The sequence below is a fragment of the Salvelinus namaycush genome, unplaced genomic scaffold (genome assembly GCF_016432855.1).
Source record: "Salvelinus namaycush isolate Seneca unplaced genomic scaffold, SaNama_1.0 Scaffold74, whole genome shotgun sequence".
Lineage (NCBI taxonomy): Eukaryota > Metazoa > Chordata > Actinopteri > Salmoniformes > Salmonidae > Salvelinus > Salvelinus namaycush.
Window position 1 is genome coordinate 363,431 of NW_024061464.1, and position 72,089 is coordinate 435,519.

Consider the following 72,089-nt stretch of genomic DNA (forward strand, 5'->3'; position numbering starts at 1 on the left):
AAGCATTCAGTTGATTACATGGCAGTTTAAAGAGCAACATCATAACAATAATCTACATCATAATCAATAATCAATATCATAACATGTATAATCAATAACATCATTATCTATATACTACTAACATCATAACAATAATCTACATCATAATCAATATCATAACATTTATAATCAATAACATCATTATCTATATACTACTAACAACATCATAACAATAATCTACATCATAATCAATATCATAACATTTATAATCAATAACATCATTATCTATATACTACTAACAACATCATAACAATAATCTACATCCTAATCAATATCATAACATTTATAATCAATAACGTCATGAGGTAAACAACAACAACAAACCCCTTTATTAAAAAATGTTTCAAAATACAAAGAATGAACAGATGATTATAATAATACATGAATTAATAATGGAGACACTTCAAGATAAAGAATCTAAGAGACACTAAATAAGATAAAGAATCTAAGAGACACTAAATAAGATAAAGCCCTGAAGACAAAAGCAAAAATCAATATATTCGGGGACACAAAACAGACGTAATTGAGCTACTTGCTTAAAATAATCAAAACCCCATGTTTACCCAAAACCCAATGTTACCCAAAACCCCATGTTACCCAAAACCCATGTTACTAAACTCCTTGTTTCCCAAAACCCATGTTACCCAGAACCCCATGTTACCCAAAACCCATGTTACCTAAACCCCATGTTACCCAAAACCCCATGTTACCAAAACCCCATGTTACCCAAAACCCCATGTTACCAAAACCCCATGTTACCCAAAACCTCATGTTACCAAAACCCCATGTTACCAAAACCCCATGTTACCCAAAACCCCATGTTACCCAGAACCCCATGTTACCCAAAACCCCATATTACCCAGAACCCCATGTTACCCAGAACCCCATGTTACCCAAAACCCCATGTTACCCAAAACCCCATGTTACCCAAAACCCCATGTTACCAAAACCCCATGTTACCCAAAACCCCATGTTACCAGAACCCCATGTTACCCAGAACCCCATGTTACCCAGAACCCCATGTTACCCAAAACCCCATGTTACCCTGGTGGTAAAAACCAAACTAAAAGGAATAATGGTGGTTGCAGTCACTCCTTTTAGATTTCTTCCAAGGTTCTAGAAAGATAAACTAATTCTGAACTTGTTATTAAAATTAGAACCACTTCAGGTTTGTCACCACATTTTAAACACCAGTCCACTGCTGACCATCGATTTAAAACACAAAACTGACCTAAGATCAGCATGTAGGGTCAGCTTCATCCTACTCCTACTCTGTCCCCTGGACTGCTCTCTCCTCTCCTGGTCCAGCTTCAGCTCTGGAGCTCAGAGAGACCATCTCCATGGCATTGACATAAAGATCCATGCTGCTCACCCTGTTCACTCTCTTCTGCCTCCTGGTGGGCTAGGGAGACACAGCACCAACAGTCAGACAGTTACTCTCTAGTATCTCCATTCTCTCTCTCTCTCTCCCTCTCCCCCTCACCCTCTCCCTCTAGTTTAAATGACTTGTAACGTCTGAGTAAATGTCTTTACCTTGTAGTACAGGTAGGAGGTGGTGATGGCTGTCAGTAGGAGCAGCAGCACTACAACGTGTCTGATGATGAAGGCTGGCAGAGGAGAGGCTGCAAACAGAAACACCTTTGATGAGGGGACTGATCATCATCACATAGATCTGTGGGAAATCTGTCAATGACAAAGTTATACGTCTGGTTCATGTTCAGTTACCTGTGATGGTGAGGGAGAGGAGCTCACTCTCAGAGGAGAAGTTATGAGAGAAAACATAATTGTCATAAACACAGCTGTAGTTCCCTTGGTGGGAGTCATCTGCAGCAGGGAAGAGGAAGGCAGCAGAGTGATTGACAGCTGGCTGGTTCTGGGTTCTGTTGGAGCCGGTGAACGTGAGGAGGAAGGAGCCTCCTGGGTACTGTGGCTGAGTGGAGCAGGTGATGGTGAAGCTGTAGCCCCTGAACATCTCGGGCCCCTGGTGGCCCCTGGAGACCCCTCCCATTGAGTCAGTCAGGAAGATATCAGGCTGGACCAGGAGATCTGTAACAATAAAAGAGAAGAAGAAAAACCTCTTCAACTAGTTTCCTATAGATATGACAATAACATCAGCATGTAACAGTGCCAGCCACCCTCCCTCACAGGGCAACATGAGTAGTGGGCCTACAGTCACTGAGACAACATATGTTGATATCAGGCTTAATCAGGACATCTGGAACAAGAGGAGAGAAAAAGAAAACGTAGCTCCTCAACTACTCTCCTCATTTAGATATGACAATAACATGACATGTGACAGTGGTAGTGAGTAGAGACGTTCACTGAGATAACACTCAAATACAAAAGCATTCTGGGATATTTAAGTTGTATTTGATTCCTACTTGACTGAGTGATCTATTTTGCCAATCAGATTTGAACAGCTAAAATGTCATTGTGAGAAGTGCAGAGGAAGTTGTATGAATGAAGGAAATGAGATGAATATAATGATACTATCGTTGTTATGACCTGAGCAGATCACTGTGAGTCCAGGATAGAGATCATCTGATCTTCCACACTCCTTCAGTGAAGATTCAGGACCATAACAGTAAACTCTAAACCCTCTAGTGGTGTTTCCAGGTAGTACTGAAACAGTGGAGCCACAACCCAGCTGTCTACACACTACTGCAGCTACATCCTCCTGGTACCAGTCCTCAGCTCCCACAGTCCTCCACTCTCCCTGGTCGTACCACTCCACTCCACCAGCACAGCGACTGCCTCCTCCCACCAGCCTCACATCATCAGGCTCTGAGAAAAGAAAAGAGAGAGACAGTAATCTTACTATTTTCTCACTAAAACACACCTATATTGTCTCTCATATTCTTCACTCCAGGTGAGAAACAATGTTGATTGAGTGACAAACTGTTTCTTACCTGAGCAGGTGAGTCCAACAGCATTACCAGGTAGGCAAGTGTTGTTTTCTCTGTCTGAGGTGTCACAGTCCAGGAGAAGGGACTCTTTGCCTTTACACTGGAACTCTTTATCCCAGGTCTGACCCTCACCTCCTCCATAGAGCCCCCCCTGTAGAGCTGCAGGAGCCCCACAGCCAAGCTCCCCACAGACTACCTCTGCATCCTGCCGGTCAAAGTCAGCTTCACACACTGAGGCCCAGGACTGATTGGACTTCACCTCCACTCTCCCAGAGCAGAGACCAGCTCCATCCACAAGCCGCACAGACTCTGGAGAAAAAGAGTTGGTTGAACATTCAATCAGTTTTGTTGATGACACTGTCAAGGACTAAACACAAATATGTTGGATAAAAGATTGTAGTTTGCTATGTTTGATACTGTAAGAGGTAGAAATGGGTTCTTAGTCACTCAGGATAGGGTTGGGAATAATGCAGGCAGGAGACAGGAATAAGTTCACTTCACTTTATAGAAAATAAACAGCTGGACATCCATCAGGCAGCTTCACTTCAGTACCATCTGAACTAAAAGGTCTGATGTTATATGTCAGGGTCAGGCTGGGCTGGGACAAGATAGGAACAGGTTACTGGTTATGATGACATCACTGGTGAGAACTCAGTGATATAAATATATTTTATCTTTCCCATCTCTCCCTCTTCCTCTCCTCCTCCCTCCTCTCTTTTTGACTGTGGTAGTGAGTAGAGACGTTCACTGAGATAACACTCAAATACAAAAGCATTCTGGGGTATTTAAGTTGTATTTGATTCCTACTTGATTGAGTGATCTATTTAGTCAAGCCGACTGACAAGCTAAACAGTCATCATTAGAGGTGCAGAGGAAGTTGTATGAATGAAGGAAATCAGTTGAATATAAATATAATATCTTGATATTTCCTGAGCAGATCACTGTGAGTCCAGGAAGGAGATATAATACATGGACAAAAGTATGTGGAACTCAGCAGTTGGTTTTTCAATTGAGGACAGACAATTCTTTCACTATACACACTTCAACACTCTGCGGTCCGTTCTGTGAGCTTGTGTTGTCTACCAATTCACGGCTGAGCCGTTGTTGCTCCTAGACGTGCCACGTTGAAAGTCACTGATATCTTCAGTGAGGCCATTCTACTGCCAATGTTTGTCTATGGAGATTGCATGGTTGTGTGCTTGATTTTATACACCTGTAAGCAACAGGTGTGACTGAAATAGCCGAATCCACTAAAGTCCACTTACTTTTGGCAATATAGTGTATCTTGTTATTACCTGAGCAGATCACTGTGAGTTCAGGAAGGAGATCATAGCTTCTGTAACACTCCCTCAGTGAAGACTCAGACCCAGAACAGTAAACTCCATTCCCTCTAGTGGTGTTTCCAGGTGGTACTGAAACAGTGGAGCCACAACCCAGCTGTCTACACACTACTGCAGCTATAGCCTCCTGGTTCCAGTCAGTTCCCACAGTCCTCCACTCTCCCTGGTCGTACCGCTCCACTCCACCAGCACAGTGACTGCCTCCTCCCACCAGCCTCACATCATCAGGCTCTGAGAAAAGAAAAGAGAGAGACAGTAATCTTACTATTTTCTCACTAAAACACACCTATATTGTCTCTCATATTCTTCACTCCAGGTGAGAAACAATGTTGATTGAGTGACAAACTGTTTCTTACCTGAGCAGGTGAGTCCAACAGCATTACCAGGTAGGCAGGTGTTGTTTTCTCTGTCTGAGGTGTCACAGTCCAGGAGAAGGGACTCTTTGCCTTTACACTGGAACTCTTTATCCCAGGTCTGACCCTCACCTTCTCCATAGAGCCCCCCCTGTAGAGCTGCAGGAGCCCCACAGCCAACATCCCTACAGACTACCTCTGCATCCTGCCGGTCAAAGTCAGCTTCACACACTGAGGCCCAGGACTGATTGGACTTCACCTCCACTCTCCCAGAGCAGAAACCAGCTCCATCCACAAGCCGCACAGACTCTGGAGAAAAAGAGTTGGTTGAACATTCAATCAGTTTTGTTGATGACACTGTCAAGGACTAAACACACATATGTTGGATAAAAGATTGTAGTTTTCTATGTTTGATACTGTAAGAGGTAGAAATGGGTTCTTAGTCACTCAGGATCGGGTTGGGAATAATGCAGGCAGGAGACAGGAATAAGTTCACTTCACTTTATAGAAAATAAACAGCTGGACATCCATCAGGCAGCTTCACTTCAGTACCATCTGAACTACAATGATCTGCCCATGAACATCTCCCATAAACCAATATGACAAACACAAATATAATGTTTAAATACATCTGACATCTCTCCCTCTATTTAAATGAAATAAAAACACATAAAACATGATACATGGTAATATTGTATAATGTATAAATAAATCTCTCAATAGGACCAGTCTCTTACCTGAACAGGTCACATGATGATAATATTCACCATTACAGACACCACGTCCTCCTATGATGTCACACTGTCTAATAGAAGACTCATTTCCATAGCAACTCCTATATAGTCTGACTCCTCTTCTTCCATCTTCAACCAGAGGTCCTCTAGATTCAGCTACAGGATTCCCACAGTCCAGCTCTCTACAGACAACCTTAGCCTCTCTCATGTCCAACCACCTAGAACATAAACCCAACCACTCTCCTTCATTGAAGACTTCCACTGTCCCAGAACAGGAAGTGGTCCCATCCACCAGTCTGACTGAGTATTCAGCTGTAAACAGCAGAGAGGAAAACACAGTGGTGAGGACAGATGATGACAGTGATTCTGTTATTCTAACAGCAGTAATGCTTTGTGGTTGACAAGTATTAGTAGTTCCATAAAACACTACTTGTTATTGGGTTTTAGAATGGTTTGTATGGACACATGAATTTCTCCATGTGGGATAATAAAGTTGACTAATATTGAACTGCTATAATCACTGTAGATTTATACTCTACCTACCTGGTGGACTGACGCTTTGAGCCTGGAGATCTGAGGAGAAAGAGAGAGAGAGGATAAAAAGAGAGAATGAGACAGAGAGACAGAGAGATAGAGAGAAACAAATGAGAAAGGGAGGAGTCAGGGGAAGAGAGAGACAGAGGTTAAATGAACATCAACATGACCTTTCATGATGTGATGGGAAGACAGGCTTATCGTTGGTATGGTGCAACAACACACGTGTACATACACTATATATACAAAAGTATGTGGACACCCCTTCAAATGTTGTCCCCTCTTGGCCGTGCTGCTGCTCCAGTTTCAACTGTTCTGCCTGCGGCTATGGAACCCTGACCTGTTTTTTCGGATGTGCTTCCTGTTCCAGACCTGCTGTTTTCAACTCTCTAGAGACAGCAGGAGCGGTAGAGATAATCTGAATGATCGGCTATGAAAAGCCAACTGACATTTACTCCTGAGGTGTTGACCTGTTGCACCCTCGACAACCACTGTGGTTATTATTATTTGACCCTGCTGGTCATCTATGAACATTTGAACATCTTTTTTTTTTTTTCATGCCTTGCTATGGGGTTCTTGAATGAGCTATTGGACAGAAACGTTGGGGTCCGTCTCTATGGGCCGAGCCAGTTTCAATGCACCTAGTCTTGCGACTCTGGGACTTTGCTAAATGTCATCATTTTCGTAATGGTTCAAATGAATTGAAGTTATTGCAAATGTACGAGGCTGTTTATCGGTCTGAGAACCTTCTAGAGCCACATAAGTCACAGTGCACTATCGACCTGAGCTCTATAACAGGTTTCTAAAGTTTCAGAGCTCTAGGTCTAATGGTTCTTTAATAGTTTGAACAAAAGTAACTATTGCAGGCACTGTCTGTCTCTAAGCCCCACAGTGTGTCACTCCATCCTTGCTGTGTGGGTGTGTGAGTTTTTCTTGGAAATCTGATGGGATTAATGACTGATTTACAGTTCATGAGCGTTGCCTAATCACACATATGAAGTTTTGGAAAGATCTGACTTTTTTAACCCTTCGAAACAGCCCCTTTGACCCCAATTATGGCACTTCCGGTTGGCACAGGAAGCTAAAAGTAAAAATATATCCTCATTATGGTAGGCTTTTACAGAATCCTGAGTTTTAATTATTTACGTTAAGAACTGACTGATTTACACAGGGTTGAATGCACTATTTCTCTCAAACTGCAGGTTGGGTATGGCAAAACACTTTAGGGTGATTTTAACCACTTCCGGTTGCTCCAGGAAGCTTAGAATCAACACAGGTAGACCTCATAGTGGCCTGATGGATTGTCATTGAAGACAGGTTCATAAAGCATTCAAAACCCACATAGGCTTCAGGTTGAATTTTGAGGAGCAGGCAATGCATTCCTATGGGGAGAGATGTCATTGTAAACTGTGAGATAAAAAAAACTGTTTTCACTGTTAAGGGTTAATGCCACACGGTCAAGGTTAGGCTTGCACAGATCGGGAGGACGTCAGGAACATTCCTGAGGTCAAATTGTGCTTCTAACCTTAACGGTTCTCTCTCTTTCTCCCAAAAGCAAAAGACTTGAAATTTAGGTCCAGGCTTTATTTTGGGCCTTCTCTTGTCACTGTTGCTGCGCTCAGACCGAGCGAGTTACGGTCAAGCGGGGCGTCTCGTTGAACTCGGCACGGCCTAGAGATAATGGTAATGTCATTGCAGGCTCTGTGTGTCTTTAAGCACCGCACTTTGTCACTCCATCCTTGCTGTGTGTGTGTGTGTGTGTATGTGTGTGTGTGTCTGTGTGTGTGTGTGTGAGAGAGAGAGCTTTTCTTTGACATCTGTTTGGAGAAATGACTGATTTACAGTTCATGAGGGTTGCCTAATCACACATATGAAGTTTTGAAAACTGACTTATTTACAGAGGGTTAAATGAGTGTGTGTTATTTCAGAAAATCACAGACAATCACAGAATTCTCGCAGAACTTCAAAACCCACTTAAAAAATGTTCGTCTGAACACGCTGCAACTGGATCTGTAACTTTTTTGGGAAAAAAACTCCTTTTTGTGAACAACATGAATTGTACAATGTACAATTTCTCTTAATTTACGATAGATAAATTGCTGGTTCTTTTTTTCCTGACAGCGTAGGCTTATGTACTTTGACGTGACGTGGTCAAATTAGCGATCTATTTTCGTTTTTGACCTTTAATCCCAGAAAAATGGCCATAACTCAAAAAGCGTTGAGGCCTTGACACCATCTTGTTCGGGGCCAACTGCCCATTATGCCAAACCTATGCTCACCAAGTTTCGTCTTCGAAATCTTTTCCGTTTACGAGAAAAGGCCACGTCGTGATTGGTGATATTTTGTACATTTGCAATATGATTCCATTCGCCCTCTGGTGGGTATTACGGAGACAGCGGAAAAATGACCAACATTTGAACATTTTATTAAACGGAAACCGAATGTCCGAGAGACTTCGTTCGATGCCTTCCTGAAAGATCTGGCCCCCGTGCACAGCCCGCCGCCATCCGCAAATTTTACAAACGTTCGCGGACGTCTAGCAAAGGACCGTACATTTGCACTATGGTGTTTCTCTCTAACCATACGGCAAATGTCCAAATGTTCCCTTTATGTATGGTAGGGTACAGGCCGGTACTGATGGACTACGATAGCACCCAGCAACAGTCAACAAAGAGCTATTTGAAAGTGTCATGTTTAAAACCAGCAAATCAATTTGTTTGGGGACAGACTTGGTAGAGACAACCAAGCACTGAAGGTGATCCTTGATAAAGATTGCCACTCCACCAACTTTGGAAGATTTCTCTTACCGAAAAAATGTTATAACCAGAAAGGTTAACATCAGTATTCAAAATACTCTTCCTTAACCATGTCTCAGTAATGACCAACAGATCTGGATTGGAGCTGGAGAAACCACATTTTCAATTGATCCATTTCAGGTAATAAGCTTTGAGTGTTAACATGCAGAAAAACAGGGTTCTACGAGAGCAGAAATCAGTGAAGCAGATATCAGAGCACAAGTCAGAATTGGGGCTAGCAACAGTAGATGGGCCAGGGTGTACATGCACATTTCCAGACATCATCAACAGTAATACAATCAAGGCACGGCATAGGACAGGGAGAGCTCTGCAGTGCTGATTTATGACATCTGAATGTGACATCTGAATGTGCATCACATGGTAACAAGATTATGTTGTATATTGTTTCATCATCATAGACTGGTGGGGGTCGGGGAGAGAGTTGAGTTATGTACTAGACTGGTGGGGGTCGGGGAGAGAGTTGAGTTATATACTAGACTAGTGGAGGTCGGGGAGAGAGTTGAGTTATGTACTAGACTGTTGGGGGTTGGGGAGAGAGTTGAGTTATGTACTAGACTGGTGGGGGTCGGGGAGAGAGTTGAGTTATATACTAGACTGGTGGCGGTCGGGGAGAGAGTTGAGTTATATACTAGACTGGTGGGGGTCGGGGAGAGAGTTGAGTTATGTACTAGACTGGTGGGGGTCGGGGAGAGAGTTGAGTTATATACTAGACTGGTGGGGGTCGGGGAGAGAGTTGAGTTATATACTAGACTGGTGGGGGTCGGGGAGAGAGTTGAGTTATGTACTAGACTGGTGGGGGTCAGGGAGAGAGTTTAGTTATGTACTTGACTGGTGGGGGTCGGGGAGAGAGTTGAGTTATGTACTAGACTGGTGGGGGTCGGGGAGAGAGTTGAGTTATGTACTAGACTGGTGGGGGTCGGGGAGAGAGTTGAGTTATGTACTAGACTGGTGGGGGTAAGGATGAGAATTTAGTTAATGACTAGATTGGTTGGTGTCGAGGAGAGAGTTGAGTTATTGACTAGACTGGAGGGGGTCAGGGAGAGAGTTGAGTTATGTACTAGACTGCTGGGGGTCAGGGAGGAGAATTTAGTTATTGACTAGACTGGTGGTGGTCGGGGAGAGAGTTGAGTTATGTACTAGACTGGTGGGGGTCAGGGAGAGAGCTGAACTTTGTACTAGACTGGTGGGCCACAGGGATTGAGTTGAGTTATATACCCGACTGGTGGGGATCGGGGAGAGAGTTGAATTATATACTAGACATGTTTGTGTCGGGGAGAGAGTTGTGCTATGTACTAGAGTAGTGGGGGTCAGGGAGAGACATGAGTTATGAACTAGAATGGTGGGGGTCAGGGAGAGAGTTGAGTTATGTACTTGACTTGATGGGGGTCAGGGAGAGAGCTGAGTTTTGTACAAGACTGGTGGAGGTCAGGGGGAGAGTTGTGTTACATACTTGACTGGTGGGGTTCAGGGAGAGAGTTGAGTTATGAACTAGACTGGTGGGGGTCAGGGAGAGAGTTGAGTTACGTACTAGACTGGTGGGGGTCAGGGAGAGAGTTGAGTTATGTACTAGACTGGTGGGGGTCAGTGAGAGAGTTGAGTTATGTACTAGACTGGTGGGGGTCAGGGAGAGAGTTGAGTTACGTACTAGACTGGTGGGGGTCAGGGAGAGAGTTGAGTTATGTACTAGACTGGTGGGGGTCAGGGAGAGAGTTGAGTTATGTACTAGACTGGTGGGGGTTTGGGAGAGAGTTTATACATGAACTAGACTGGTGGGGGTCGGGGAGAGAGTTGAGATATGTACTAGAATGGTGGGGTTCAGAGCGAGAGTTGAGTTATATACTAGACTGGTGGGGGTCAAGGTAGAGAATTGGGTTATGTTCTAGACTGTTGGGGGTCGGGAAGAGAATTTAGTTATTGACTAGACTGGTGGGGGCCGGGGAGAGAGATGAGTTATGTACTTGACTTGATGGGGGTCAGGGAGAGAGCTGAGTTTTGTACAAGACTGGTGGAGGTCAGGGGGAGAGTTGTGTTACATACTTGACTGGTGGGGGTCAGGGAGAGAGTTGAGTTATGAACTAGACTGGTGGGGGTCAGGGAGAGAGTTGAGTTACGTACTAGACTGGTGGGGGTCAGGGAGAGAGTTGAGTTATGTACTAGACTGGTGGGGGTCAGTGAGAGAGTTGAGTTATGTACTAGACTGGTTGGGGTCAGGGAGAGAGTTGAGTTACGTACTAGACTGGTGGGGGTCAGGGAGAGAGTTAAGTTATGTACTAGACTGTTGGGGGTCGGGAAGAGAGTTGAGTTATTGATTAGACTGGTAGTTTTCGGGGAGAGACTTAAGTTATATTCTAGACTGGTGGGGGTCAGGGAGAGAGTTGACTTATGTACTAGACTGGTTGGATCAGGGAGAGAGGTTAGTTGTGTACTAGACTGGTGGGGGTCGGGAAGAGAGTTGAGTTATGTACTAGAGTGGTGGGGGTCGGGAAGAGAGTTGAGTTATGTACTAGAGTGGTGGGGGTCGGGAAGAGAGTTGAGTTATGTACTAGAGTGGTGGGGGTCAGGGAGAGAGTTGAGTTATGTACTAGACTGGTGGGGGTCAGGGAGAGAGTTGAGTAATTGACTAGACTGGTGGAGATCTGGCGTCCAGGCGGCCCTGGAAGCAGCAGTGGGTTCTGGGTAAAATCACTGGGGAAGCCAATCCAGATAAAAGCCCTATTACAACCTGTGTGTTGTGATAATTGTGTTGTTTCTCTGTAACCTGTTAGTTTATAATATTACAACCTGTGTGTTGTGATAATTGTGTTGTTTCTCTGTAACCTGTTAGTTTATAATATTACATCCTGTGTGTTGTGATAATTGTGTTGTTTCTCTGTAACCTGTTAGTTAATATGCCTTGACACTGTGATATATAAGTCTAAAACTGAGATTGTAAGAAGACACAGTGGCAGAATATATTCTATGTTATATGTTTCATCACAAAACCAGAGAGCAACATCTGTCCGGTAAAGTCCACAAAACATATTACCTGTAACAAACAGTTACATGACCTACAGCATGGTCAAGCAAGGTCATGTTTCTGACATTTTCTGACTACTAAACAACTATTGATTTAGAACCACAGAGTTACAGCAAGTCACAAAGACAACAGGAGCTGCCTCCACTATTCCAGCACCATTTCAACTTCAACATTTCAACATCATCATATCACCTCTGCTTAGTCTAATACAGTGACAACTAAAAGATACCAAAAACTATTTAGTCCAATCAGACTGTCTGCAAGAGTGAGCACCGTTTGATCTATCAAAATAAAAATAAAAAGTGACATTCCAATTAAAACCTCACACAAAATATTCAAATTTACAATTGAACCAGTTGCCCTATATGGATGTAAACTGTGGTGTACACTAACCAACCAATTTTTTTATATGGACAATGTACAGACTCAGTGAGCATAGCCTTGCTATTGAGAGAGGTGGCCACAGGCAGAGAGAAGACAGGCGATGTTCCCAGTGCCCACGAAATGAGGTGGAAACTGAGCTCCACTTCCTAACCTCCTGCCAAATGTACAACGATATAAGAGACACATATTTCCCTCAGATTACAAGGACCCCAAAATAATTTGAAAACAAATATAATATTGACAAGCTCCTGTATCTGTTAGGTAAAATACCACAGTGTTCAATCATGTCAGCAGAATGTGTGACTTGTTGTGATGAGAACAGGGTAACCAGTGGAGAACAAACACCTCAGTAAATAAAACCTAGGACTAGATTTATCACTTTAGTTCATTTCCCTTGACATTTGTACTTCTACTTTTTGTACACACATCTCACACTCTCCTACACACACCAGCTGACTGAGAGGGCCCTAGTGGAGACAGCTGGCTGAGAGGGCCCTAGTGGAGACAGCTGGCTGAGAGGGCCCTAGTGGAGACAGCTGGCTGAGAGGGCCCTAGTGGAGACAGCTGGCTGAGAGGGCCCTAGTGGAGACAGCTGGCTGAGAGGGCCCTAGTGGAGACAGCTGGCTGAGAGGGTCCTAGTGGAGCCGGCTGGCTGAGAGGGCCCTAGTGGAGCCGGCTGGCTGAGAGGGCCCTAGTGGAGCCGGCTGGCTGAGAGGGCCCTAGTGGAGCCGGCTGGCTGAGAGGGCCCTAGTGGAGCCGGCTGGCTGAGAGGGCCCTAGTGGAGCCGGCTGGCTGAGAGGGCCCTAGTGGAGCCGGCTGGCTGAGAGGGCCCTAGTGGAGTCAGCTGGTTGAGAGGGCCCTAGTGGAGCCAGCTGGTTGAGAGGGCCCTAGTGGAGCCAGCTGGCTGAGAGGGCCCTAGTGGAGACAGCTGGCTGAGAGGGCCCTAGTGGAGACAGCTGGCTGAGAGGGCCCTAGTGGAGCCAGCTGGCTGAGAGGGCCCTAGTGGAGCCAGCTGGCTGAGAGGGCCCTAGTGGAGCCAGCTGACTGAGAGGGCCCTAGTGGAGCCAGCTGGCTGAGAGGGCCCTAGTGGAGCCAGCTGGCTGAGAGGGCCCTAGTGGAGACAGCTGGCTGAGAGGGCCCTAGTGGAGCCAGCTGGCTGAGAGGGGCCCTAGTGGAGCCAGCTGGCTGAGAGGGCCCTAGTGGAGCCAGCTGGCTGAGAGGGCCCTAGTGGAGACAGGTGACTGAGAGGGCCCTAGTGGAGTCCTTCCTTGACACTTTCTCTCCTCCACAATAATCCCCTCCCCTCCTCTCTCCCCTCCCCTTCTCTTTCTTTCTCTCTACTCCACAAATTTCACCTCCCCTTCTCTCTCCCCTCCACCTCTCTTTCTCTCTCCTCCACAAATCTCTCTCTCCCCTCCACCTCTCCACCCTCCCCTTATCTCTCCACTCCCCTTTTCTCTCCCCTACCCCCCTCTCTCCCCTACCCTCCTCTGTCCCCTCCCCTCCTCTGTCCCCTTCCCTCCACTACTCTCTCCTCTGCTCTCCCCACCCCTCCTCTCTCCTCCCTCTCACTTTGCTCATCTCTCGCTCTCTTTCTCGCACATCTTCTCTTTCTCTTCGTGACATATAGTGTTTGACCTGTTGATCTTGACTCAGCTCATAGACCTTTAGTATCTACACCCCTCCCTTCTCCTACTCTAACATACGACCAATATAATATATACTCTCATTCATTTACATAGAGACAGATTCAATCAATCATTGACACACTGAAAATACAACAGTCAGATGCAAGACACCATCACATCTTAACTGACATTAGTGCCTGTCCCCAGATGGACAGTTAGGCTACAGTAAAGTACATTTACAGGTGATCACATCATTGTCCTGCTTTGAGACACATTTTTACTGACTGCTTCCAGTTGCATGTTATTTTACTAGCCCTGCAAATTATAATATATCTTACAATATCAAAACATATCTCAGTAACTGTCACAAATGTATATCAACATAACAACCTGTGCTCCACAACAGGGACATCAGTATCACTGCAGGTATCATATCTGTCTCTAACTGGGGTCACTGTCATGCAGAGAGGACTGAAGTGTGGAAAATACTGCTTGGCTATATGACTTCTCTCTCATTACTTCCTGACTTCTATGATGTGACAACTTTTAAGCAGATAAGATCAGTTAAACCCACCTACCTACAGGAAACACTGACATTAGAAAAACTCCACAGGAAACTGCTGACAGAGCAGCAAAGTTCACATAGTGTGTCCTATAATATCAGCTCTAACTTTCTACTGCTTGAGTTCACCTCTTATAGAATATTGGCTTAATGTTCCAGCACATCAATATAAACAGTACCAGCACCCAAAATGAGTACTGATGAGGTCTCATGTTAGAGCAGGAGAAGGGGGGATGTGGTGTAGAAGCTAGAGGTCTGTTACCCAAGTCAACTCAACAGGCCTGATGCTATATGTCAGGGTCAGGCTGGGCTGGGCCAAGAGAGTAACAGGTTACTGGTTATGATGACATCACTGGTGAGAAGTCAGTGATACAAATATATTCAGTTGATTTAAATGTTTCTCTCTCTCCCTCCTCCCCTGTCTCCTCCTCAGTCTGTCAGTGAGTAAGAACTATCTCTCTCTCCTCTCTCTCTCTCTCTCCCTCCTCCCCTGTCTCCTCCTCAGTCTGTCAGTGAGTAAGAACTATCTATCTCTCTCTCCCTTCTCCCCTATCTCCTCCTCAGTCTGTCAGTTAGTAAGAACTATCTCTCTCTCCTATCTCTCTCTCTCCCTCCTCCCCTGTCTCCTCCTCAGTCTGTCAGTGAGTAAGAACTATCTCTCTCCTATCTCTCTCTCTCTCCCTCCTCCCCTGTCTCCTCCTCAGTCTGTCAGTGAGTAAGAACTATATCTCTCTCCTATCTCTCTCTCTCTCCCTCCTCCCCTGTCTCCTCCTCAGTCTGTCAGTGAGTAAGAACTATCTCTCTCTACCCAGCCTTGTGGTTGATTAAAGACCCCCCCCCTCCACAAAAGGGGACATATTTGCGTATGTTGTGGTCTTGTGAATTCTGGCTGAATTCTGGTAAAGAGGATGCTCTTTAATCTCAGCATGTCTACAGATTCTCTTTTCTCTCTGTATTTGTTGGCTTGGAAATGTTGACACCAGAGACTGTTATCAGAAGAAACTGTGTAACCAAGCATTTATAAAGGCTAAGAAATGCATTATAATTCATTGGAAGGTTGGTTATCCTCCAACAATGTCACAATGGACGGCAGAAATGTCTCGTTATGTATCACTAGATTTGATTTACTGGTCAACGTTCATGAGGTCAGGATGCCTTATATGGAAAACTGTACGACAAAAGGAGTCTGTATAAAAAACATGACCACGTCATGTTTTCAACAGCTGCTGGGTTGTTCAGTCCTGGTGGTCTGCTGTCCTGTGGGTTGTTCAGTCCTGGTGGTCTGCTGTCCTGTGGGTTGTCACTCTGGCCTTGACCTAATATACCTGAAACCAATAATGAATGTTTCACTAAGACCCTAAAGCTGAGTGGGATGTGTTGGGTTGGGGTGGTGGAGGACGGGCTGACCCAGCAACACCTTACAGTATATACAAAAGTATGTGGACACCCCTTCAAATTAGTGGATTCGGCTATTTCAGCCACACCCGTTCCTGACCTGTGAATAAAATCGAGCACACAGCCATGCAATCACCATAGACAAACATTGGCTGTAGAATGGCCTTACTGAAGAACTCACTGCCTTCCTGAAGACAAACAATGTATACGAAATGCTTCAGTCTGGTTTTAGACCCCATCATAGCACTGAGACTGCACTTGTGAAGGTTGTAAATGACCTTTTAATGGCGTCAGACCGAGGCTCTGCATCTGTCCTCGTGCTACTAGACCTTAGTGCTGCCTTTGACACCATCGATCACCACATTCTTTTGGAGAGACTGGAAACCCAAATTGGTCTACACGGACAAGTTCTGGCCTGGTTTAGATCTTACCTGTCGGAAAGATATCAGTTTGTCTCTGTGAATGGTTTGTCCTCTGACAAATCAACTGTACATTTCGGTGTTCCTCAAGGTTCCGTTTTAGGACCACTATTGTTTTCACTATATATTTTACCTCTTGGGGATGTTATTCGAAAACATAATGTTAACTTTCACTGCTATGCGGATGACACACAGCTGTACATTTCAATGAAACATGGTGAAGCCCCAAAATTGCCCTCGCTAGAAGCCTGTGCTTCAGACATAAGGAAGTGGATGGCTGCAAACTTTCTACTTTTAAACTCGGACAAAACAGAGATGCTTGTTCTAGGTCCCAAGAAACAAAGAGATCTTCTGTTAAATCTGACAATGAATCTTGATGGTTGTAAAGTCGTCTCAAATAAAACTGTGAAGGACCTCGGCGTTACTCTTGACCCTGATCTCTCTTTTGACGAACATATCAAGACTGTTTCAAGGACAGCTTTTTTCCATCTACGTAACATTGCAAAAATCAGAAATTTTCTGTCCAAAAATGATGCAGAAAAATTAATCCATGCATTTGTTACTTCTAGGTTAGACTACTGCAATGCTCTACTTTCCGGCTACCCGGATAAAGCACTAAATAAACTTCAGTTAGTGCTAAATACGGCTGCTAGAATCCTGACTAGAACCAAGAAATTTGATCATATTACTCCAGTGCTAGCTTCCCTACACTGGCTTCCTGTTAAGGCAAGGGCTGATTTCAAGGTTTTACTGTTAACCTATAAAGCGTTACATGGGCTTGCTCCTACCTATCTTTCCGAGTTGATCCTGCCGTACATACCTACACGTACGCTACGGTCACAAGACGCAGGCCTCCTAATTGTCCCTAGAATTTCTAAGCAAACAGCGGGAGGCAGGGCTTTCTCCTATAGATCTCCATTTTTATTGAATAGTCTGCCTACCCATGTGAGAGACGCAGACTCGGTCTCAACCTTTAAGTCTTTACTGAAGACTTATCTCTTCAGTAGGTCATATGATTGAGTGTAGTCTGGCCCAGGAGTGTGAAGGTGAACGGAAAGGCTCTGGAGCAACGAACCGCCCTTGCTGTCTCTGCCTGGCCGGTTCCCCTCTCTCCACTGGGATTCTCTGCCCCTAACCCTATTACAGGGGCTGAGTCACTGGCTTACTGGTGCTCTTTCATGCCGTCCCTAGGAGGGGTGCGTCACTTGAGTGGGTTGAGTTACTGACGTGATCTTCCTGTCTGGGTTGGCGCCCCCCCCTTGGTTTGTGCTGTGGTGGAGATCTTTGTGGGCTATACTCGGCCTTGTCTCAGGATTGTAAGTTGGTGGTTGAAGATATCCCTCTAGTGGTGTGGGGGCTGTGCTTTGGCAAAGTGGGTGGGGTTATATCCTTCCTGTTTGGCCCTGTCCGGGGGTATCATCGGATTGGGCCACAGTGTCTCCTGACCCCTCCTGTCTCAGCCTCCAGTATTTATGCTGCAGTAGTTTATGTGTCGGGGGGCTAGGGTCAGTTGGTTATACCTGGAGTACTTCTCCTATCTTATCCAGTGTCCTGTGTGAATTTAAGTATGCTCTCTCTAATTCTCTCGTTCTCTCTTTCTTTCTCTCTCTCGGAGAACCTGAGCCCTAGGACCATACGTCACGGCAAACCGGGCATGATGACTCCTTGCTGTCCCCAGTCCACCTGGCCTTGCTGCTGTTCCAGTTTCAACTGTTCTGCCTGCGGTTATGGAACCCCTACCTGTTCAACTGTTAATGATCGGCTATGAAAAGCCAACTGACTTTTATTCCTGATTATTATTTGACCATGCTTGTCATTTATGAACATTTTGAAAATCTTGGCTCTCTCTAATTCTCTCCTTCTCTCTTTCTTTCTCTCTCTCGGAGGACCGGAGCCCTAGGACCATACGTCAGGACTACCGGGCATGATGACTCCTTGCTGTCCCCAGTCCGCCTGGCCCTGCTGCTATTCCAGTTTCAACTGTTCTGCCTGCGGTTATGGAACCCCTACCTGTCCCAGACCTGCTGTTTTCAATTCTTAATGATCGGCTATGAAAAGCCAACTGACATTTATTCCTGATTATTATTTGACCATGCTTGTCATTTATGAACATTTTGAAAATCTTGGCTCTCTCTAATTCTCTCCTTCTCTCTCTCTTTCTCTCTCTCGGAGGACCTGAGCCCTAGGACCATACGTCAGGACTACCGGGCATGATGACTCCTTGCTGTCCCCAGTCCACCTGGCCTTGCTGCTATTCCAGTTTCAACTGTTCTGCCTGCGGTTATGGAACCGCCACCTGTCCCAGACCTGCTATTTTCAACTCTTAATGATCGGCTATGAAAAGCCAACTGAAAATTATTCATGATTATTATTTGACCATGCTTGTCACTTATGAACATTTTGAACATCTTGGCATAGTTCTGTTATAATCTCCACCCAGCACAGCCAGAAGAGGACTGGCCACCCCTCATAGCCTGGTTCCTCTCTAGGTTTCTTCCTAGGTTTTGGCCTTTCTAGGGAGTTTTTCCTAGCCACCGTGCTTCTACACCTGCATTGCTTGCTGTTTGGGGTTTTAGGCTGGGTGTCTGTACAGCACTTCGAGATATTAGCTGATGTACGAAGGGCTATATAAAATAAACTTGATTTGATTTGAAGAACTCAGTGACAATCAACATGTCACCATCATAGTATGCTACCTTTCCAACAAGTCAGTTCATCAAATGTCTACCCTGCTAGAGCTGCCCCGGTCAACTGTAAGTGCTGTTATTGTGAAGTGGAAACATCTAGGAGCAGCAGTGGCTTAGCTGCGAAGTGGTAGCTCACACAAGCTCACAGAACGGGACCGCGAGTGCTGAAGTTTGTCGCGTGTAAAAATCATCTGTCCTCGGTTGCAACACTCACTTCCGAGTTCCAAACTTCCTCTGGAAGCAACTTCTGCACAAGAACTGTTCGTCTGGAGCTTCATGAAATTGGTTTCTACGGCCGAGCAGCAGCACACAAGCCTAAGATCAACTCCTACTGTAACATCAGACCTCTAGCATCTACACCCCCCCTTCTCCTACTCTAACATCAGACCTCTATCATCTACACCCCCCCCTTCTCCTACTGTAACATCAGACCTCTAGCATCTACACCCCCCCTTCTCCTACTGTAACATCAGACCTCTATCATCTACACCCCCCCCCTTCTCCTACTGTAACATCAGACCTGTTGACTTGGGTAACAGACCTCTAGCATCTACACCCCCCTTCTCCTACTGTAACATCAGACCTCTATCATCTACACCCCCCTTCTCCTACTGTAACATCAGACCTCTAGCATCTACACCCCCCCTTCTCCTACTGTAACATCAGACCTGTTGACTTGGGTAACAGACCTCTATCATCTACACCCCCCCTTCTCCTACTGTAACATCAGACCTGTTGACTTGGGTAACAGACCTCTAGCATCTACACCCCCCTTCTCCTACTGTAACATCAGACCTGTTGACTTGGGTAAGAGACCTCTATCATCTACACCCCCCTTCTCCTACTGTAACATCAGACCTCTAGCATCTACACCCCCCTTCTCCTACTGTAACATCAGACCTGTTGACTTGGGTAACAGACCTCTATCATCTACACCCCCCTTCTCCAACTGTAACATCAGACCTGTAGCATCTACACCCCCCTTCTCCTACTGTAACATCAGACCTGTTGACTTGGGTAACAGACCTCTATCATCTACACCCCCCTTCTCCTACTGTAACATCAGACCTCTAGCATCTACACCCCCCCTTCTCCTACTCTAACATCAGACCAATACAATATATAATATGTCAAGTATCAGTAGTTCCATAAAACACTACTTGTTATTGGGGTTTAGAATAGTGTTTATGGTCATATTACTTTCTCAATGTGGGATAATAAAGTTGACTAATATTGAACTGTTATAATCACTGTAGATTTATACTCTACCTACCTGGTGGACTGACGCTTTGAGCCTGGAGATCTGAGGAGACAGAGAGAGAGAGGAGACAGAGAGATAAAGAGAGAGAGACAGAGAGAAACAAAGGAGAACGGGAGGAGTCAGAGGAAGAGAGAGAGAGAGGAGAAAGGGAGGAGTCAGAGGAAGAGAGAAACAAAGGAAAAGGGAGGAGTCAGAGGAAGAGAGAGACAGAGGAGAAAGGGAGGAGTCAGAGGAAGAGAGAGACAGAGGAGAAGGGGAGGAGTCAGAGGAGAAAGGGAGGAGTCAGAGGAGAAAGGGAGGAGTCAGAGGAAGAGAGAGTCAAAGGAGAAAGGGAGGAGTCAGAGGAAGAGAGAAACAAAGGAGAAAGGGAGGAGTCAGAGGAAGAGAGACAGAGGAGAAAGGGAGGAGTCAGAGGAAGAGAGACAGAGGAGAAAGGGAGGAGTCAGAGGAAGAGAGAGACAGAGAAGGGAGGAGTCAGAGGAAGAGAGAGACAGAGAAGAAAGGGAGGAGTCAGAGGAAGAGAGAGACAGAGGAGAAAGGGAGGAGTCAGAGGAAGAGAGAGACAGAGGAGAAAGGGAGGAGTCAGAGGAAGAGAGAGACAGAGGAGAAAGGGAGGAGTCAGAGGAAGAGAGAGACAGAGGAGAAAGGGAGGAGTCAGAGGAAGAGAGAGACAGAGGAGAAAGGGAGGAGTCAGAGGAAGAGAGAGACAGAGGAGAAAGGGAGGAGTCAGAGGAAGAGAGAGACAGAGGAGAAAGGGAGGAGTCAGAGGAAGAGAGAGACAGAGGAGAAAAGGAGGAGTCAGAGGAAGAGAGAGACAGAGGAGAAAGGGAGGAGTCAGAGGAAGAGAGAGACAGAGGAGAAAGGGAGGATTCAGAGGAAGAGAGAGACAGAGGAGAAAGGGAGGAGTCAGAGGAAGAGAGAGACAGAGGAAGAGAGAGACAGAGGAGAAAGGGAGGAGTCAGAGGAAGAGAGAGACAGAGGAGAAAGGGAGGAGTCAGAGGAAGAGAGAGACAGAGGAGAAAGGGAGGAGTCAGAGGAAGAGAGAGACAGAGGAGAAAGGGAGGAGTCAGAGGAAGAGAGAGACAGAGGAGAAAGGGAGGAGTCAGAGGAAGAGAGAGACAGAGGAGAAAGGGAGGAGTCAGAGGAAGAGAGAGACAGAGGAGAAAGGGAGGAGTCAGAGGAAGAGAGAGACAGAGGAGAAAGGGAGGAGTCAGAGGAAGAGAGAGACAGACAGAAGTTAAATGAACATCAACATGACCTTTCATGATGTGATGGGGAAGACAGGCTTATTGTTGGTATTGTGCAACAACACCCATGTGTACATAGACTATATATACAAAAGTATGTGGACACCCCTTCAAATTAGTGGATTCTATTTCAGCCACACCAACAACCACGTGTACACACACTCTCTCGTATACCCTTTCTCTCCCCTCCCCTCCTCTCTCCTCTACCCTCCTCTCTCCCCTCCCCTCCTCTCTCCCCTCCCCTCCTCTCTCCTCTCCACTTCTCTCTCCCCTCCCCTCCTCTCTCCTCTCCACTTCTCTCTCCTCTACCCTCCTCTCTCCCCTACCCTACTGTCTCCAATACACTTCTCTCTCCCCTCCCCTACTCTCTCCTCTCCACTTCTCTCCACTTCTCTCTCCTCTACCCTCCTCTCCCCCCTACCCTACTGTCTCCAATACACTTCTCTCTCCTCTCCACTTCTCTCTCCTCTACCCTCCTCTCTCCCCCACCCTCCTCACTCCCCAACCCTCCATTCTCCCCTCCCTTTCTCTCTCCTCTTCCCTTTCTCTCTCCCCTACCCTCCTCTCTCTCTAAACCTCCTCTCTCTCTCTCCTCCTCCTCAAACCTCTCTCCCCACCCCTCCTCTCTCTTCCATCTCTCTCTCCCTCTCTCTCTTCTTGACATACAGTGTTGGACCTGTTGATCTTGACTCAGCTCATAGACCTCTATCATCTACACCCCTCCCTTCTCCTACTCTAACATAACACCAATATAATATATACTCTCATTCATTTACATAGAGACAGATACAATCAATCATTGACACACTGAATATACAACAGTCAGATGCATGACACCATCACAACTTAACTGACATTAGTGCCTGTCCCCAGATGGACAGTTAGGCTACAGTAAAGTACATTTACAGGTGATCACATCATTGTCCTGCTTTGAGACACATTTTTACTGTCTGCTTCCAGTTGCATGTTATTTTACTAGCCCTGCAAATGGTAATATATCTTACAACATCAGAACATATCTCAGTAACTGTCACAAGTGTCTATCAACGTAACAGCCTCCTACCTGTGCTCCACAACAGGATGGTCAGTACCACTGCAGGTATCATATCTGTCTCTAACTGGGGCTCCACTGACATATACAGTCTACTGTCATGAGGTTTGGACTGAAGTGTGAGACATTCTGCTCGGCTATATGACTTCTATATCATTACGTCCTAACTTCAATGATGTGACAAACTTTTAAGCAGATAAGATCAGTTAAACCCACCTACCTACAGGAAACACTGACATTAGAAAAACTCCACAGGAAACTGCTGACAGAGCAGCAACGTTTCACATAGTGTGTCCTATAATATCAGCTCCAACTTTCTACTGCGTGAGTTCACCTCTTATAGAATATTGGCTTAATGTTCCAGCACCTCAATATAAACAGTACCAGCACCCAAAATGAGTACTGATGAGGTCTCATGTTAGAGCAGGAGAAGGGGGGATGTGGTGTAGAAGCTAGAGGTCTGTTACCCAAGTCAACTCAACAGGCCTGATGCTATATGTCAGGGTCAGGCTGGGCTGGGCCAAGAGAGGAACAGGTTACTGGTTATGATGACATCACTGGTGAGAAGTCAGTGATACAAATATATTCAGTTGGTTTCCAAATTGATGTTTTTTCTAGAAGCAACTTCACCAGCTTGTTGTTGTTGTCATGGTTGTTCCTGTTGGGTAGCAACTTCACCAGCTTGTTGTTGTTGTCATGGTTGTTCCTGTTGGGTAGCAACTTCACCAGCTTGTTGTTGTTGTCATGGTTGTTCCTGTTGGGTAGCAACTCCACCAGCTTGTTGTTGTTGTCATGGTTGTTCCTGTTGGGTAGCAACTCCACCAGCTTGTTGTTGTTGTTGTCATGGTTGTTCCTGTTGGGTAGCAACTTCACCAGCTTGTTGTTGTTGTTGTTGTTGTCATGTTTGTTCCTGTTGGGTAGCAACTTCACCAGCTTGTTGTTGTTGTTGTCATGGTTGTTCCTGTTGGGTAGCAACTTCACCAGCTTGTTGTTGTTGTTGTTGTCATGTTTGTTCCTGTTGGGTAGCAACTTCACCAGCTTGTTGTTGTTGTCATGGTTGTTCCTGTTGGGTAGCAACTTCACCAGCTTGTTGTTGTTGTTGTCATGGTTGTTCCTGTTGGGTAGCAACTTCACCAGCTTGTTGTTGTTGTCATGGTTGTTCCTGTTGGGTAGCAACTTCACCAGCTTGTTGTTGTTGTTGTCATGGTTGTTCCTGTTGGGTAGCAACTTCACCAGCTTGTTGTTGTTGTCATGGTTGTTCCTGTTGGGTAGCAACTTCACCAGCTTGTTGTTGTTGTCATGGTTGTTCCTGTTGGGTAGCAACTTCACCAGCTTGTTGTTGTTGTTGTTGTCATGGTTGTTCCTGTTGGGTAGCAACTTCACCAGCTTGTTGTTGTTGTCAGGGTTGTTCCTGTTGGGTAGCAACTTCACCAGCTTGTTGTTGTTGTCATGGTTGTTCCTGTTGGGTAGCAACTTCACCAGCTTGTTGTTGTTGTCATGGTTGTTCCTGTTGGGTAGCAACTTCATCAGCTTGTTGTTGTTGTCATGGTTGTTCCTGTTGGGTAGCAACTTCACCAGCTTGTTGTTGTTGTTGTCATGGTTGTTCCTGTTGGGTAGCAACTTCACCAGCTTGTTGTTGTTGTTGTTGTCATGGTTGTTCCTGTTGGGTAGCAACTTCACCAGCTTGTTGTTGTTGTTGTTGTCATGGTTGTTCCTGTTGGGTAGCAACTTCACCAGCTTGTTGTTGTTGTTGTCATGGTTGTTCCTGTTGGGTAGCAACTTCATCAGCTTGTTGTTGTTGTTGTCATGGTTGTTCCTGTTGGGTAGCAACTTCACCAGCTTGTTGTTGTTGTCATGGTTGTTCCTGTTGGGAAGCAACTTCACCAGCTTGTTGTTGTTGTTGTTGTCATGGTTGTTCCTGTTGGGTAGCAACTTCATCAGCTTGTTGTTGTTGTTGTCATGGTTGTTCCTGTTGGGTAGCAACTTCATCAGCTTGTTGTTGTTGTTGTCATGGTTGTTCCTGTTGGGTAGCAACTTCACCAGCTTGTTGTTGTTGTCATGGTTGTTCCTGTTGGGTAGCAACTTCACCAGCTTGTTGTTGTTGTCATGGTTGTTCCTGTTGGGTAGCAACTTCACCAGCTTGTTGTAGTTGTTGTCAGGGTTGTTCCTGTTGGGTAGCAACTTCATCAGCTTGTTGTTGTTGTTGTCATGGTTGTTCCTGTTGGGTAGCAACTTCACCAGCTTGTTGTTGTTGTCAGGGTTGTTCCTGTTGGGTAGCAACATCACCAACTTGTTGTTGTTGTTGTCATGGTTGTTCCTGTTGGGTAGCAACTTCACCAGCTTGTTGTTGTTGTCATGGTTGTTCCTGTTGGGTAGCAACTTCACCAGCTTGTTGTTGTTGTCATGGTTGTTCCTGTTGGGTAGCAACTCCACCAGCTTGTTGTTGTTGTTGTCATGGTTGTTCCTGTTGGGTAGCAACATCACCAACTTGTTGTTGTTGTTGTCATGGTTGTTCCTGTTGGGTAGCAACTTCACCAGCTTGTTGTTGTTGTCATGGTTGTTCCTGTTGGGTAGCAACTTCACCAGCTTGTTGTTGTTGTCATGGTTGTTCCTGTTGGGTAGCAACTCCACCAGCTTGTTGTTGTTGTCATGGTTGTTCCTGTTGGGTAGCAACTTCACCAGCTTGTTGTTGTTGTCACGTCCTGACCTTAGTTCCTTTTTATGTCTCTATTTTGGTTTGGTCAGGGCCTGAGTTAGGGTGGGCATACTATGTTTTTCATTCTATGTTTTGTTCTGTGTGTTGTATTTCTATGTGTTTGGCCTGGTATGGTTCCCAATCAGAGGCAGCTGTCAATCGTTGTCTCTGATTGAGAACCATACTTAGGTAGCCTGTTCCCACCTGTGTTTGTGTTGTTTTCTGTTTTGTGTATTGCACCTTGCGGAACTGTTCGTCTGTTGTTTTTGTACAAGTGTTCATATTTATTAAACGTATTCTGAATACTTACCACGCTGCACCTTGGTCCTCTTCTCCTTATCCCGGCGACATTCGTTACAGTTGTTGTTGTTCTGAAGCATCTTGTGTGATGTAGGTCTTGAGGGTAGAGGGTGAGAGAAGATGGATTCTATTCATATGCTGTCCAGCTTCTGAGAACATATTGTGCTAGAATGGAGAGGAGATCAGTAAACAACAGAATATATGGTGCTAGAATGGAGAAGAGATCAGTAAACAACAGAACATATAGTGCTAGAATGGAGAGGAGATCAGTAAACAACAGAACGTATGGTGCTAGAATGGAGAGGAGATCAGTAAACAACAGAACGTATGGTGCTAGAATGGAGAGGAGATCAGTAAACAACAGAACGTATGGTGCTAGAATGGAGAGGAGATCAGTAAACAACAGAACGTATGGTGCTAGAATGGAGAGGAGATCAGTAAACAACAGAACGTATGGTGCTAGAATGGAGAGGAGATCAGTAAACAACATATTTCGATTCTCTTCACAACTAGACAGTACATTTGACTTATGTTGGTTCCATGAAGAACCCTCTGTTAAATGGAACCCAAAAGGGTTCTACCTGGAACTAAAAGGGTTCTTCAAAGGGTTCTCCTATGGGGACAGTGGAAGAATCCTTCTAGGTTCTAGATAGCACCTTTTATTTAAGAGTGTAGGCCTATATTCAAATCCCCGAGCTGCCCCTGAACAAGGCAGTTAACCCACTGTTCCTAGACCGTCATTGAAAATTAGAATTTGTTCTTAACTGACTTGCCTTGTTAAATAAAGGTTAAAACATAAATAATACAACTAGACAGTTAAATTACATTTGACCTTAAAGTAAAATCCTAATTGTATATGTACTTACCTATATAGACACACTTCCCATGGTTTGACAGAAACAAACCAGCTGTAAAGACTATTTTCCTGACTGTCTCTACTGATGGCCTCTAACAGCAGAATAAAATCAGTGGGATATTTAAACAGCACTGAAACAGAGTAGGTTGCTAGTTGACTATGTGTTGGAAATTGTTTCAATGCTGCCGTCTACAGATCTAATGTATTGTAATACCACATGTACCAATACAGTAGAATTGACAGGGACACTGTGTAATGATACAATGACCCTCCATCCAATGTTCTGCTGCTGTTGTGCAACATTGTGACACCACTGACATGTTTACAGGTTGCCATGCCGATGAAAGAGAAGGTGTTTTCATTCTGTAATAAGGCCTTCACTTCAGTCTGGATGGCTGGTTGACTGCAGACAGGTTACACAGTATCAGCGTAGGTGTTAGGCTGTTTCTGCTCTCCTCCCAACTACTAATGGAATTGTCCTGCCAATGCAACGTATGAAAATGTATCCACTCACTACTGTAAGTCTCTCTGGATAAGAGCGTCTGCTAAATGACTCACATGTTCTATGTAATGTTCAGTTTGACAATATCAATGGAATAGACCAAAGCAGAGCCATGTATTTAGATATGAATACATGACTCTGGGCAAAAACACAAACAGATCTGGGACCTGCCAGACTACACAGTTGACATCATAGGGAAACCCGACTAGCTTCTGGTCCAATACTTACTGACTCGGAGCAGGGCGACATGGAGGAGAAAGTTCCTGACCGAAGACACCACATCTTCATCTCTTCCGGGTCCATCTTCGGCCCGAGTCCCTCCATTTTCAGCATCTTTAGTTAATTATCTGGCGGTGATGTGATCTGATTAGCGGCTGTCTGTCAACCAATAGCCTACTATGCTGTGTTATTAGCTAGAGCTAGACAGTCTGAGTACACTACATCCTGAATGGCCACGAAGATGTGTGTCTGAAATGCACCTTTAAGTTCAGTTGGAGCTGAAACGACGGACAGATATCTCGATTGAGGATAATGTCAGTATTTAGCTAAGTTATTAGCTGTTTTGCTCACTAAAGGCGTAACAAAGTGAAACAGTAGATCGCAAAGCCTCAGTTCCGGGAGAGTAGTGGGTAAAACCATTCACCTCATTAAAAGGGGTGATGTAAACAAAGTTTCCTTTCATTATGTGTTACTGAATTCATACAAATATTTGCTGCCATTGTAGTAAGGTTGGTAATACGAGAGGTCTTCAGACTTACCATTTTTGTATTATTTTCTTTGAAAGTACAACTAGTGTGTTTTGAGTGCTTCTCCCCTATTTGGGAAGTTGGTCTGCCCGCTCCTCAGTCTGAGAGATATTCTGAGAGCAGGTTCGAGTCCTCTTCCTCTGTACATAAAAACTGTTTAAAACTGTATAACACAATAGTGGTTTTGGAAAACTGGTTCATATATCCTAAAGTCAATAGCGAATGTGGCTATGTATATATTTATTTTTCCGATCCTGAATTGAAGACCTATTTCAGCAAGTTAACCAAGTTTTTGCTGTCTTAGCTAGCCGTGTTAATGACGAGCTAACTAGCACCGTTGGTCTCTGCACTACAATGTTACGCCAGCTATTGCCAGCAGGTGATTTACTAGCAGGTGACTTATTGAAATATGTGAATGTTTATTTTCTAACTATCTTTAAAGGTTTATATAAAAGGGTTGTACTTGTGCTCTGTATTTATGGATTAATATCACTTCACATTGAGGGTATGTATCAATAACGTTACTGTTGCTCCTATCTAACAGATATCTTGTGTCCTACCTAACCATGTATCACTACTGTTGCTCCTATCTAACAGATATCTTGTGTCCTACCTAACCATGTATCACTACTGTTGCTCCTATCTAACAGATATCTTGTGTCCTACCTAACCATGTATCACTACTGTTGCTCCTATCTAACAGATATCTTGTGTCCTACCTAACCATGTATCACTACTGTTGCTCCTATCTAACAGATATCTAGTGTCCTACCTAACCATGTATCACTACTGTTGCTCCTATCTAACAGATATCTAGTGTCCTACCTAACCATGTATCACTACTGTTGCTCCTATCTAACAGATATCTTGTGTCCTACCTAACCATGTATCACTACTGTTGCTCCTATCTAACAGATATCTTGTGTCCTATCTAACCATGTATCACTACTGTTGCTCCTATCTAACAGATATCTTGTGTCCTACCTAACCATGTATCACTACTGTTGCTCCTATCTAACAGATATCTTGTGTCCTACCTAACCATGTATCACTACTGTTGCTCCTATCTAACAGATATCTTGTGTCCTACCTAACCATGTATCACTACTGTTGCTCCTATCTAACAGATATCTTGTGTCCTACCTAACCAGTGAACATGTGGCTGTGACCGTACTGTCAGTGCCTGTCATCACTGTTTGATTTATTTTACTGCAGGTATACTTTTCTGTATTTTTTGTTATTTTCTAAACACATCGCATGTATACTATACAGTCACTTTGTCGATTCAGTCTGAGAGCAGTGAACATGTGACTGTCCTGTCAATTCCTGTCATCACTGTTTATATATTTTACTGCAGATAAAACCTAGTCAACCTGAAGTGTGGGTGTCCGTGTGCCTTTCTTCTGGGCGGCTATGTGAAGTTGGTTACACCAGGTGCCTGTACTACAGAAACACTGCTAATCCAACAATAGTGCTAGGTGCCTGTACTACAGAAACACTGCTAATCCAACAATAGTGCTAGGTGCCTGTACTACAGAAACACTGCTAATCCAACAATAGTGCTAGGTGCCTGCACACTTGAATTAAAGGGGAACTACTCTCAAAAATCTAGATTTTTCCCAAACCTCAATTGTAGTCTCCTGATGTGGTTTAAGCATTGTTATGGACTTAGAACATACAATTGTATTATTTTTCTGTTTAAAAAAAGTCTGACTTTGAGAACAAAAACCTGAAAAAAAGAGAAATTTTGAAACCTGTGAATTTCTAACTCAGTTTCTCTGTTTCAATAATAGTAATACTATTATCCTACTGACCAGTACAGCTTGGGTTGGTCTACTATTATCCTACTGAACAGTACAGCTTGGGTTGGTCTACTATTATCCTACTGAACAGTACAGCTTGGGTTGGTCTACTATTATCCTACTGAACAGTACAGCTTGGGTTGGTCTACTATTATCCTACTGAACAGTACAGCTTGGGTTGGTCTACTATTATCCTACTGAACAGTACAGCTTGGGTTGGTCTACTATTATCCTACTGAACAGTACAGCTTGGGTTGGTCTACTATTATCCTACTGAACAGTACAGCTTGGGTTGGCCTGACTGTGAAAGACCAATATGGGATTCATCATTTTAGGTCATTCAGAGTGTATATCACTGTTTCTCATGCTTTTCACACAGGGTGCCTTTCCTTCTCTGGGCCGTTTGGGAAATGTTTTACTAAATTAGAGTACTGTGTACCCACTTCTCCAGGCAGCACTACACCACTGACCTACACAACAGCTTTCAACATACCAGTATTTAGTTTGGAAACTTTCAAAAGAAATGCTGGTATAAATAATACAATATTAAAATACGTCAAATTATACATTTATTTGCTCCAAAAGTGGTTGCAATGCTGTGAAAAACAGTTGTACTGAACTACATTGCTAAAATAATCGATATTCTCAAAGTCGAGCTTGTCTTTCCAGGGGGACTCTTATTTAGAAGAAAATAATCTGCTGTTGTTCTGCCAGCATATTATCCTGCTGCTAGGACAAAGGTAATCCAGCATTTACTCTTGAATAATTGTATGGTGAGCTTCAAGGTACAAACTGCACATATACAGAGAGAGGTAGATCACTAAGAGGTTCTTTCCACAAGGGGGCGACGAATGCCAGTTAATATTCCAGAATAGAGCACCATAAAATGTATAGGCTAAGAAGTGGTTGCAATGCTGTGAAAAACAGTTGTACTGAACTACAGTGCTAAAATAATTGATATTGTCAAAGTTGAGCTTGTCTTTGCAGGGGGGACTCTTATTTAGAAGAAAATAATCTGATGTTGTGCTGCTAGCAGAACAGTAATATAGGCTTCTAACCTCAACTATTTGTACGGTGTGCTGCGAGGTACAAACTGCAGAGAAATCTATATAGAGTGAGATCATAAATAGGTTATTTCCACAAGGGGGCGACAAACGCCAGGTAATATTACAGAATAGAGCACCACATAATTTATAGGCTCCCTTTACCAAGTGGTCAATTTGGAGATCCTCAGGCCTGGGCCAGGGTTGCGTCCCAAAAGTATTTACTGCTTCCTGAAGTGTGCACTCGTTCACTACTCCCCATAAAGTGTAAAAGCATTGGATTGGTGAAGGTGTAGGTTATAGCATGAGTTTCCATACTAATCAATTCCTGTCAAATCCTGTCCATGAAGGGAAGTGAACAAGTGCACACTTAGGGAGGAAGGAGAGGTTATTGGGGCACAGCCCAGGTATGCAGACGTTTCCCCAGCCCAGGTATGCAGACGTTTCCCCAGACCAGGTATGCAGACGTTTCCCCAGCCCAGGTATGCAGACGTTTCCCCAGCCCAGGTATGCAGACGTTTCCCCAGCCCAGGTATGCAGACGTTTCCCCAGACCAGGTATGCAGACGTTTCTCCAGCCCAGGTATGCAGACGTTTCCCCAGCCCAGGTATGCAGACGTTTCCCCAGACCAGGTATGCAGACGTTTCCCCAGCCCAGGTATGCAGACGTTTCCCCAGCCCAGGTATGCAGACGTTTCCCCAGCCCAGGTATGCAGACGTTTCCCCAGACCAGGTATGCAGACGTTTCCCCAGCCCAGGTATGCAGACGTTTCCCCAGCCCAGCACCACTTCAACAAATACCTATCAATCAATATATCATCAAATCCTTGATGATTAGACAATTAGACAAACACTTCAACAAATACCTATCAATCAATATATCATCAAATCCTTTATGATTAGACAATTTGACTTCAGGCGTTTCACTGGTGGTCTGGAACAAAATCCTGCAAACCCTGTATCTCTCCAGGGTTGGTGGGTGACTGTATCTCTCCAGGGTTGGTGGGTGACTGTATCTCTCCAGGGTTGGTGGGTGACTGTATCTCTCCAGGGTTGGTGGGTGACTGTATCTCTCCAGGGTTGGTGGGTGACTGTATCTCTCCAGGGTTGGTGGGTGACTGTATCTCTCCAGGGTTGGTGGGTGACTGTATCTCTCCAGGGTTGGTGGGTGACTTCTGGACCCTGATCAGACATGGAGTAGTTGGCTCTGCATTTACACTGGGGCTCTGGGGCTCTGTTCACAAACACAAACAGACCCCACAGAGCCCCAGGACAGCAAACATATTAGACCCAACCAAATCATGAGAAAACAAAAAGATAATTACTTGACACATTTGAAAGAATTAACAAAAAAAAAGAGCAAACTAGAATGCTATTTATCCCTGAACAGAGAGTACACAGTGGCAGAATACCTGACCACTGTCACTGACCCAAACTTAAGAAAAGCTTTGACTATGTACAGACTCTGTGAGTTAGCCTTGCTATTGAGAAAGGCCGCCGTAGGCAGACCTCAAATCAAATCAAATTGTATTAGTTATGAGCCCCTAACCAACAATGCAGTTTAAAAAAAGAATAAGAATAGGAAATGAAAGTAACAAGTAATTAAAGAGCAGCAGTAAAATAACAATAGCAGGACTATATACAGGTGGGTACCTGGCTCTCAAGAGAAGACAGGCTATGTGCACACAGCCCACAAAATGAGGTGGAAACTGAGATGCACTTCCTAACCTCCTGCCAAATGTATGACCAGTTCATTCATACTGTATGTTGTAGTCTGTCCAAGAGGGGAATCACACAGACTGATCTCAGTTAATTCATACTGTATGTTGTAGTCTGTCCAAGAGGGGAATCACACAGACTGATCTCAGTTAATTCATACTGTATGTTGTAGTCTGTCCAAGAGGGGAATCACACAAGACTGATCTCAGTTAATTCATACTGTATGTTGTAGTCTGTCCAAGAGGGGAATCACACAAGACTGATCTCAGTTAATTCATACTGTATGTTGTAGTCTGTCCAAGAGGGGAATCACACAAGACTGATCTCAGTTAATTCATACTGTATGTTGTAGTCTGTCCAAGAGGGGAATCACAGACTGATCTCAGTTAATTCATACTGTATGTTGTAGTCTGTCCAAGAGGGGAATCACACAAGACTGACAGCCTGTAATTTTATTAAAAACATTCAGTTGATTACATGGCAGTTTAGAGAGCAACATCATAACAATAATCTACATCATAATCAATAATCAATATCATAACATTTATAATCAATATCTATATACTACTAACAACATCATAACAATAATCTACATCATAATGAATATCATAACATTTATAATCAATAACATCATTATCTATATACTACCAACAACATCATAACAATAATCTACATCATAATCAATATCATAACATTTATAATCAATAACATCATTATCTATATACTACTAACATCATCATAACAATAATCTACATCATAATCTATATCATAACATTTATAATCAATAACATCATTATCTATATACTACTATCAACATCACAACAATAATCTACATCATAATCAATATCATAACATTTATAATCAATAACATCATTATCTATATACTACTAACAACATCACATGGCAGGAACTGCCTACATTATTATGCATATTATTTGTTAATTATGGTAATTAAGATAAGCAGGACATTTTTTAAATATATTTTCTTATAGCTATATAATAATGCTAATCGATGTGAGGGTGATGGAATGCGTTTGTCTGCTGATCTGCTTCTGTTCTGTGGGTTTCACTGTGGGGTCTTTTCAAAGGATGGGGGTGGTCTGCCGGTCACTGGGATGACAACCCAACTTAGGATGGGGAGGGGTTTTAGAGGACTGAATAGTGGGGAACAATTGGAGGGTTACTTAGTAACAATGCACATATCATGGTACAGCTATATGAACACTCAATCACTATGGTACTTTTTAACAGTGAGTTTACAAACGTATATTGATAAATATAATTGAAAGTTGTGTCTCATTATGGTAAGTGGTGAAATAAGTATAGACAGTTATAATTGTAATGGCTTAGCAGATAATAAGAATAGACAATCAGTATTTACCTGGCTGAAAGAGAAGGAATATAATATCTATTATTTACAGGAAACTCAATAAACAATTTTAGATGAAGTTGTGTAGAAAAAGAACTGGGGGGGTGAAATATATTTCTCCCATGGTCAACGAAATTCAAAAAGGTGATATTAATTAACAGTAATTTTGATAGATGGATGATTTTAAAGATAGATGGATGAAGGTAGATGGATGATTTTAAAGATGTTATTGGACCATAAACAGACAGGGCTCATTAACCTATACATTCCAAATAATGATGATCCAGGCTTCTTTGAAAATATATAGAATCATTTATCAACCCTACAAGCAACACAAGACTCTATTATTATGGTGTCAGATTATAATACGGTTTTAGATATCTCTATGGAATGTAAAGGAAATCACACTACAAACTATCACCCTCATTTACTTAAGGAAATCATGAATGTCATGGATATATTGGAACTAAAGGAAATATGGAGGTTAAATATCCTGACCTAGTGAGATATACATGGAGGAGGTTTAATGTCCTGACCTAGTGAGATATACATGGAGGAGGTTTCATATCCTGACCTAGTGAGATATACATGGAGGAGGTTTAATGTCCTGACCTAGTGAGATATACATGGAGGAGGTTTAATATCCTGACCTAGTGAGATATACATGGAGGAGGTTTAATATCCTGACCTAGTGAGATATACATGGAGGAGGTTTAATATCCTGACCTAGTGAGATATACATGGAGGAGGTTTAATATCCTGACCTAGTGAGATATACATGGAGGAGGTTTAATATCCTGACCTAGTGAGATATACATGGAGGAGGTTTAATATCCTGACCTAGTGAGATATACATGGAGGAGGTTTAATATCCTGACCTAGTGAGATATACATGGAGGAGGTTTAATATCCTGACCTAGTGAGATATACATGGAGGAGGTTTAATATCCTGACCTAGTGAGATATACATGGAGGAGGTTTAATATCCTGACCTAGTGAGATATACATGGAGGAGATTTAATTTCCTGACCTAGTGAGATATACATGGAGGTGGCTTAATGTCCTGACCTAGTGAGATATACATGGAGGAGGTTTAATATCCTGACCTAGTGAGATATACATGGAGGTGGCTTAATGTCCTGACCTAGTGAGATATACATGGAGGTGGCTTAATGTCCTGACCTAGTGAGATATACATGGAGGAGGTTTAATGTCCTGACCTAGTGAGATATACATGGAGGAGGTTTAATACCCTGACCTAGTGAGATATACATGGAGGAGGTTTAATATCCTGACCTAGTGAGATATACATGGAGTAGGTTTAATATCCTGACCTAGTGAGATATACATGGAGTAGGTTTAATATCCTGACCTAGTGAGATATACATGGAGGAGGTTTAATGTCCTGACCTAGTGAGATATACATGGAGGAGGTTTAATATCCTGACCTAGTGAGATATACATGGAGGAGGTTTAATATCCTGACCTAGTGAGATATACATGGAGGAGGTTTAATATCCTGACCTAGTGAGATATACATGGAGTAGGTTTAATGTCCTGACCCAGTGAGATATACATGGAGGAGGCTTAATGTCCTGACCTAGTGAGATATACATGGAGTAGGTTTAATGTCCTGACCTAGTGAGATATACATGGAGTAGGTTTAATCAAGCTAGTCATTTTGACTACTTTCTTATGTCGTTCTCTCTGGCACCAAAAGGTAAAATAATGTTGATGGGGGACATATATTAGCATATATATTACTCTACCATAATTTCCACGTGGGTGAGGATATTGGACATTTAATCAAAGCCTATTGGAAGATAACTTGTTTTTAACAAGGACAGAAGAATTTATAACCTACTTTTTCAGACATAACATAGATAGAGCAGATCACCTTATTGTATGGGCCACTTTTAAATGTACCTTCAGAGCAAATGCAATACAGTAATCGCTAAAACAAAACAATTTAGGTCAAAATAGTCCATATTAACAAAGGAAATGGCAGGACTAACAGTACAGTTAGGTAGCAATACAAACTGTACCTTAGAGTCTCAGATTAAAATGGAGGAAAAACAAAAAGAAATGGAGGGAGGAACTTATTCAAGAAAGATCCAGTGTAACATATTATAAAAATCTTCAACATAGAAGTGCTGCCAAAAAATGTTTTATGAACCTTGCTACACATTACAGATTCACCCATGATTCACCAAATGTTACTTTGATAGAGGAAGTAAAGCACTTGATGTTTTCGTTTCAGTCTCCTCCATCTCCACTAACCGAAGCTACGTGTTTGGATATTTTTTCTATTCATAATGTCAAATGAACAGCTGTACTGTAACGGCTGATTTCCTCCTCTTCGTCTGAAGAGGAGGTGTAGGGATCGGACCAAGACGCAGAGTGGAAAGTGTCCATGATTTATTAACAATAAACTGAACACTACACGAAACAAAATAACAAAAGCAAATCAAACCGAAAGACAGTCCCGTGTGGCACGAACACTGACACGAAATACAAACACCCACAAACACACACGTGAAACCCCGGCTGCCTAAGTATGATTCTCAATCAGGGACAACGATTGACAGCTGCCTCTGATTGAGAATCATACCAGGCCGAACACACAAAACCCCAACATAGAAAACAACACATAGACAACCCACCCAACTCACGCCCTGACCATACTAAATAAATACAAAACAAGAGAAAACAGGTCAGGAACGTGACATGTACAGAAGACTCATGTGAAGGCCAAATTACAGAGGAGTAACTCCAGGCCTGGAGGGCCTACCAGTGGGGGTTATAACAAACCTTTTAGATATACTCAGAGGACCGTTATCAGCATGTTTTAACCACTCCTATAGAAATGGTCCATTATCAGATACTCAACAAGAAGGTCTGATTTCATTATTACTGAAACACGATCCAAGTGGTTAATATAAAGATCCAGTCCATTTAAAACATCGGAGGCATCTTACACTTCAGTTTTGAGATGCAAAAAATTATAGCAAAATGTGTAGCGCATAGAATTTAAAAGGTATTGTCAGATATTATTCATCCTAATCAGACAGGTTTTTTCATGGACGATACATTGGAGATAATATTAGACAAGTACTGGAAACAATAGAACGCTATGCAGAATCTGGGAAACCAGGCCTGGTATTCATAGCTGACTTTGAAATGGTTTTTGATAAAGTACAACTGGAATTTATATATAAATGCCTGGAATATTTACATTATGGAGAATACTTATACTATGGGTTAAAGTTATGTATAGTAACCCTAGGTGTAAAATCGTAAATAATGGCTACTTCTCAGAAAGTTTTTGTCACGACTTCCGCAAAAGACGGTCCCTCTCCTTGTTCGATCGGCATTCGGTGGTCGACGTCACCGGCCTTCTAGCCTTCACCGATCCACTTTTCATTTTCCATTTGTTTTGTCTTTGATTTTTACACACCTGGTTTCAATTCCCTCATTACATGTTCATTATTTAACCCTCTGGTTTCCTCCATGTTTGTGTGCGTGTTTGTTTTATTGTAAGGCTGTATCTGACAGCTGGTATATTGTTGCCCGGTTTTGTATTTACGCCCGTTAATTTCGTGGTACCAGTATTTTTCTAGCACCATAGCATTGTGTTTATACTGGTGTTTTCTTGTATTAAATACCTTGTCCACGCATCTCTGCTCTCCTGCGCCTGACTCCATTCACCAGATACCCACAGCCTTGACAGTTTTAAACTATCTAGAGGAGTTAAACAAGGTTGTCCACTATCGGCATATCTATTTATTATGGCCATCAAAATGTTAGCTATTAAAATCCGATCCAATAACAATATCAAGGGGTTAGAAATCCAGGGCTTAAAAACAAAGGTGTCGTTGTACACTGATGATTCATGTTTTCTATTAAATCCACATTTTGGATCCCTCCACATCCTCATAAAGGATCTAGATACTTTTAATAACCTCTCTGGATTACAACCAAATTATATGATAAGTGTACTATATTAAAAATACAACTGTGACATTACTGTGTAGTTTACCAATAAAATGGTCTGATGCTGATGTGGACATACTCGGTATACATATCCAGAAAGAAACAAATTAACTCACTCTAATACATTTTAATAGATGTTTAGCAGAAATAGATAAGATCTTGCGACCATGGAAAGGAAAAAACCTGTCTATTAGTGGAAAAATCACCCTGATTAACTCTTTAGTCATATTCCAGTTTACCTATTTTCTTATGGTCTTGCCGACACCTGGCGACCAGTTTTTTAAATTAAATGAGCAACGAATATTCCATTTGATTTGTAATGGTAAGCCAGACAAAATTTAACAGGCCTATTTATATAATGAATATGAATTCTGAGGGCAGAAATTATTAAATATTAAAGCATTAGACCTCTCACTAAAGGCTTCAGTCATACAAAAAGTATATTTAAATCCAAACTGGGTCTCTAGCAGATTAGTAAGAATGTCTCACCCCAAGTTCAGTTACCTGTGATGGTGAGAGGAACTCACTCTCAGAGGAGAAGTTATGAGAGAACATAAAACGTAGCGCCTCAACTACTTTCCTCATTTAGATATGACAATAACATGACATGTGACAGTGGTAGTGAGTAGAGACGTTCACTGAGATAACACTCAAATACGTAAGCATTCTGGGATATTTAACTTGTATTTGATTCCTACTTGACTGAGTGATCTATTTTGCAAAGCAGACTGACAAGCTAAACAGTCATCATGAGAGGTGCAGAGGAAGTTGTATGAATGAAGGAAATCAGTTGAATATAATTATAATATGTTGATATTTCCTGAGCAGATCACTGTGAGTCCAGGAAGGAGATATACTATAAGGCCAAAATAATGTGGATATCTGTAGCGAGTTTTGCAACTGAGGACACATGATTCTTACGCTCTACGCACTTCAGCACTTGCTGGTCCTGTCCCGTGTGCTTGTGTGGCTTCATTTTGCAGCTGAATCACTGTTGCTCCTAGGAGCGCCACGTTGAAAGTCACTGAGCTCTTCAGTAAGGCCATTCTACTGCCAATCTATGGAGATTGGACCGCTATGTGCTTGATTTAATACACCTGTCAGCAACAGGTGTGCTGAAATAACCAAATACACTACTGCCCACATACTTTTGGCCATGTAGTGTACCTTGTTATTACCTGAGCAGATCACTGTGAATCCAGAAAGGCGACCAGACGTTCTGGAACACTCCCTCAGTGCAGACTCAGACCCAGAACAGGAAACTCCATACACTCCAGTGGTGTTTCCAGGTAGTACTGAAACAGTGGAGCCACAACCCAGCTGTCTACACACTACAGCAGCTATAGCCTCCTGGTTCCAGTTTTCAGCTCCCACAGTCCTCCACTCTCCCTGGTCGTACCGCTCCACTCCACCAGCACAGCGACTGCCTCCTCCCACCAGCCTCACATCATCAGGCTCTGAGAAAAGAAAAGAGAGAGACAGTAATCTTACTATTTTCTCACTAAAACACACCTATATTGTCTCTCATATTCTTCACTCCAGGTGAGAAACAATGTTGATTGAGTGACAAACTGTTTCTTACCTGAGCAGGTGAGTCCAACAGCATTACCAGGTAGGCAGGTGTTGTTTTTTCTGTCTGAGGTGTCACAGTCCAGGAGAAGGGACTCTTTGCCTTTACACTGGAAGTCTTTATCCCAGGTCTGACCCTCACCTCCTCCATAGAGCCCCCCCTGTAGAGCTGCAGGAGCCCCACAGCCAAGCTCCCTACAGACTACCTCTGCATCCTGCCGGTCAAAGTCAGGTTCACACACTGAGGCCCAGGACTGATTGGACTTCACCTCCACTCTCCCAGAGCAGAGACCAGCTCCATCCACAAGCCGCACAGACTCTGGAGAAAAAGAGTTGGTTGAACATTCAATCAGTTTTGTTGATGACACTGTCAAGGACTAAACACAAATATGTTGGATAAAAGATTGTAGTTTGCTATGTTTGATAGTGTAAGAGGTAGAAATGGGTTCTTAGTCACTCAGGATAGGGCTGGGAATAATGCAGGCAGGAGACAGGAATAAGTTCACTTCACTTTATAGAAAATAAACAGCTGGACATCCATCAGGCAGCTTCACTTCAGTACCATCTGAACTACAATGATCTGCCCATGAACATCTCCCATAAACCAATATGACAAACATAAATATAATGTTTAAATACATCTGACATCTCTCCCTCTATTTAAATGAAATAAAAACACATAAAACATGATACATGGTAATATTGTATAATGTACAAATAAATCTCTCAATATGACCAGTCTCTTACCTGAACAGGTCACATGATGATAATATTCACCATCACAGTTCTTTCTTCCTTCATCTTTGTAACACTGTCCAATAGACTCATCTCCATATAAACTGCAGCTAACATATATTCTTCTTCCATCTTCAACCAGAGGTCCTCTAGATACATCTACAAAATTCCCACAGTCCAGCTCTCTACAGACAACCTTGGCCTCTTTCATGCCCCACCACCCAGGACATAGTCCGAACCACTCTCCTCTGTTGAAGACTTCCACTGTCCCAGAACAGGAAGTGGTCCCATTCACCAGTCTGACTGAGAGTTCAGCTGTAAACAGCAGAGAGGAAAACACAGTGGTGAGGACAGATGATGACAGTGATTCTGTTATTCTAACAGCAGTAATGCTTTGTGGTTGACAAGTATTAGTAGTTCCATAAAACAGTACTTGTTATTGGGTTTAGAATGGTTTGTATGGACACATGAATTTCTCCATGTGGGATAATAAAGTTGACTAATATTGAACTGCTATAATCACTGTAGATTTATACTCTACCTACCTGGTGGACGGACGCTTTGAGCCTGGAGATCTGAGGAGAATGAGAGAGATAGAGGAGAAAGAGACAGAGAGATAGAGAGAAACAAAGGAGAAAGGGAGGAGTCAGAGGAAGAGAGAGACAGAGGAGAAAGGGAGGAGTCAGAGGAAGAGAGAGACAGAGGAGAAAGGGAGGAGTCAGAGGAAGAGAGAGACAGTGGAGAAAGGGAGGAGTCAGAGGAAGAGAGAGACAGAGGAGAAAGGGAGGAGTCAGAGGAAGAGAGAGACAGAGGAGAAAGGGAGGAGTCAGAGGAAGAGAGAGACAGAGGAGAAAGGGAGGAGTCAGAGGAAGAGAGAGACAGAGGAGAAAGGGAGGAGTCAGAGGAAGAGAGAGACAGAGGAGAAAGGGAGGAGTCAGAGGAAGAGAGAGACAGAGGAGAAAGGGAGGAGTCAGAGGAAGAGAGAGACAGAGGTTAAATGAACATCAACATGACCTTTCATGATGTGATGGGAAGACAGGCTTATCGTTGGTATGGTGCAACAAAACCCATGTGTAAACACATTCCCCTTCCAACTCTTTACAGATTAGTTTATTTTTAATTAATACATTTGGTTGTGTGTGTTTTTTTTTTTATTCTTCATTTCAGAGGTCAGGGTCAAGCTGAGCCGAACCAAGAGTGGAAGAGTGGAAAAGGTTACTGGTTGTGATGACATCACTGGTGAGAAGTCAGTAATGAAAAGATATTGAGTTGACGGCATGTTAGTCTGTCAGCCCCATCTCTGTTGACATCTCCCTCTCTCTCCTTTAAAAAGGATAAAACGTTATACATGCAAAATAATCTACAAATGAATCTTGGATAATACAAGTCTCTTCCCTGAACAGATCACATAATGACCAGTCTCTTCCTTGAACAGATCACGTAATGACCAGTCTCTTACCTGAACAGATCACATAATGACCAGTCTCTTCCCTGAACAGATCACATAATGACCAGACTCTTACCTGAACAGATCACATAATGACCAGACTCTTACCTGAACAGATCACATAATGACCAGTCTCTTCCCTGAACAGATCACATAATGACCAGTCTCTTCCCTGAACAGATAACGTAATGACCAATTCTCTTACCTGAACAGATCACATAATGACCAGTCTCTTCCCTGAACAGATCACATAATGACCAGTCTCTTCCCTGAACAGATCACGTAATGACCAGTCTCTTCCCTGAACAGATCACATAATGACCAGTCTCTTCCCTGAACAGATCACATAATGATCAGTCTCTTACCTGAACAGATCACGTAATGACCAGTCTCTTCCCTGAACAGATCACGTAATGATCAGTCTCTTCCCTGAACAGATCACGTAATGACCAGTCTCTTCCCTGAACAGATCACGTAATGACCAGTCTCTTCCCTGAACAGATCACATAATGACCAGTCTCTTACCTGAACAGATCACATAATGATCAGTCTCTTACCTGAACAGATCACATAATGATCAGTCTCTTACCTGAACAGATCACATAATGATCAGTCTCTTACCTGAACAGATCACATAATGATCAGTCTCTTACCTGAACAGATCACATAATGATCAGTCTCTTACCTGAACAGATCACATAATGATCAGTCTCTTACCTGAACAGATCACATAATGATCAGTCTCTTCCCTGAACAGATCACATAATGATCAGTCTCTTACCTGAACAGATCACATAATGATCAGTCTCTTACCTGAACAGATCACATAATGATCAGTCTCTTACCTGAACAGATCACATAATGATCAGTCTCTTACCTGAACAGATCACATAATGATCAGTCTCTTACCTGAACAGATCACATAATGATCAGTCTCTTCCCTGAACAGATCACATAATGATCAGTCTCTTACCTGAACAGATCACATAATGATCAGTCTCATCCCTGAACAGATCACATAATGATCAGTCTCTTACCTGAACAGATCACATAATGATCAGTCTCTTACCTGAACAGATCACATAATGATCAGTCTCTTCCCTGAACAGATCACATAATGATCAGTCTCTTACCTGAACAGATCACATAATGATCAGTCTCTTACCTGAACAGATCACATAATGATCAGTCTCTTACCTGAACAGATCACATAATGATCAGTCTCTTACCTGAACAGATCACATAATGATCAGTCTCTTACCTGAACAGATCACATAATGATCAGTCTCTTCCCTGAACAGATCACATAATGATCAGTCTCTTACCTGAACAGATCACATAATGATCAGTCTCATCCCTGAACAGATCACATAATGATCAGTCTCTTACCTGAACAGATCACATAATGATCATTTCTACCGTCACAGTAACCAGGTCCTCCTTCTCTGAAGCCACACTCTGTAATAGTAGACTCATGTCCCCTGCAACTCTTAATGGCGACTCCTCGTCTTCCATCTTCAACCAGAGGTCCTTCAGAAACAGCTACAGCATTCCCACAGCGCAGCTCTCTACACACAACCATAACATCTTTCATGCTCCACCACCCAGGACATAGACCTGACCACTCTCCTTCATAGAAGACTTCCACTGTCCCAGAACAGGAACTGCGCCCATTCACCAGTCTGACTGAGAGTTCAGCTGTAAACAGCAGAGAGGAAAACACAGTGGTGAGGACAGATGATGACAGTGATTCTGTTATTCTAACAGCAGTAATGCTTTGTGGTCGACAAGTATTAGTAGTTCCATAAAACACTACTTGTTATTGGGTTTTAGAATGGTTTGTATGGACACATGAATTTCTCCATGTGGGTTGACTTAAATTTCTCCATAAAGTTGACTAATATTGAACTGCTATAATCACTGTAGATTTATACTCTACCTACCTGGTGGACTGACGCTTTGAGCCTGGAGATCTGAGGAGAAAGAGAGAGACAGAGACAGAGAGATAGAGAGAAAGAGACAGAGAGAGAGAGAGAAACAAAGGAGAAAGGGAGGAGTCAGAAGAAGAGAGAGACAGAGGTTAAATGAACATCAACATGACCTTTCACGAAGTGATGGGGAAGACAGGCTTATCGTTGGTATGGTGGAACAACACCCATGTGTACATACACTATATATACAAAAGTATGTGGACACCCCTTCAAATTAGTGGATTCTATTTCAGCCACACCCCTTCCTGGCACCCATGTGTCCACACATTCCCCTTCCATGGAAAGGTTAACCATATCTTTGCAGATTAGTTTATTTATAATTTATTACACTTGCTTTCGTCTGTTTTTCAATCATTAGTTTCATAGGTCAGGGTCAAGCTGAGCCGAACCAAGAGTGGAAAAGGCTACTGGTTATGATGACATCACTGGTGAGAATTCAGTAATGACAAGATATTCAGTTGACTGCATGATAGTCTGTCAGCCCCATCTCTGTTGACATCTCCCTTTCTCTCCTCCCCTTCTCTTCCACTCTTCTTCCCTTCCCTTCTTCTCTGTCCCATAGCCACTTGAAGTAGTTTGGGTGTGTAGAAGCTAAACCTAGGGTATGGCTAAATGGGGTGTGTCGAAATACAGCTAAACCTAGGGTATGGCTAAATGGGGTGTGTAGAAATACAGCTAAACCTAGGGTATGGCTAAATGGGATGTGTATAAATACAGATAAACCTAGGGTATGGCTAAATGGGGTGTGTAGAAATACAGCTAAACCTAGGGTATGGCTAAATGGGGTGGGTAGAAATAACCCCACCAGTTGAAGCTCATTTATTGTTCTTAAAAACTCTATAATACTATTTGGAGAACAGCAAAAACTAACATAAATTAATGCCCCCAGACATGAATTATCACTGCAAAATTAGGTTTATATTAGATTTAAAGGTCTGTGGAATGGATGTACAACGTACTACTCAACCTCATCATACAGAGGCTACATTGACTCATTTAGTCTACTGGTGGAACAGTCCAATGAAATAGATGCATAATACACACTTCAATGCTGACTTCAAATACCCACATCGATGTGAAAGTAACCAGAGCATAAAACAGCTGACTGTGAATGTAAACTATGCCAGATAAATCCTAAAGGAATTTCTTAGGCCTTCAATCAACAAGGACACATAACGACAAACTGACTCACCCAAAGAATGAAGAAAATCATGAAATACAAGATGAAAATCTACACCACTCATTCCTTTACTTGACAGTGTTAAATAATACTTGTAAATAATACTTGTATGTGAGAACAAATGTTTCATTTTGGCGTTATAATAAGGTTGGTATCAAGATGGAACATCGTTGTGGAAATCTGTTGCAGCTCAAGTCGACTACAAAATCCACAATGCAATGCTCTCTGTATGGGCTGGCTGGTAGCTAAACGTATCTACACACAATAATACCAAAGACAATATCAGTATGTGAAGTAGCTAACTAGCTGTTAAATCACCTAAACAAACTGCACTATCAATTTAGGAGTCTACAATCTCACCATATTCAACCTGCAGATCGATGTGTCTCACAGAGTGGAATCTAACATTCACAACTTCAGAAATACTTTTGCGGAGATGGGAAGGAAAACGTATACAACATTCATGGGACGCATGGTGCATTCTGGGTGATTCTGGGACAAGGAGAGAAGTCTTTCAAGGATTGAATGGGAGTCTATTGGGCACTAGCTCAAAAACCCAACATTAGCATGAATGGTCAACAAGAACAGACGCCTCACAAGTCATCAACTGGCAGCTTTATTAAATAGTACCCGCAAAACACCAGTCTCAACGTCAACAGTGAAGAGGCGACTCCAGGTTGCTGGCCTTCTAGGTAGTTTCTCTGTCCAGTGTCTGTGTTCTTTTGCCCATCTTAATCTTTTCTTTTTACTGGCCAGTCAGAGAAATGTATTTTTCTTTGCAACTCTGCCTAGAAGGCCAGCATCCCGGAGTCTCCTCTTCACTGTTGACGCTGAGACTGGTGTTTTGCGGGTACTATTTAATTAAGCTGCCAGTTGAGGACTTGTGAGGCATCTGTTTCTCAAACTAGACACTCTAATGTACTTTCCCTCTTGCTCAGTTGTGCACCGGGGCCTCCCACTCCTCTATCTGTTCTGGATAGAGACAGTTTGACCTGTTCCGTGAAGGGAGTAGTACACAGCGTTGTATGAGACCTTCAGTTTCTTGGCAATTTCTCGCATGGAATAGCCTTAATTTCTCAGAACAAGAATAGACTGACGAGTTTCAGAAGAAAGTTCTTTGTTTCTTGCCATTTTGAGCCTGTAATCGAACCCACAAATGTGATGCTCCAGATACTCAACAAGTCTAAAGATGGCCAGTTTTAATGCTTCTTTAACCAGGACAACAGTTTTCAGCTGTGCTAACATAATTGCAAAAGGGTTTTCTAATGATCAATTATCCTTTTAAAGTGCTAAACTTGGATTAGCTAACACAACGTGCATTTGGAATACAGGAGTGATGGTTGCTGATAATGGGCCTCTGTACGCCAATGTAGATATTCCATAAAAAATCAGCCATTTCCAGCTACAATAGTCATTTACAACATTAACAATGTCTGCACTGTATTTCTGATAAATTTCATGTTATTTTAATGGTCCAATTTTTTTGCTTTTCTTTCAAAAACAAGGACATTTCTAAGTGACCACAAACTTTTGAATGGTAGTGTATATATTAGTTTTTTATTCAGATTTGTCAGGGGGTTCTTCAGCACTCTCAGCACCCCTACTTCCTGCGGCTATGCTCTGTCCCCTCCCCTCCTCTCTGTCCCATCTCTCTCTGCTCTTCTCTACTCCTCTCTCTCTTCCCTCTCTCTGCTCCTCTCTACTCCTCTCTCTCTGCTCCTCTCGCTCTCTCTTCCTGACATATAGCATCAGATCTGTTGAATTGGGTAACCGACTTCTAAACCCTCCCCACCTTCTCCTACTCTAACATAAGACCAATATAAAATATAATATATACTCTCAGTCATTTCCATTAAAGGCATATTACGATCAATCATTGACACACTGAATATACAACAGACAGATGCATGACACCATCACAACTTAACTGACATTAGTGCCTGTCCACAGATGGACAGTTAGGCTACAGTAAAGTACATTCACAGGCGATCACATCATTGTCCTGCTTTGAGACAGATTTTTACTGTCTGCTTCCAGTTGCATGTTATTTTACTAGCCCTGCAAATGTCAATACCTTACATTATCAAAACATATCTCATTAACTGTCACAAGATGACTGTGTGATAATGCTCTCGGCAACCGATGTAAACAAAACCTTTAAACAGGTCAAAATTCACAAAGCCGCTGGGCCAGACAGATTACCAGGAAGTGTACTCAAAGCATGTGCGGACCAACTGTCAGGTGTCTTCACTGACATGTTCAACTTCTCCCTGACTGAGTCTGTAATACCAACATGTTTCAAGCAGACCACCATAGTCCCTGTGCCCAAAGGAAGCAAAGGTAACCTGCCAAAATGATTACCGCCCCGTGGCACTCACGTCGGTAGCCATGAAGTGTTTTGAAAGGCTGGTCATGGCTCATATCAACAGCATCCTCCTGGACACTGTAGACCCACTCCAATTTGCATACCGCCCCAACAGATCCACAGATGGCGCAATCTCAATCGCATGCCACACCGCCCTTTCTCACCTAGACAAAAGGAACATCTATGTGAGAATGCTGGTCATCGACTACAGCTCAGCGTTCAACACCATAGTGCCCACAAAGCTCATCACAAAGCTAAGGACTCTGGGACTAAACACCTCCCTCTGCAACTGGATCCAGGAATTCTTGACGGACCACCCCCAGGTGGTAAGAGTAGGCAACAACACGTCTTCCACGCTGATCCTCAATACTGGGGCCCCTCAGGGGTGTGTACTCATGTCTTCTCCTGTATTTCCTGTTCACCCACGACTGCGTGGCCAAACACGACTCCAACACCATCATTAAGTTTGCTGACGACACAACAGTGGTAGGCCTGATCACCAACAACGATGAAATGGCCTATAGGGAGGATGTCAGAGACCTGGCCGTGTGGTGCCAGGGCAACAACCTCTCCCTCAATGTGAGCAAGACAAAGGAGCTGATCGTGGACTACAGGAAAAGGCAGGTCGATCAGGCCCCCATTAAAATCGACGGGGCTGTAGTGGAGCTGGTCGAGAGTTTCAAGTTCCTTGGTGTCCACATCACCAACGAACTATCATGGTCCAAACATACGAAGACAGTCGTGAAGAGGGCACGACAAAACCTTTTCTCCCTCAGGAGACTGAAAAAAGGATCTACAGCTGCACCATCGAGAGCATCCTGACCGGTTGCATCCCCGCCTGGTATGGCAACTGCTCAGCATCTGACCGTAAGGTGCTACAGGGGTAGTGCGAACGGTCCAGTACATCACTGGTGCCAAGCTTCCTGCCATCCAGGACCTATATAATAGGCGGTGTAAGAGGAAGCCCATAAAATTGTCAGAGACTCCAGTCAACCAAGTTATAGACTGTTTTCTCTGCTACCGCATGGCAAGCGGTACCGGGGCACCACGTCTAGGACCAAAAGGCTCCCCAACAGCTTCTACCTTTAAGCCGTTAGACTGCTGAACAATTCATAAAATCACCTACATGTACAGATTACCTCAAATAGCCTGTACCCCTGCACACTGACTCAGTACCGGTGCCCCCTGTATATAGCCTCATTATTCTTATTCTTATTGTGTTACTTTTTATTATTTCTTTTTATTTTAGTCTACTTGCTAAATATTTTTTTCTTCTTGAACTGCACTGTTGGTTAACCAGTTTTGGCTGCAGCCCGACGCCGGTACACTTATGACAACATCCAGCTCAAGTGCAGGGCGCGAAATTCAAAATATATATATTTTTAAATATTTAACTTTCACACATTAACAAGTCCAATACAGCATATGAAAGGTACACATCTTGTGAATCCAGCCAACATGTCCGATTTTTTAAATGTTTTACAGGGAAGACACAATATGTAAATCTATTAGCTAACCACGTTAGCAAAAGACACCACTTTTTTACTCCACCACTTTTTTACTCCATCAGTAGCTATCACAAACTCGACCAAATAAACATATAAATAGCCACTAACCAAGAAACAACTTCATCAGATGACAGTCTGATAACATATTTATTGTATAGCATATGTTTTGTTCGAAAAATTTGCATATTTCAGGTATAAATCATAGTTTACATTTCAGCTACAATCAGAAATTGCACCGAAAGCAGCCATAATATTTACAGACACCAACGTCAAATACCTAATTACTCATCATAAAACATTTCTGAAAAAGACATAGTGTACAGCAATTGAAAGACAGGCATCTTGTGATTCCAGACAATATTTCCGATTTATTAAATGTTTTACAGCGAAAACAAAATGTAGCGTTATATTAGCGTAGCCACAATAGCCAGAAACACTTGGGCGCCGACGACCAGTTCACATGCACGACAGATATTAGAAATAGCATCATAAAATGTTTCTTACTTTTGGTGATCTTCCGTCAGAATGTTGGACAAGGTGTCCTTTGTCCAGAACAGTCGTTGTTTGGATCTGGAACGGCAAATATCCCTCTTGATTTAGCATGGGCACTAGCCAAGTGGCACGGATCTCTCCAACGTCAACAAAGTCAGAGAACGGAACACGGCAAAACTCCCGAAAATTTCAATAATCTGATTAAACTATATTGAAAAAACATACTTTACGATGATATGGTCACATGTATCAAATAAATTCAAAGCCGGAGATAGTAGTCGCCTATAACGGCAGCTAAACAGAAGGCAATCCCACTGTCCACCTCGCGCTCCCCAGAGTACCGGAAATGAGGGACACGTCATACAAAGAGCTTGTATTCCACTTCAGACCAAGATAAACACTAAATTTCTTCTCTCACAGCCTCTTGACATCCAGGGGAAGATCTATGAAGTGCACGTATACTCTTACGTATCATGCCCATTTATAGGCAGGAAGAAGAACAGAGCCTCGATTTCAGACTTTCCACTTCCTGGTCAGGAAGTTTGTGCCAAATGAGTTCTGTTTGACTCACAGATATAATTCAAACGGTTTTAGAAACTAGAGAGTGTTTTCTATCCAATAGTAATAATAATATGCATTTTGTACGAGCAAGAATTGAGTACGAGGCCGTTTGAAATGGGCACCTTTAATCAGAGCTACTCAATACTGCCCCTGCAGCCATAAAAAGTTCAGTTATGTACTAGACTGGTGGGGGTCAGTGAGAGAGTTGAGTTATGTACTAGACTGGTGGGGGTCAGGGAGTGAGTTGAGTTATGTACTAGACTGGTGGGGGTCAGGGAGAGAGTTTAGTTATGTACTATACTGTTGGGGGTCTGGGAGAGAGTTGAGTTATGTACTAGACTGGTGGGGGTCAGGGAGAGAGTTGAGTTATGAACTAGACTGGTGGGGGTCAGGGAGAGAGTTAAGTTATGTACTAGACTGCTGGGGGTCAGTGAGAGAGTTGAGTTATGTACTAGACTGGTGGGGGTCAGGGAGTGAGTTGAGTTATGTACTAGACTGGTGGGGGTCAGGGAGAGAGTTTAGTTATGTACTAGACTGTTGGGGGTCTGGGAGAGAGTTGAGTTATGTACTAGACTGGTGGGGGTCAGGGAAAGAGTTAAGTTATGTACTAGACTGGTGGGGGTCAGGGAAAGAGTTGAGTTATGTACTAGACTGGTGGGGGTCGGGGAGAGAGTTAAGTTATGTACTATGCTGGTGGGGGTCAGGGAAAGAGTTAAGTTATGTACTAGACTGGTGGGGGTTGGGGAAATAGTTCAGTTATGTACTAGACTGGTGGGGCCGGGGAGAGAGTTGAGTTATGTACTAGACTGGTGTGGGTCAGGGGGAGAGTTGAGTTATGTACTAGACTGGTATCGGTCAGGGAGAGAGTTGAGTTATGTACTAGACTGGTGGGGGTCAGGGAGAGAGTTGAGTTATGTACTAGACTGGTGGGGGTCAGGGAGAGAGTTGAGTTATGTACTAGACTGGTGGGGGTCGGGGAGATAGTTAAGTTATGTACTAGACTGGTGGGGGTCGGGGAGATAGTTAAGTTATGTACTAGACTGGTGGGGGTTGGTGAAAGAGTTGAGTTATGTACTAGACTGGTGGGGGTCGGGGAGAGAGTTAAGTTATGTACTAGACTGATGGGGGTCAGGGAGAGAGTTAAGTTATGTACTAGACTGGTGGGGGTCGGTGAGAGAGTTAAGTTATGTACTAGACTGATGGGGGTCAGGGAGAGAGTTAAGTTATGTACTAGACTGTTGGGGGTCGGGGAGAGAGTTAAGTTATTTACTAGATGTCATGCCCTGGCCTTAGTATTCTTTGTTTTCTTTATGTTTTTTAGTTAGGTCAGGGTGTGACATGGGGAATGTATGTGTTTTTGTAGTGTCTAGTGTAGTTGTCTAGTTATGTCTATGGCTGCCTAGATTGGTTCTCAATTAGAGGCAGCTGTGGTTCATTGTCTCTGATTGAGAGCCATATTTAAGGCAGTCATAGGCATTGGGGTTTGGTGGGTAATTGTCTGTGTCTATGTTGCATGTTTGCACTTAGTCTTTGATAGCTTCACGTTCGTCTGTTTGTTGTTTTGTTTCGTTGTTCTTCTTCTAATAAAGAGAAGATGTATTTTTCACACGCTGCGCCTTGGTCCTCTCTCTCACCCATAGACGATCGTGACACTAGACTGGTGGGGGTCAGGGAGAGAGTTAAGTTATGTACTAGACTGGTGTGGGTCAGGGAGAGAGTTAAGTTATGTTCTAGACTGATGGGGCAGGGAGAGAGTTGAGTTATATACTAGACTGGTGGGGGTCAGGGAGAGAGTTGAGTTATATACTAGACTGGTGGGGCTCAGGGAGAGAGTTGAGTTAAGACTCGTGCAGCGGTGGAAAAAGTATTAAATTGTCATACTTGAGTAAAAGTATAGATACCTTAATAGAAAATGACTCAGTAAAATATTACTTGAATAAAACCCTAAAAGTATTTGGTTTTAAATATACTTATTAAGTATCAAAAGTAAATGGATATGTTCAAATGTACTTATCACAATTCTCTAGTTTTTTTTTTTTTAAATTGACGGATTGCCGGGTGCAAGCTCCAACACTCAACCATAATTTACAAACGAAGCATTTGTGTTTAGTGAGTGTTTGTGTTCTGCCAGATCAGAGGTCAGGGATGACCAGAGATGTTCTCTTGATAAGTGTGTTTAGTGAGTGTTTGTGTTCTGCCAGATCAGAGGTCAGGGATGACCAGAGATGTTCTCTTGATAAGTGTGTGAATTAGACCATTTTCCTTTCAAAATGTAACGAATACTTTTGGCTGTCAGGAAAAATGTATGGAGTAAAAAGTACTTTAGGAAGGTAGTGAAGTAAAAGTTGGCAAAAATATGCATGGTACAGTACAGATACCCTAAAAAACGACTTAAGTAGTACTTTAAATTAATTTTGCTTAAGTACACCACTGGACTGTTGGGGGTCAGGGAGAGAGTTGAGTTGTGTACTAGACTGGTGGGGGTCTGGGAGAGAGTTGAGTTATGAGCTAGACTGGTGGGGGTTGGGGAGAGAGTTGAGTTATGTACTAGACTGGTGGGGGTCAGGGAGAGAGTTGAGTTATGAGCTAGACTGGTGGGGGTTGGGGAGAGAGTTGAGTTATGTACTAGACTGGTGGGGGTCTGGGAGTGAGTTGAGTTATGTACTAGACTGATGGGGGTTGGGGAGAGAGTTGAGTTATGTACTAGACTGGTGGGGGTCTGGGAGTGAGTTGAGTTATGTACTAGACTGGTGGGGGTTGGGGAGAGAGTTCAGTTATGTACTAGACTGGTGGGGGTCTGGGAGTGAGTTGAGTTATGTACTAGACTGGTGGGGGTTGGGGAGAGAGTTGAGATATGTACTAGACTGGTGGGGGTCTGGGAGTGAGTTGAGTTATGTACTAGACTGGTGGGGGTCTGGGAGTGAGTTGAGTTATGTACTAGACTGGTGGGGGTTAGGGAAAGAGTTCAGTTATGTACTAGACTGGTGGGGGTCAGGGAGAGAGTTCAGTTTTGTACTAGACTGGTGGGGGTTGGGGAGAGAGTTCAGTTATGTACTAGACTGGTGGGGGTCTGGGAGTGAGTTCAGTTATGTACTAGACTGGTGGGGGTCTGTCGTCCAGGCGGCCCTGTTAGCAGTAGTGGGTCAAATCACTGGCGAAGACAATCCAGAAAAAAAATGTGTTGTGATAATTACGTTGTTTGCTCTGTAACCTGTTAATTTATATGCCTTGCGAACGTGATATATATGCCTAAAGGCCGAGACAATTAGAGGACACAGTGGCAGAATAAATTTGTCACCTTTGTTTCATCACAAAACCAGAGAGCAACATCTGTCTGGTGAAGTCCTCTAAACATATTACATGTAACAAACAGTTACATGACCTACAGCATGGTCAAGCAAGGTCATGTTTCTGACATTTTCTGACTACTAAACAACTATTGATTTAGAACCACAGAGTTACAGCAAGTCACAAAGACAACAGGAGCTGCCTCCACTATTCCAGCACCATTTCAACTTTAACATTTCAACATCATCAAATCACCTCTGCTTAGTCTAATACAGTGTGTGTGTGTGTGTGTGTGTGTGTGTGTGTGTGTGTGTGTGTGTGTGTGTGTGTGTGTGTGTGTGTGTGTGTGTGTGTGTGTGTGTGTGTGTGTGTGTGTGTGTGTGTGTGTGTGTGTGTGTGTGTGTGCAAGTAGAAAACAGATGTTGACTCACCCTACTTGTAGAGAAACACCAATGCCATCCTCCTCTTTCATGTATCCTACACGTCTATGACTCTGTCATACAGGACACCATTTTAGTTTTTGTTGTCCTAGGCTATCTAAAATGCTTGCTCGCTAGCCTAACTTCCTTTCATGGGCTAGTTAACATTAGCATACTACATCTACCTACATGTTGAACTTCCATCCTCTCAGCCAATGGATGAATTAATGGTTGGATCAGAATTGCTGTTATAATCATTGGCCTGTACGGAGAATTAAGTAAAACTCAAGTCCAAATCCCTATCTCCATCTATGGCTAATTTAGTAAAGGAACTATATTAGCTCGCTAGACAACAACACAACAAGATGCATTCAAATTATTTCTGTCAATGATGATGTTTTGGCTGATGTGATTGGTCTGAAGCCAAATCCAAACTTGCTTCCCTTGACACTTTTTTTGGTTGTTTAGCCAGGACCATTCACAGCTGAGCTCACTCAGTTTAGCTCAACACTGATTGGCTATTCATTTATTCATTTTTTATCAAGGGAGGCCAAATGCTCGTTGGCTTCTCTTGCATTCAATGCTATGGTCGACAACAATGTCATACTCTTTCTGACCAGACAGCGTCAGATAGATACGCTACACAAACTGAGACTAAGTCGCGCTGTTTTGTTTGCTCAGATGCTTTTTCCGGTGAGATACATTCATCATCTTGAGAATTGAAGGACATTTTTGAAACACAGAGAGACAAATATAAAATAAATAAACCATCTTTCCTCTGCATCCAGGAATACACGCCACTGCTAGGCGTTCTGGATTAAACTTGATACAGAGGATGTCTTAATAAAGACAATCAAAAGTTCAAGGGATACTTCTGGATTTTGGTGATAAGGCCCTTTAGCTACTTCCCAGATGAACTTGTGGATATCATGTTTATGTCCCTGTGTCCAGTATCAAGGCATTTAGAGGTAGTTTAGATAAAGGGCCTCATTGCCAACATCCTGAAGTATTCCTTTAAGTCTTTGTCCTATATTTGTAAGAGTTGTTCATTTGTTAGACTACTGGTTAAAGATGCAACGCAATATTGATAATTTATTTACCCTTTGATCTAGTTAATTCTTATCAATCACTTAAACATACAGTATGTAATAATGATCTCTAACATAGCTTGATGACTGTGGGCATTTTAGCTTATTTTTTGTTGTTCTATAAAGAGACGGCTAGAAGGGTCATGGGTCATTAGATTGTTGTTCTAGAGACGGCTAGAAGGGTCATGGGTCATATTAGATTGTTGTTCTAGAGACGGCTAGAAGGGTCATGGGTCATATTAGATTGTTGTTCTATATAGAGACGGCTAGAAGGGTCATGGTCATATTAGATTGTTGTTCTATATAGAGACGGCTAGAAGGGTCATGGGTCATATTAGATTGTTGTTCTAGAGACGGCTAGAAGGGTCATGGGTCATATTAGATTGTTGTTCTATATAGAGACGGCAAAAGGGTCATGGTCATATTAGATTGTTGTTCTATATAGAGACGGCTAGAAGGGTCATGGGTCATATTAGATTGTTGTTCTATATAGAGACGGCTAGAAGGGTCATGGGTCATATTAGATTGTTGTTCTATATAGAGACGGCTAGAAGGGTCATGGTCATATTAGATTGTTGTTCTATATAGAGACGGCTAGAAGGGTCATGGGTCATATTAGATTGTTGTTCTATATAGAGACGGCTAGAAGGGTCATGGGTCATTAGATTGTTGTTCTATATAGAGACGGCTAGAAGGGTCATGGGTCATATTAGATTGTTGTTCTATATAGAGACGGCTAGAAGGGTCATGGTCATATTAGATTGTTGTTCTAGAGACGGCTAGAAGGGTCATGGGTCATATTAGATTGTTGTTCTAGAGACGGCTATAAGGGTCATGGGTCATATTAGATTGTTGTTCTAGAGACGGCTAGAAGGGTCATGGGTCATATTAGATTGTTGTTCTAGAGACGGCTATAAGGGTCATAGGTCATATTAGATTGTTGTTCTAGAGACAGCTAGAAGGGTCATGGGTCATATTAGATTGTTGTTCTAGAGACGGCTAGAAGGGTCATGGGTCATATTAGATTGTTGTTCTAGAGACGGCTAGAAGGGTCATGGGTCATATTAGATTGTTGTTCTAGAGACGGCTATAAGGGTCATAGGTCATATTAGATTGTTGTTCTAGAGACAGCTAGAAGGGTCATGGGTCATATTAGATTGTTGTTCTAGAGACGGCTAGAAGGGTCATGGGTCATAGTAGATTGTTGTTCTAGAGACGGCTAGAAGGGTCATGGGTCATAGTAGATTGTTGTTCTATATAGAGACGGCTATAAGGGTCATGGGTCATATTAGATTGTTGTTCTAGAGACGGCTAGAAGGGTCATGGGTCATAGTAGATTGTTGTTCTATATAGAGACGGCTATAAGGGTCATGGGTCATATTAGATTGTTGTTCTAGAGACGGCTAGAAGGGTCATGGGTCATATTAGATTGTTGTTCTAGAGACGGCTAGAAGGGTCATGGGTCATATTAGATTGTTGTTCTAGAGACGGCTAGAAGGGTCATGGGTCATATTAGATTGTTGTTCTAGAGACGGCTAGAAGGGTCATGGGTCATATTAGATTGTTGTTCTATATAGACATGGCTAGAAGGGTCATGGGTCATATTAGATTGTTGTTCTAGAGACGGCTAGAAGGGTCATGGGTCATATTAGATTGTTGTTCTATATAGACATGGCTAGAAGGGTCATGGGTCATATTAGATTGTTGTTCTAGAGACGGCTAGAAGGGTCATGGGTCATATTAGATTGTTGTTCCATATAGAGACGGCTAGAAGGGTCATGGGTCATATTAGATTGTTGTTCTATATAGAGACGGCTAGAAGGGTCATGGGTCATATTAGATTGTTGTTATAGAGACGGCTAGAAGGGTCATCGGTCATATTAGATTGTTGTTCTATATAGAGACGGCTAGAAGGGTCATGGGTCATATTAGATTGTTGTTCTAGAGACGGCTAGAAGGGTCATGGGTCATATTAGATTGTTGTTCTAGAGACGGCTAGAAGGGTCATGGGTCATATTAGATTGTTGTTCTGGAGACGGCTAGAAGGGTCATGGGTCATATTAGATTGTGTGGAAATGTAGGAAATTATCTTTCAATTCCCCAAAACATTCTAAGGTTATGTAAAACCAAAGTTGCTCCCCTGGGTGGAGGCATAGGCTAGCGCACCCCTTGGTCCCGAGGACCAGGTTTGGGAATCCTTGTTCTAGTCAAGCGTCTGTGACACAAGTTTACCACCTAGTGGCTATAAGAGGAACTGTCCTGTCAGTGTTGTTTTTACTGCTGGCTCAAAACAACACATGACCTGCATACATGATATGATTCATGTGTGAGTACTAAAAGCATATGAATATAGTATATTATAGTATATTTATTATATATGTGGGTCTGATATGTAAACACTCTTAATGTTTGCTGTTTTATCACTAAGAAGAACATTGGACACTATGTAACCAAACACATGTGAAACTTCATGATATGAGTGATAAGATGTGTTTAAAAATGTGAGTTCTGAACCCTGTAGACTACTGCACTACTTCTGAAGAAGACCAGAGTCATTTCAGAATGAAGACTAGTCTTCAGTCCTGCATCTGTGACACCAGATTATCACCTAGTGGCCATAAGAGGAACTGTCCTGTCAGTGTGTTTTTACTGCTGCCTCAAAACAACACATGACCTGCATACAGGATATGATTCATGTGTGATCATTTTGCAGATCATTTTGCTTATTTTAGCCTAAATTCTCGATACAAGTGGGGTAAGATAAATTAATAAGATGTCTAACCAAGACAAATTGTCTAGTGCACTGGCAAATAATGGCAGATCATGTTGCTGACTTTAACATAAAAAAGGCTTGAAACAGGTCAGAATATCTTAAAACAAATCAACTTGATTTTCTGGGTAAGAGAAATGAACTAAAAACAAGTAAATACATTTTCTGGGAAAGTGAGACCGACTCAAAACAAGTCATTTTAACGTTATTATAACTCTAGGTAAGATTACATTTTTTTTGCATTGTGGCAACTCTTATTACCTGATTTCTGTGTCTTCACGTCCTCCAGTTGACTTTGCATGACAGCCTCTCTCTTTTCTACTCTCTGTGCCACCCCCATGTCTCTCAGCGCTCTCAGCTCAGCCCAGAGGTCCGGCTCAGAGTCTGTCTGTCCATCTGTTTTTCTGTCTGCTGGTGTTTTGACCTCGAATTCTGTCTTGAAATCTACAGCTTTAGTGACCTCTACACCTTGACCTTTGGTGACCCCTACCCCAGACAGACAGAGGAGCAACAGCAGAGGAATGACAGAGACAGACTTCTGCATCTTCATATCACAATCACAGCTTGCTAATGGAACTGGAGGTCTGAATATTGCTTAACCTTAAATCCACACTGATTCAGAATTCACCCATCCCCCTAGTCATGTCAAGCCTCACTCCTCCTCCTCACTCCTCCTCCTTGGTTGCTTCCCACTTAATGAATTTCATCAGGATCTTTGGTTTTAAAAAAACCCTCCTGTTCACTTCTCAGTCACTGGGACGACACACATGATCAAAACCAGTTCAGACCAAGGAGTGGTCCAGAATAAGGGGAGGGGTCTGAGGAGGAGGAATAACGAAGTCCTGAATATGTATTTCTGGACACGTAGATGAGGACACTCATGGTGGTGTTTACCAACGAACTGATAGTGAACGGACGTCTCTATTTGTTTAACTGAGAGGGAGGAGTGAGTGGGGAGCAGAACCAGGGTCAAGTTAAGTAAACTGAGAGGGAGGAGTGAGTGGGGAGCAGGAACAGGGTCAAGTTAAGTAAACTGAGTCTGTGTCAAAAATGGCACTCTATTCCCTCCATAGTACACTACTTCTAGAAACAGTGACTTATGTAGGGAATAGGGCTCCATTGGGGATGCACCCAGACAGTCATGGTGATGGGAACTGGTTGGATCAGGGCCATGACAGGTTTACCAGCAGTTCTTGAGTTGAACTCAATTGAACCCAGTCCACTTTGTTTTTGTCCAGTAATGTTGGGAGACTTGCGGTCTCTCATAAGAAAAACTGTTTTTGTTTATATATATAAACTGTTCTTATCTTTTCTTTCTTATAGTTACCTAAAAGTCTAAAGTTTTTGAAAAACCGAGGTAAATTAAAAAATCTTTGTACATTTCTGTAACTCTCTTCTGTAACTCTCTTTTTTTTAGTTGGACGAGCCCAACTAAAAGAAAACTCATCTTCAATACGGAAAAACACGCAGTTAAAATGTGTGTCAAGGTCACACACTGGCTAACACATGACTGCTCACCCTTGAAAGAAAATCATAAACCAAGTTGTCCTTACCACGGACATGTCTGACTTCATGGGGACGAGCAAAATGCCTTTCATGCTCGCTTTGAGGCAAGCAACACTGAAGCATGCATGAGGTCACCAGCTGTTCCAGACGACTGTGTGATCCCGCTCTCCGTAGCCGATGTGAGCAAGACCTTTACACAGGTCAACATTCACAAAGCAGCGGGGCCAGAAGGATTAACAGGACGTGTACTCAAAGCATGCGCTGACCAACTGGCAAGTGTCTTCACTGACATTTTTAACCTCTCCCTGGCCGAGTGTGTAATACCTAGATGTTTCAAACACACCACCATAGTCCCTGTGCCCAAGAAAAAGGAAGGTAACCTGCCTAAGTGAATACCACCCCGTAGCACTCACGTCGGTAGCTATGAAGTGCTTTGAAAGGCTGGTCATGGCTCACATCAACACCATTATCCCAGAAACCCTAGACCCACTCCAATTTCCATACCGCCCCAACAGATCCACAGATGATGCAATCTCAATCACACTCCACACAGCCCCTTCCCTTGGACAAAATTAACCCCTATGTGAGAATGCTGTTCATTGACAACAGCTCAGTGCTCAACACCATAGTGCCCTCAAAGCTCATCACTAAGCTAAGGACCCTGGGACTAAACACCCCCTCTGCAACTGGATCCTGGACATCCTGACGGGCCACCCCCAGGTGGTAAGGGTAGGTAACAACACATCCGCCACGCAGATCCTCAACAATGGGGCCCATCAAGGGTGCGTGTTTAGTCCCCTCTTGTATTCCCTGTTGACACACAACTGCGTAGCCAAGTACAAGTCCAACACCATCATTAAGTTTGCTGACGACACAACAGTGGTAGGCCTGATCACCGACAACGATGAGACAGCCTATAGGGAGGAGGACTGAAGTTGAGCGGGTCGAGAGTTTCAAGTTCCTTGGTGTCCACATCACCAACAAACTATTATGGTCCAAACACACCAAGACATTTTTGAAGAGGGCACGACAAACCATTTCCCCCCTCAAGAGACTGAAAGGATTTGGCATGGGTCCCCAGATCCTCAAAAAGTTATACAGCTGCACCATCGAGAGCATCCTGACTGGTTGCATTACTGCCTGGTATGGCAACTGCTCGGCATCTGACCGTAAGGCGCTACAGAGGGTAGTGCTTATGGCCCAGTACTGGGGCCAAGCTTCCTCAAATCCAGGACCTATATAATAGGCGGTGTCAGAGGAAGGCCCAAAAAATTGTCAAAGCCTCCAGTCACCCATGTCATAGACTTTTCTCTCTGCTCCCGCACGGCAAGTGGTGCCAGAGTGCCAAGTCTATGACCAAAAGGCTCCTTCACAGCTTCTACCCTCAAGCCATAAGACTGCTGAACAACTAAACTAATCAAATGGCCACACGTACTATTTACATATACCCCCCACCCCCCCACTGCTGCTACCGGTACCCCCTGTATATATCCTCGTTATTGTTATGTACATTTCTTGTGTTACTTTAAATTTGATTTGTCTCAGGATGGTAAGTTGGTGGTTGAAGATATCCCTCTAGTGGTGTGGGGGCTGTGCCTTGGCAAAGTGGGTGGGGTTATATCCTTCCTATTTTGCCCTGTCTGGGGGTATCATCGGATGGGGCCACAGTGTCTCCTGACCCCTCCTGTCTCAGCCTCCAGTATTTATGCTGCATTAGTTTATGTGTCGGGGGGCTAGGGTCAGTTTGTTATATCTGGAGTACTTGTCCTGTCTTATCCGGTGTCCTATGTGAATTTCAGTATGCTCTCTCTAATTCTCTTTTTCTCTTTCTTTCTCTCTCTCGGAGGACCTGAGCCCTAGGACCATGCCTCAGGACGACCTGACATGATGACTCCTTGCTGTCCCCAGTCCACCTGTCCCCAGTCCACCTGGCCAACTGTTCTGCCTGCGGCTATGGAACCCTGACCTGTTCACCGGACGTGCTACCTGTCCCAGACCTGCTGTTTTCAACTCTCTAGAGACCGCAGGAGCGGTAGTGATACTCTTAATGATCGGCTATGAAAAGCCAACTGACATTTACTCCTGAGGTGCTGCACCCTCGACAACTACTGTGATTATTATTATTTGACAATGCTGGTCATTTATGAACATTTGAACATCTTGGCCATGTTCTGTTATAATCTCCACCCGGCACAGCCAGAAGAGGACTGGCCTCCCCTCATAGCCTGGTTCCTCTCTAGGTTTCTTCCTTGGTTTTGGACTTTCTAGGGAGTTTTTCCTAGCCACCGTGCTTCTACACCTGCATTGCTTACTGTTTGGGGTTTTAGGCTGGGTTTCTGTACAGCACTTTGAGATATCAGCTCATGTACGAAGGGCTATATAAATACATTTGATTTGATTGGACTTTACTCTAGTGATTTTCCAGAGTGGAATGGCCTCAGGGAAATGAGTGGCAGCGTACATGATGTTTAAGAGAAACTAGTTGCCATTCTTTGCTTTGGGCACTGTTTGGTTTGGTTTAACCATCCGCTGGCAAACGTGAAAGGATTGGCAGTAAGCCACAACATGCTGTTCAGAGGAGGCCAGAAGAAGTTACACAAGATACAGTCATACGTCTTGTTGACCCCAAGATGGCCTGTCGTACTACCAACGTGAGCCAACCTCAGTATCTTGTTGAACTGTAAGTGGAACCACATTTGAAGATACACTGGGCCAATCGTCTTGCCCAGAAGAAACAGAACAGAATTACTGCCGCGAAAATCAGAACACCATCTCTGTCAAAGTATCCCACACAATCTTCTTCTCTGGACGAGACCAAAAAGAGGGGAGAGGAAATCATCTTTAGACATCAACTGTAGAGGCCCTCTCTTCCATCAGTGGTCCTACAAACTCACTCACCTTTGGGTTTTTATATTTCAGATTCTTTAAGTGTTTTACAGCGAAAACACAATTTAGCATTATATTAGCTTACTACAATAGCCAACCACACAGCAGCATTGATTCATGCACGTTAGCGATAGCGAATAAACCAGCAAAAGATATTACATTTTTCACTAACCTTCTCAAAACTTCATCAGATGACAGTCCTATAACATCATATTACACAATACATATATTGTTTGTTCGAAAATGTGCATATTTAGCGGCACAAATCATGGTTATACAATGAGAATAGTAGCCAAGCTGCAAAGAAAATGTCAGGAGAAATCTTGGGAGAGGCACCTAATCTAATCAATAACTAATCATAAACTTGACTAAAAAATACAGGTTGGACAGCAAATGAAAGATACATTAGTTCTTAATGCAACCGCTGTGTTAGATTTTTAAAATTAACGTTACTACGACATACAGCGTGCGTTAAAGCGAGACCGCACCGAAATTAATGGCGGTATAGTAGTGTAACATTTTTCAACAGAACAACGAATTAACATCATAAATAGTTCTTACTTTTTGATGAGCTTCCATCAGAATCTTGGGCAAGTTGTCCTTTGTCCAGAATAATCGTTGCTCCGGCTGTAGAATGTAGTCTTCAGCTTAGGAATTAGCAGCGAACATTAGCTATGTGGCCCAGACGTGTCCAACTCTTCATTACGCAGCACAAAGAAAATTCCGAAAATCGCAATATACTGATATAAAATGATATAACTCGGTTTAAAATAACTACATTATGACGTTTTTAACACCTATATCGAATAAAATCAGAGCCGGATATATCTAAGGCCTATAACGAGAGCTTTCCAGAATGCCATCCTGAGGTCTGTCTCGCGTCATGGCGAACGTTGAAAAGAGTGCACCCCACGTTCCAAGACCCTTTATATGGCCTCAGATCTGCCTAGCAACCCAATTCCAATTCTCACTGCTTGCTGACATCTAGGGGAAGGCGTATGCAGTGCATGTCGACCAATAGAATACATGCAAATTAATAAACTGACCCTGGAACAGAGTGCACGATTTCAGATTTCTCACTTCCTGACAGGAAGTTTGCTCCAACTTGAGTTCTGTTTTACTCACAGATATAATTCAAACGGTTTTAGAAACTAGAGAGTGTTTTCTATCCAATAGTAATAATAATATGCATATTGTACGAGCAAGAATTGAGTATGAGGCAGTTTAATTTGGGAACAGATTTTTACAAAGTGAAAACAGCGCCCCCATATTGACAAGAAGTTATTAAGATGAATGCACTAAATCTGGATAAGAGCATCTGCTAAATGACAAAAATGTCAATGTCATGCCCTGTACGGGAATAGGACTCTTATCAAAAGTAGTGCACTATACAGGGAACAGGACTCTTATCAACAGTAGTGCACTATACAGGGAACAGGACTCTTATCAACAGTAGTGCACTATACAGGGAACAGGACTCTTATCAACAGTAGTGCACTATACAGGGAACAGGACTCTTATCAACAGTAGTGCACTATACAGGGAACAGGACTCTTATCAAAAGTAGTGCACTATACAGGGAACAGGACTCTTATCAACAGTAGTGCACTATACAGGGAATAGGACTCTTATCAAAAGTAATGCACTATACAGGGAACAGGACTCTTATCAAAAGTAGTGCACTATACAGGGAACAGGACTCTTATCAACAGTAGTGCACTATACAGGGAACAGGACTCTTATCAACAGTAGTGCACTATACAGGGAACAGGACTCTTATCAACAGTAGTGTTGATACAGGGAACAGGACTCTTATCAACAGTATTACACTATACAGGGAACAGGACTCTTATCAACAGTAGTGCACTATACAGGGAACAGGACTCTTATCAACAGTAGTGCACTATACAGGGAACAGGACTCTTATCAACAGTAGTGCACTATACAGGGAACAGGACTCTTATCAACAGTAGTGCACTATACAGGGAACAGGACTCTTATCAACAGTAGTGCACTATACAGGGAACAGGACTCTTATCAATAGTAGTGCACTATACAGGGAATAGGACTCTTATCAACAGTAGTGCACTATACAGGGAACAGGACTCTTATCAACAGTAGTGCACTATACAGGGAACAGGACTCTTATCAAAAGTAGTGCACTATACAGGGAACAGGACTCTTATCAACAGTAGTGCACTATACAGGGAACAGGACTCTTATCAAAAGTAGTGCACTATACAGGGAACAGGACTCTTATCAACAGTAGTGCACTATACAGGGAACAGGACTCTTATCAACAGTAGTGCACTATACAGGGAACAGGACTCTTATCAACAGTAGTGCACTATACAGGGAACAGGACTCTTATCAACAGTAGTGCACTATACAGGGAACAGGACTCTTATCAACAGTAGTGCACTATACAGGGAACAGGACTCTTATCAACTGTAGTGCACTATACAGGGAACAGGACTCTTATCAACTGTAGTGCACTATACAGGGAACATGACTCTTATCAACAGTAGTGCACTATACAGGGAACAGGACTCTTATCAACTGTAGTGCACTATACAGGGAACAGGACTCTTATCAACTGTAGTGCACTATACAGGGAACAGGACTCTTATCAACAGTAGTGCACTATACAGGGAATATGACTCTTATCAACAGTAGTGCACTATACAGGGAATAGGACTCTTATCAAAAGTAGTGCACTATACAGGGAACAGGACTCTTATCAACAGTAGTGCACTATACAGGGAACAGGACTCTTATCAACAGTAGTGCACTATACAGGGAACAGGACTCTTATCAACAGTAGTGCACTATACAGGGAACAGGACTCTTATCAAAAGTAGTGCACTATACAGGGAATAGGACTCTTATCAAAAGTAGTGCACTATACAGGGAACAGGACTCTTATCAACAGTAGTGCACTATACAGGGAATTGGACTCTTATCAAAAGTAGTGCACTATACAGGGAACAGGACTCTTATCAACAGTAGTGCACTATACAGGGAATAGGACTCTTATCAACAGTAGTGCACTATACAGGGAATAGGACTCTTATCAAAAGTAGTGCACTATACAGGGAATAGGACTCTTATCAACAGTAGTGCACTATACAGGGAATAGGACTCTTATCAAAAGTAGTGCACTATACAGGGAATAGGACTCTTATCAACAGTAGTGCACTATACAGGGAACAGGACTCTTATCAACAGTAGTGCACTATACAGGGAACAGGACTCTTATCAAAAGTAGTGCACTATACAGGGAATAGGACTCTTATCAACAGTAGTGCACTATACAGGGAACAGGACTCTTATCAAAAGTAGTGCACTATACAGGGAATAGGACTCTTATCAAAAGTAGTGCACTATACAGGGAACAGGACTCTTATCAACAGTAGTGCACTATACAGGGAACTGGACTCTTATCAAAAGTAGTGCACTATACAGGGAACAGGACTCTTATCAACAGTAGTGCACTATACAGGGAATAGGACTCTTATCAACAGTAGTGCACTATACAGGGAATAGGACTCTTATCAAAAGTAGTGCACTATACAGGGAATAGGACTCTTATCAACAGTAGTGCACTATACAGGGAATAGGACTCTTATCAAAAGTAGTGCACTATACAGGGAATAGGACTCTTATCAACAGTAGTGCACTATACAGGGAACAGGACTCTTATCAACAGTAGTGCACTATACAGGGAATAGGACTCTTATCAAAAGTAGTGCACTATACAGGGAATAGGACTCTTATCAACAGTAGTGCACTATACAGGGAATAGGACTCTTATCAACAGTAGTGCACTATACAGGGAATAGGACTCTTATCAACAGTAGTGCACTATACAGGGAATAGGACTCTTATCAAAAGTAGTACACTATACAGGGAATAGGACTCTTATCAACAGTAGTGCACTATACAGGGAATAGGACTCTTATCAAAAGTAGTGCACTATACAGGGAATAGGACTCTTATCAAAAGTAGTGCACTATACAGGGAATAGGACTCTTATCAACAGTAGTGCACTATACAGGGAATAGGACTCTTATCAACAGTAGTGCACTATACAGGGAATAGGACTCTTATCAACAGTAGTCCACTATACAGGGAATAGGACTCTTATCAAAAGTAGTGCACTATACAGGGAATAGGACTCTTATCAACAGTAGTGCACTATACAGGGAACAGGACTCTTATCAACAGTAGAGCACTATACAGGGAACAGGACTCTTATCAAAAGTAGTGCACTATACAGGGAACAGGACTCTTATCAACAGTAGTGCACTATACAGGGAACAGGACTCTTATCAACAGTAGTGCACTATACAGGGAACAGGACTCTTATCAAAAGTAGTGCACTATACAGGGAACAGGACTCTTATCAAAGTAGTGCACTATACAAGGAATAGGACTCTTATCAAAAGTAGTGCACTATACAGGGAACAGGACTCTTATCAACAGTAGTGCACTATACAGGGAACAGGACTCTTATCAACAGTAGTGCACTATACAGGGAACAGGACTCTTATCAACAGTAGTGCACTATACAGGGAACAGGACTCTTATCAAAAGTAGTGCACTATACAGGGAATAGGACTCTTATCAAAAGTAGTGCACTATACAGGGAACAGGACTCTTATCAACAGTAGTGCACTATACAGGGAATTGGACTCTTATCAACAGTAGTGCACTATACAGGGAACAGGACTCTTATCAACAGTAGTGCACTATACAGGGAATAGGACTCTTATCAAAAGTAGTGCACTATACAGGGAATAGGACTCTTATCAATAGTAGTGCACTATACAGGGAATAGGACTCTTATCAAAAGTAGTGCACTATACAGGGAATAGGACTCTTATCAACAGTAGTGCACTATACAGGGAACAGGACTCTTATCAACAGTAGTGCACTATACAGGGAATAGGACTCTTATCAAAAGTAGTGCACTATACAGGGAATAGGACTCTTATCAAAAGTAGTGCACTATACAGGGAATAGGACTCTTATCAACAGTAGTGCACTATACAGGGAATAGGACTCTTATCAACAGTAGTGCACTATACAGGGAATAGGACTCTTATCAACAGTAGTCCACTATACAGGGAATAGGACTCCTATCAACAGTAGTGCACTATACAGGGAATAAGACTCTTATCAAAAGTAGTGCACTATACAGGGAATAAGACTCCTATCAACAGTAGTGCACTATACAGGGAATAGGACTCTTATCAACAGTAGTGCACTATACAGGGAATAGGACTCTTATCAACAGTAGTGCACTATACAGGGAATAGGACTCTTATCAACAGTAGTCCACTATACAGGGAATAGGACTCCTATCAACAGTAGTGCACTATACAGGGAATAGGACTCTTATCAAAAGTAGTGCACTATACAGGGAATAAGACTCCTATCAACAGTACTGCACTATACAGGGAATAGGACTCTTACACTCTCCAATGTAAATTTAAGTATGATCTCTCTAATTCTCTCTCTCTTTCTCTCTTTTCACTTTTTCTTTCTCTCTTTCTCGCTCTTTCTCTTTCTTTCTTTCTTTCTTTCTTTCTTTCTTTCTTTCTTTCTTTCTTTCTTTCTTTCTTTCTTTCTTTCTTTCTTTCTCTCGGAGGACCTGAGCCCTAGGACCATGCCTCAGGACTACCTGGCCGTGCTGCTGCTCCAGTTTCAACTGTTCTGCCTGCGGCTATGGAACCCTGACCTGTTCACCGGACGTGCTGTTTTTTCAACTCTCTACAGACAGCAGGAGCGGTAGAGATACTCTGAATGATTGGCCATGAAAAGCCAACTGATATTTACTCCTGAGGTGCTGACCTGTTGCACCCTTGACAACCACTGTGATGTGATTATTGTTATTTGACCCTGCTGGTAATCTATGAACATTTGAACATCTTGGCCATGTTCTGTTATACTCTCAACCTGGAAATAAAAGAGAGCCGCACACTCTAGGAGCTCAGATGCAAAAATATTTAATTTACCAACGTTTCGACAGGCAAGCCGTCTTCATCAGGGTACAATCACAGACACTGCGGGATGACTCGTTTATATATAGTGTCAAGACACACAGGTGTCTGTAATCATGGCCAAGAGTGGCCTAATATCATTGGTTAATTTCTCATATTAAAATGGCATAGAAAGAGCAACATACAATAAATACAAATGAATAGCATACGATCATAGACTCACTAAAGACCACACAAGCCTACAAACAACCACAATGGCAAAGTCACAACAAACACAACAATCACAAGAATGGCTTCAGATCAAAGTCCACGTTAAGACCGAAGGGAGCAAGGGTCTTTAAATTAAATATCCAAGCAGCCTCTCGTCTTAACAATAAATGATCAAGGTCACCCCCTTTCCTGGGGAGGGTGACATGTTCGATGCCAATATAACGCAAAGATGAAATCGAGTGGCCTGCCTCCAAAAAGTGGGCCGCAACTGGGTAGGTCAAGTTTTTGCACCTAATGGTGCTACGATGCTCTGAGATACGTACTTTTAATTCACGCTTTGTTTTACCCACATAATTTTTACCACAAGGACAAGTTATAAAAGATAAATAACTGCCTTAGTGGAGCACGTAATAACACCTTTGATTGGGATCGATTTCCCTGTTTGTGGATGTTTGAAGGATCTACATTTATAAGTGCCATTGCATTGGGCACAGCCATTACACTTGTAGTTTCCATCCAGTAGGGGCGCAAATAGACGTTGTTCAGGAATATCTTGGGGGGTTAAATCAGAGTGTACCAATTGGTCTCTGAGATTTCTGCACCGCGAAAATACGACCAAGGGAAGGTCCGAAAACACATTACCGAGACTATCATCGGATTTTAGAATATGCCAATGTTTGTGAACGATTCCCTTAATTTGTTCAGAGCGCTTTGAATAGCGGGTAGTTAGAATGCAAGAATGCGTCTTTTTGTGAGACTGCCCTTGAAAAAGGTCATGTCTCGTTTTGTTTTGAATTTTTTCAATGGCATTATTAATCTGATCATTTTTGTACCCCCTCTCCTTGAACTTTCTTTGCGTCTCAGCCATATTTCTGTCGAAATCTGATTGTTTTTTGCAAATTCTTTTGATTCGACAGAATTGGCTGTAGGGCAAACTATTTTTCAAGGGAAGTGGGTGACAACTGTCAGCCCTCAACAAACTGTTACGATCAGTAGGTTTCCTGTAAAGATCAGTGTATAGAACATTATCTTCACACAACATCAGAAGATCAAGAAAACTGATTTGACATGTATCGGATTGCATAGTAAATCTCAAATGTTCAGAACAGGAGTTAAGAAAAGCATGGAATGCCTGGAGCTGTTTTGCATCACCCCTCCATAGAACAAAAATATCATCAATATACCGTTTCCAAATAATGTTAGGCAAGAAAACATTTTTGAGAGGATTGAAAATAGACTGTTTCTCCATGTAACCCACATACAAATTAGCATAGTTAGGAGCCATGGGGGATCCCATAGCAGTACCCTTCGTCTGAATAAAGGAATCATTTAGAAACATGAAATAGTTGTGTGTAAGTACTATTTCAGCCAATGTTATAATGCATTCACTGGAAGGTAGTTTATTGGGGTCACGTTGCAGAAGAAAATGTTCCATAGCTTCAATACCGCCCTCGTGAGGAATATTAGTGTATAACGACTCAACATCAAAAGTAACTAACAATGTGTTCTCAGGGAGAGGATCAAGAGATTCTATGATAGAGATCATACTGCTGGTGTCCTTTACAAAGGAGGGGAGCTGTTCTGCGAGTGGTCTAATAAAAAAGTCAACAAAAGTAGAAAGAGGGGCCGTTACTGCATCAATGCCCGCTACAATAGGGCGCCCTGGAGGTTTTGTAACATTCTTGTGTAATTTCGGCAAAGTATAGAAAGTGGAAATTTTAGGGTGTTGAATAGCCAAAAAGTCATGTTCTTTTTTGGTTATCTGACCACAACCTAAATACCCATCTAGGACAGTTAAGATAGTATTCTGAAATTCAGAAGTGGGGTCACTTCTGAGTTTCTTGTAAAAGGTGTTGTCAAGCAGCTGTCTATGACACTCATAGCCTGGTTCTGGCCACCCCTCATAGCCTGGTTCCTCTCTAGGTTTCTTTCTAGGTTCTGGCCTTTCTAGGGAGTTTTTCCTAGCCGCCGTGCCTCTACGCCTGCATTGCTTGCTGTTTGGGGTTTTAGGCTGAGTTTCTGTACAGCACTTTGTGACATCAACTGACGTAAGAAGGGTTTATAAATACATTTGATTGATTGATTGATTATCAAAAGTAGTGCACTCTATGCAAGGAATAGGGTGGCTCTGGGGTGAAGTCTGCTGCCCCCTAGAGGTGGGATGTGGGAAACGGAAATGGATTGTCTTACTGTGGCTCTGGGGTGAAGTCTGCTGCCCCTACAGGAGAGATGTGGGAAACGGAATGGAATGTCTTACTGTGGCTCTGGGGTGAAGTCTGCTGCCTCCTAGAGGTGAGATGTGGGTAGGGGAAATGGAATGCCTTACTGTGGCTCTGGGGTGGAGTCTGCTGCCCCCTAGAGGTGAGAAGTGGGTAGGGGAAATGGAAAGTCTTACTGTGGCTCTGGGGTGAAGTCTGCTGCCCCTAGAGGTGAGAAGTGGGTAGGAGAAATGGAAAGTCTTACTGTGGCTCTGGGGTGAAGTCTGCTGCCCCTAGAGGTGAGATGTGGGTAGGAGAAATGGAAAGTCTTACTGTGGCTCTGGGGTGGAGTCTGCTGCCCCCTAGAGGTGAGATGTGGGTAGGGGAAATGGAAAGTCTTACTGTGGCTCTGGGGTGAAGTCTGCTGCCCCTAGAGGTGAGAAGTGGGTAGGAGAAATGGAAAGTCTTACTGTGGCTCTGGGGTGAAGTCTGCTGCCCCCTAGAGGTGAGATGTGGGTAGGGGAATTGGAAAGTCTTACTGTGGCTCTGGGGTGAAGTCTGCTGCCCCCTAGAGGTGGGATGTGTGTAGGGGAAATGGAATGTCTTACTGCGGCTCTGGGGTGAAGTCTGCTTCCCCCTAGAGGTGAGATGTGTGTAGGGGAAATGGAATGTCTTACTGTGGCTCTGGGGTGAAGTCTGCTGCCCCCTAGAGGTGGGATGTGTGTAGGGGAAATGGAATGTCTTACTGCGGCTCTGGGGTGGATTCCAAATTAACCAGATCCAGTCATTCAGTAGGCTTCACAATATTGTCCCATTCCCACATATTAGAATGTAAATCACATAGTGCACAACATGTTACTACATTTGCAATAGGAGGCCATTTCAGACATAATGACAACACTGATAACTAAACCAGACAAACAAGCTGTAAAACTGCTGAGCTCATATAATGATTAATGCTTAATTAAATGTGTGTGTAGCTGTAAAGTAAGTAAGTAAGAATGTGATTGAAGTAATAGCTATGTCGTTTTTGGGGGTATCTGTATTTTACCCTCCTATTTATATTTTTGACCACTTTAACTCCAATTAATTCAGATAAACGTTTTACTCCCGTACATTTTATCTGAAACCCAAAAGTACTTGCTACATTTTGAATGCTTTTCAGGACAGAAAAATGGTCCAACTCAGGCACTTACTGATAGAACGTGCGGTCATCACCACTGCCTCTGATCTGGTGGACTCACTAAACTAAAGAACTGAAATAGGACAGCACTCCGGTAAATAAACTTAAATTGAAATGTTCATTGCCGCACAAACGCTTCAGACATGAGCTCTTCTTCAGCGTGCAAGGCAATGGCAATCAATGTCACTTCAACAATACCACACAGGTGGGCATAATTATAAATTCACATTCAGTATTGGCCCTATCAAGTGATCCCAGCAGAGTGCGCTGTGGGGGAAACATGACAGTCATATTAAGACTGTGAGACAATACAAATTCATTATGATGTCATTACATGTCGTTATGATGTCATTATCTTTCATTATGATGTCATTAACCAAATGTTTGACCTATTTAGAACCTAGTACAAACAAAACAAGAAAAATAACATTCCTCATTGAGGCCTCCTGGGGCAAGATTGACCAAGCGGTCTGTCCAATATGTATCTCTTTGTAGAAGTCATTCATCCCTGTCTCCTCCCCTTTGTGGCGCCTTCACCAATCCAATGAACATATTAGGTACTTAGTTCATGATTATGTCTGTTGAAATATCCGGCAACAGGGGATGTTTCATCATGGTTGTGAATGGAGCTCTTATGTTCACATTTGCTCGTCTTAAGGTCACGTTTCAGTCTTAATAACCACATAATACAAGTTACAGGAACACTTAAGGAGATATACGACATATTTCGTGTTCAGTGGCAATTTTAGCATGTAAATATTGTTAGGGGAAAAAATATATATAGTGGGACGCAGCAAAGTCACTACACAACACAACACTAAACAATACATTCATTGCACTATAACGTTGACAAACGGTGCACACAAACGATTAGGGCCCACATAAAGCTGTCCCAACAGCAGAGTCCCAACATCTCACCACTGCTACACTTGGCTGTCAGTGGAGCCTTGTCTGGCAGCGAAATAGTTCATTCAGCCTCATTTACTGCCTTGATATGTGTAACGATAGTCATTTTCTTCCTCCTCCTCCTCCTCCTCCTCGGAGGAGAGGCGAGAAGGATCGGACCAATACGCAGAGTGGTTAGTTTCCATAGTGATTTAATATATAACAAAACAATATGCGATACAAAATAACAAAATAACTACCGTGACAGTCCCGTGTGGCGAAACACTGACACAAGAACAAACACCCACAAAACACACGTAAAACCCTGGCTGCCTAAGTATGATTCTCAATCAGGGACAACGATTGACAGCTGCCTCTGATTGAGAATCATACCAGGCCGAACACAC

The 72,089-nt window shown here is 43.0% G+C and overlaps 3 long non-coding RNA genes across 4 annotated transcripts; all 3 read right to left on the bottom strand.

Annotated features, from left to right (window-relative positions):
- Positions 1–19,975: 19,975 nt before the first annotated feature.
- LOC120042657 lies at positions 19,976–27,592 on the bottom strand. Its single transcript, XR_005476195.1, has 3 exons — positions 26,954–27,592; positions 25,378–25,532; positions 19,976–20,116 (listed from the first exon to the last, which is right to left on the bottom strand). It is a non-coding gene; the product is annotated as an uncharacterized LOC120042657 (long non-coding RNA).
- A 5,417-nt stretch (positions 27,593–33,009) lies between these two features.
- LOC120042655 lies at positions 33,010–38,999 on the bottom strand. The gene is made up of 3 exons (XR_005476192.1): positions 38,979–38,999; positions 38,575–38,853; positions 33,010–33,188 (listed from the first exon to the last, which is right to left on the bottom strand). It is a non-coding gene; the product is annotated as an uncharacterized LOC120042655 (long non-coding RNA).
- A 1,787-nt stretch (positions 39,000–40,786) lies between these two features.
- On the bottom strand, positions 40,787–41,740 carry LOC120042656. 2 transcript variants are annotated; one of them, XR_005476194.1, is made up of 2 exons: positions 41,353–41,740; positions 40,787–41,255 (listed from the first exon to the last, which is right to left on the bottom strand). It is a non-coding gene; the product is annotated as an uncharacterized LOC120042656 (long non-coding RNA). The 2 variants fall into 2 exon arrangements; XR_005476193.1 differs by having other exon boundaries at positions 40,787–41,319.
- Between the last annotated feature and the right edge of the window lie 30,349 nt (positions 41,741–72,089).